Genomic DNA, 71,086 nt, shown 5'->3' with positions numbered 1-71,086 from the left:
TAATAATGACCTTTACGCCCTGTATGCTCCTTTTCACTTTCTTCCCCTCCTAACCTATAGAAGACAGATGTGCAGTTTGACATATGTCAGCAGTTCACCACTCTTCACTGTCATTAACCCAAAGTAGTGGAACAGGAATCAAGGAAGTGATCAAGCAAAACTTGCAGAAGATTTTCCAGTTCATGTGACCTGCAAGGATAGCAACACCTGCAGACATAATTTATCTCTGTGCAAAATGAAAATACTGCAAAAGCCTACCTTTTATTTTACAGATAATGTCAGCAGGGTGGAAAAGGAACAGCCAAAGGCAGGTTAAATGATTACAAAGACTTATGTCTTATGTCTTATGAATTGTTAACAGGGGTGTTGTAGAACATAGTATTGACTTGCAATACAGGAGGTAGAATTACTGAATGGATATCCGTGCTTCTTTTTCTAGGAGAAGGGAGGACAAAAGGATGGTTCTGGGTTGTTACACTGGTGGTTTAGAACACTACAATACTGAACTGGGAAGTAGAAGTAAATTCTGATTATTAGAATTTGGATTAATTCAATCAGGATAGCAATGATCCATTGGTAAGACATCCTCATCACAGCCAGGGAAATCATACAAACTAGTTTGGTGTTAACATTAGCTCTCACACTGTTAAGCCTTGGGTGTTCTCATCACCTTAGATACATCAGCACAGCCAGGAGTTTATAAATCTGCCCCTCTATCCTTCCTACACCAGGGCTGGAGGAGTCCAGATCAGTCTCCTGTTCTCCAGTCTCACATGTTCACACTCACAACACACATTAGCACAGTAGCTGCTGGCTGAGCCAGAAGCATGATAATTAGCCCTCCACCCAGCTTCCATCAAGGCTAGAGGAATCCAGCTGAATCTCCTGCTCTCTGGTCTCACAACTACACACACAACACATATGTTAACACAGCATCTGAGGCAGGAGCATCATATTCAGCCCTCCTCATCAAACCATTAATTCCCTGCACTTAAGCACTGGCTGATGGCCTGTCACAGATACATTGAACACAAAACAGCCAAATCCACAATCTACCATCTGAAAAGCTCTGCTGATGGGTACGAGTGAGCTGGTGAATGTGGGAACTGGGGTACATCTTCCTTTTGAATTTTAGGAGCTCTGATAATTGCAATGCAATTCTGGTGATCCGGTGCTCAGGGGGCGTGTCGATGGCAAATGAGTTCAGGCAGTCCAAAGTCCAAACAGGAAGATCCAACCAAGACTAAGCAAACGCAGTTAAAATCTGGTACGGAATGGACAGGGAACCAGAAAGATAAAAAGAGGAATACGAAGCCAGGCACTCCGTGCCCCAGTTTCAGATGGTCAGGACGCTGTGATGAAGCCTATGCCATCGGGTCTGTCCTGGACCCAAGGGTAGGCGGGTAGGTGGGCTTCCGGGCGTCCACCTCCCAATCCAGAGCCAGGAATAGCGAGAGCACCAGGCTTAAATAATGGGACACAAAACAGGTGGCAGGCGCACATAATTAACTAAAATATGAAAGAGTCGGAGCGCCCCTAAGAGGAGGGATCCCGATTGTGACAATACCGAAGGCTTAATGAGATCAACTTAACAACCTCCCTGAGCCGTTTAAGTGCTGCTGCCTTGAAGAGACACTGGGCCACCAGGACCTAGATTGCCCACTCCTGTTTTAGTGTCTTTGGGGCCAAACTAAAAAACTGAAACTGGAGTCATGTGGTTCTGGGTAATGGGAATTTTCTGTATTGCAACACTGGCAATTCCAACAGAACCTCAGGCCATGAGCACAGAAATGTCAGGTATGAACCAGTCAGGGAAGGGTAAGATTTCATCTCAGAACCCTAGAATATATACATACAAGCACCTTTTCACACCTTTGCTTAAATTGATTAAGGACCACATTGCATGTGGCATGTTTCATTTTTGTTTTTGTTTCCTTGTAGCTGTTACAATGGAATTTTTGAAATAGCATAACTTCAACATATACCTATAGGGTCTAAAGCAACTCTAAACTATGCAGTTAGACCTGAAAAGTCTGAAAAGTTTCATTGTGAACTATTCCAGATTCTACTTTTTTCATAACCTGTGTTGCAAAACATTCTTACTTTAGCAGAAGCAACATTGAAAACCTTTCTGTTATCCATTAGAGAAGCTTCTTTTCTTGGCATATTTGAGCCCAGTTTAGAGTTTTATGCATCTTGTATTTTAAACAAAGTCCGAGGTGCTTGTAAAGGATCTTGGCTTGATAAGAAATGCACAAAAGGCTGGTCCTTTAATAAAGCCATTAAGATGTCGAAAATATCTAGAGTACAGACTCTTCTAGTTACGGGTTTGCCTCCTAGTTAAATCTTTGAGCACCACTTTTAAAAATTACAACCACTACCATTTTTCTATTCTGTCACAATTCTGAGACTGTTCTTTAGTTCAAAGATGCTAATCATTAGTTACTCTTCTTCTGTTTTGCAGTCTCCTGTTCTTTAAATATATTAACACCTTGCTTAGTATTTTTTAGAATTTCAGTTATTATTAAATTATAATCTAATTGTTACCTTCCTATATATTTTCACTGTATTAAACAATTATAATAGTGGTTAAAGTAGGTAGCTGCCTCAGCACACATAGGCTGCAAAGGAACAAGTAAAGGTTTATTCAATGCTGAAAAAAGAAAGAAAAGAAACACAACGTTTCAGCTGTGTTTCAGCCGAAACGTTGTGTTTCTTTTCTTCTCTTTTCAATTACAATAGTGTTCTCACTAGATATAGAGCCACGATCATAAACAGACACTCATTTGGGAATGATGTTAGTAAGAAGACAATAAAAAAGGGACAGTAATACCTTTAACTGCTGAACAAAATAATGCAGCAGATAGCATATCATGTACTAATAACTTTAACACACTTGAAACTTTTAAAAGATCTGTATGATCTGCAATCACAATCACCTATGCTCCTTGAAAATACATTCTAAACAGAATTGTAAATACATTCACTCCAAATTAGACAATTCCTGAAACGCTTTAAATAAAATCTAAAACACAGAGAAAATGGATTAAAATAAGCATTTTCTGTATTTTCACTCACATTGAAAATGAAAAGGGTTGGGGAGAATTAGGCTAGAGTTTACCACGTTATCGTAGTAGTGTGGCAGACTAAGTAAGGAGTGTCACAATGGCGGCCTCCGGTGGTCCCCTTTTCTCCCTGCTATCCAACCTATGAGCACTCCATAGTATACAGCAATATACTGTTTAATTGCTGAAAAGTTTTAAAAAATTAGTCTAAAAATCCTAATTCTTGAAGTGCTTGAAGTGTTTTAAATGCCTGAAATGCATGCAGAAATGTGGGACTACAAGTACCTATCATTGCCCACTGCAACACTCCAGGAGAAAAAAGTTGTAAAAAACAGGCAGCTGGATTTTTCTTCAGTTAAGACAACCTTCTAATTTCCTCTCCTTATATTCCATTATTAAAACTTTGTCAGCAGGACAGAGCAAAGCACAATAACACGAGCTGTGTTTTGTTTCAAAAAGATTTCTGTTCCATTCCACATTCCTGCTCTAGAGGGCGCTCCTACCCGTTTCTGTCATTGATTCAGTTTCATTATTTCCTGGTGTCTTGGCTTTATAAGCCTTCATAAGCCTAGGCTTAGCTTTGGAAGACGGACGTCCGAAGGCCCGCCTATCACCAGACCTGGAGTAGCCTGAGGGTATAAGCCTTCACCCCAGCATCCTGACCTACTGAGTCCAGGGCTCGGAGCGCCTGGTCCCGCTAAGGTTTTAGTTCTCTCTGTTCCTGGCCTTGGTTCCCCTTCCCGGGGATTTTAACTGTCTTCGTCCCGGATGGATCCCCCACTTTATGGAATATGGACTGTGCCCTGACAACCCTTTTGGATCTCCCTGAACTTGGTTGCTTCTGCTTTTCCCCCGTGCACCGGCTCACTACAGTCACCGTCCCCTGTCTGGCAACTCATCCCAACCCTGCTGTATCTTCCCCTGATGTCCTTCTCCAGACTCTTCCGGATTATACCGTCATGCACAGGGTCTTTAACAACGCATTTCACTCTGGAGTCTGACCCGGCTCCCATGACAGTTTCTCTCAAACCTTTGGCTACACTACTGTCAATTAACTTTCAAGAAATGAGTGGATGAGATCCTTGGACCAATAGGCTACTAACACCCAGTGCACAAGGGATGACTGGTCTTTCTCATTTTCTTATGTGACCAATTGAGGAAAAAGCAAGCAACCTGCAAGAACCGGGTCTCCTCAAAACGAATCCACAGACATTGTTTTTGTGAACATCGTTTCCCCATTCTTTCTGTCTTGGTGAAAGAATCTTTTAGACTTTGTAATGTTCTTGTGACAGCCGCCTGACGCACCAGAGCTCTTCATAAAACACACTGGTTTCATTTTCATTCAGATGCTCATCAAAGAACTCAAGTGAGGAACAGTGGCGACAGTGCAGTGTTCAGCACATTAAAGAAAGGGAGAAATAACCACCTTCTTGTTTCTTACTTCGGCTTTTCAGGATGAAATTGATCATTCTGTCCGCTCTCTGTGTACAGTAGGTGTGGTCCACTCAGCCAGCCTATTTCTTCAGGACTTTGAGTTTGAGAAGTGGAAACTTAAACATGGTAAGAAACTCACAGCAACCCCCACTCCTTGTTGATGAACCACAGCAAGGAGACCATCTCACAGACTTCATGCCTAACACTCTTCTTTTCTCAGCCGAAGGGGAAACAGTTCTCTCCTTTGTAATGTCTCGTCTCAGGGCTACAGCATGTGTAAAAAAAAAGATTGGAATAATTCCTCTTAACAACATTGTGTCTTCTACCCTCTTCATTCAAATATTAGAGAGGTTTTCCACTGTTGGTCGTGCAGTACTTTACTTTGTTCAACGTTTCCAAAAATCTTTTAAGTGAACACTCGAAAAGTTGCCTCCCAGAACAGTAAAAATAAATGCCTACAGACACCATGAGTAAATGTAGAATGCAGCTCCAAGGATTTTTAGGTCAAATGAGAAAGAAAGAATTGTAAATGAAAGAGCAAATACAGTCTCTTGTACATTAAGAGCATCAGGTTACCAAATGTGACGAATGTGGGCGAACAGAAGTTTGCTGCTCCTGTCACCTTTTATTTACAGTATGTGCCGTCAGTTTGAAAAGCTTGAGTCGTCTAACAGGGCCTTCAGCTTCTGCTTCCACCCGGCTGTTTGCGAGTCACGTTTAACCTAATTGTCTCAACCGGGATCAGTTTCTGCGCTCTCCGTTTTTAAAAGCTAAGGTCTTTATGTGAACTGGTCGTTATTTCCCGAAGACGTTGCTTTTGTTACAAATCAGTTTTCCAGACACCCACCTTCTTCTACTCGTCATGTTCGGTAGAAGGTCGGGTTGTTGCTTTGCGTCATCCAAAAATTCAAACCTCAACATCCTGTCTTCCTTTCTCGGGCTGACTGTATTGTTAATGTTACGGGTTCCAGTGAACACAAACGTGGGATCGCCGTAACTGTAATGAAGAACATTAAAGAGGAGACAGCTAGTCTTAGTCCTTTCGTTATCTTCGTGTATTTAAACTGAGACTTTAGTATTGCGGACAAAATTAAATACCGTCTTCTAATACAACATCTTGTCTGTAACTAAAACAAAGGTTACATATGTAACTGAGAATTAACAATAGTTGCGCCGCTACATAAAACGAAATTACACATATTTCTAGACAATATTAAGAAACTCGAACATCACACATATTGAATACTGTAGTGTAATAAACTCCGAGGATTTTACATGAATTAAATGTCATTTACAGCGATAAACTGTAAGCAACCTGTAATAAAGAATATTAAGAGAGACGGTTGGTTTTAGCCCTTTCATTAATTTAAACTGAGAGCGCGACTACAGTACTCCCGGCTGAAAGCGTCCAGTCCCACGCCGCGCCGCCACGAATGAAAGAACTGGATCTTCGGCATTATCGTACCCTGAATCAAACCTTCTCTATCTACCACTTACATTAAAGAATGGATAGTCGTGACAAAAGTTACTTATGTAGTTGCACTCCACAACCCTATTTTCAAAAGGCTCTATATGACAAGGGTCTCCGTACACACGAGGCTGCAAGCTGGTGGTCCAGATACAGTATTATTTTGTCTTCACAGCAAGAACGCGCCTGCACCCAGATGCGAAAGAGCTTCGCCTGGCAGGGACTGTGCCATTTGCTGTTACGTCATGCTAAGTCGTTGGTGTAAAAGACTGTAACCCAGTCTTGACTTCTTTCAGATTTCCATATACAATATTTCCAACGACGCTGTGATGGACTGCTGTCCCGTTCAAGGTGACCCTGTCTTGCGCCTGTTGTTTTCCGAAACAGGCTCCAGCTATCCCGAACTGGAAGAACCTGTTATAAACCAGACGGATATTTCCAGGGGGCAAAATACTGTCTCCTCTGGTTTCAGTTTTTTCACCAGGCTTCTAGTTGCCAGACTTTCCTTTTTTTCTTCTTCAGATAAACACCTGGAACTTGCATACAGTATGTTTTGATTTCCAGGGAAGGTCTTACAGAACCTTATTTACACACAAACAATCGATCTTACTGCAGGTATTAAGGGGAATAATACGGTTGGTGAAAATAAAGCAGGTAAAGGAAAGCATGCAGATGTGAAATAGAAACTGAATGAGACCGAAGTTAGATTGTGTACACACGTATCGCAGCAAACGAACACACACAATCCTGCTTTATGAAAGTGCAAAAAGAGAATGGCTTAAGCTCTTCATTATTAACAATCTCTTTAGTGTCGCCAGCCTCTCAGTTTTACCGTTTTGTCCTTACACATGTTCACAAACAGAAAAAAGACGTACTGCAATGTGGGCATTTTTTCAATGAAAAAAAATACCGTGAATGCTTTCATTTTTTAATGAAGCAACAGAACATCTAAACTTACGAATACACAGATTAATTTATAAATGAACTGAAAAACGAATTTACCAATCAAAGAACTGTAACGCATACGGCCAACATTGCAGGTTGTGGGAGCCGGCTTACCAGCGCGGTGACTTCACTGCCCTTCTCTGTGAATAGCAGGGACCGCAGCTCTCGGGCTGACGGGAGACTTCCCTTTAGCTCAGCTGGCTGGGTCCTTGATGAGTGACGCCGGAGGCCCACGTTCGAGTTCCCAGTGGTGGGGGCCGACCTGAGGCGGCAGCGGCAAGGGCGCATACCCACGTGAACCTGAGAGCGCTACAGTACTCTTATACTGGTGATGGTGACTCTCAGGTTTTTTTAAACCATTCATACTATATCCGCTGAATATGAATCCTATTTTTCAGGTGGAAACACGTATTTATGGACTTCAGGAAACCTCAATAAGAAAGACTAGATTGTGTGCATTTCTGTTTGCAGGCAAGAACTACAGCTCCCCTGTTGAGGAGGCCCGGCGTAAAGAGACCTGGCTGTCCAACCTCAAGCTAGTGATCGAACACAACACGCTGGCCGACCTGGGCGTCAAGTCCTACAGGCTGGGGATGACTGCATTCGCAGACATGGTGATTCTCCCTGTGGTCTGAAAGTCATAGACTGATTCAGCTTTAGAAATCATCAACTCTCTAAGAAGATTCCTTTGCTTATGCACTTTGTCATATTCTGAACCTCATTTTCAAGCGAGGTTACCGATTTTGAGACATTCCTGTCTCTCTGCAGGCAAGACCCAGATTATCACCCTGCAGCTCACAACTGGCAGCCCACTGAAGCTCAGCAGGTGTGAGCTTGCTTAGTACCTGGATGGAAGATCTCCTGGGAAAGATTAAGGTTGATGCTGGAAGTGGTGATAGTGGGGCCATTAGGGGGTGCTCACCCTGCAGTCTGTGTGGTCCTAATGCCCCAGTATAGTGATGGGGTCACTATACTGTAAAAAGGCAATGTTCTTTGGATGTAAAACTTAGGTCCTGCCTTTCTGTGGTCATTAAAAATCCCAGGGGGGAGTTGCCTGTGAATGATTCATCTTTCTGCTTTTCAACCCTTTCTTGTAACTCGTAGTTACGATCGTAGTTGATCGTAGTTCAAGTAAAACTTTTAAAGACTGCAATAGGATGGTGTCTCAAATAATCCAAAAAATCATTTTCAAATTATTAAAAAAATTGAAGAGTAAAACAATAACCTGGTGTATTTCTTCTCACTCTGGTGTAAATGAAAGCTTTATATCATAACAATTTGCTTTGCAACACATTATATATAGTAGAAAGCCCTGTTCGGAGTGGTTATGTGTTAACATGCAGTAGACTGGGCTGACAAGTCTCTCTATCGCCCCCCTCAGGACAATGAGGAGTACAAGCACATGATGTTCCGGGGCTGTCTGGGCCACTTCAACACCACCAAAGCCAAGACTGGCTTCACCTTCCAGGCAAAGGACTCTAACGTGCTTGACAGTGTTGACTGGAGGACCATGGGATATGTCACTGGAGTCAAGAACCAGTGGAACTGTGGTTCATGTTGGGCCTTCAGTGCGGTAAGACGTTCTAAAAATATGGAATTAACACTTAACCTTTTCAGACAGACAGGTCTGATTGTAGTTGGTTATCACTACTGAGATTACTTGCAGTAAATTTACTTCTTTCTCCTGGCCAGCACCAATGGAAATTAAAGACCGGGTTTTACTTGTTTTTGTAAAATTAGAATTAATATTTATTTTTGTTATCACACAAGGTTTGGAATATATAGGGGTTTATCATGTCTCAGCTTGCCACCCACACTGGCGTGAGGATTAAATTGCCTCCTCTCCTTTGTTACAGTAACTTTAATGTGCTTATGGACAATTCTTTATAGAAGAATTATAGAAGAGCCACAAAGTCTCTGAATTCAGCATGTATTTCAGAAACAAGTCACCAGAGTACACAGCACAGGGTGTGTGACACCTGCTGTAGCTGAATCCTTGCCTCTCTTCATTCAAGAATCAGCTATGTGAGAAGTCCTGATCAAACAGCTCCTGTTATTAACATTTAACCAGATGTCATGCATGCCGTGCTGTTATTTGGTGTTGAAAGATGACTTGTTTATTAATATAAACTGTCTGTTAGTATAAACTGACCCAACTGATATGTGGCATAATGCTGATCTTTGTCTTAATATCACATGCTGGCAGAGAGGGTGTCATCTGATCAAGTGTGTGTGTGTGTGGTGTGTGTTGTCCACAGACAGGCTCTCTGGAAGGGCAGCACTTCCGGGCGACTGGGAAGCTGGTGTCTCTGAGCGAGCAACAGCTGGTCAACTGCTCTAGAGCCTTTGGGAACTACGGCTGTGGAGGAGGCCTGATGGACCAGGCCTTTTATTACATTAAGGCAGCGGGAGGAATTGACACTGAAGACTCCTATCCTTACGAGGCCAGGGTGAGATCTCCTCATGATCAATCAATGAGCTTTATTCAGGATCAAGAGAGCGCTGTAATTTGTGGTTTGGATGGGGCACATTTCTGATAAGTTTGTCACAACAGGTTCACTTAGCGTCACTCCCATAAAATGACTTCTCAGTTTGGTGACGGAGGCTTCAGTTTGGACCCCACACAGGGCTGAAAGAATGGAATCTTCTCAGTTTTGAGTGGAGAAGTGCACAAGATTACCTTATTCAATTCTTAGAAACCCTCAAAGTCATTGACAAAGCCAAGCCACTGCACTTCTTCAGAATAGACAGTGACACATGAACCAAACAACACAAGTGGAAACCGAGGGGAAGAGCTTTTAAAACAAGACAGCATGTACTTTTTTGCACAACGGGTTGTCATGGGAGTAGGACAAGATACAACATCTCCTTAATAAAACAGCTGGTTGTGATTCTTATGTCATGTAACCACAAGCAAGTAAACTAGCCAGATGGGTTGAATATTACATAGAGGGCATTCTATATTCCATAGAGAGTGACAATAGAACACATCCATAGCATCTTTGGGAAGCGCCCAGAGAAAACCCTTGCAAACCCAAGAGGAACATGCAGACTCCACATAAACAGATGCCCCAGGCAGAATGCACCACAAGGAATTTTGAGCAGTGAGGCTGCAGTGCTGTTTTACCACTGTTCTAGCCTTAACAGACACTACTGCAATAATTGTAAATAAGATCACAAACCTGCAGTATGTGATAACAGAGACTGGTTGTCTATATCTTGCGAGACAGAAATTAGGCTGTTTGTAAGGACGAAACTTACCCCAGGCTGCACCAGTCCATTCAGATGTGGGCTGTGTATTAATGACCTTTGAAGGGTTCTCTTAATGTACACTCTGCCTCAGAAATGGTACAGAAACCATTAATCCTATTGTCACGGCAACAGGATTTTACTCCAGTTATAAATAATAGGTCTGAGTAAACTTTAGGTTTTATTAAACTTGACAATTAATGACTGATAAGATTTCTGTTCCTCTATACTTGGTAACCCACCATTTATTACCTATAGTGTGATTATTTTTCTCCACTTTCCATGTCCAGGACTGGACCTGCCGTTTCAGTCCCAGCACCATCGGGTCCAAGTGCTCTGGATACGTCGACGTCGTTCGCGGAGATGAGGGGGCCCTCCAGAGTGCTGTGGCCATCATGGGGCCCGTGTCTGTGGGCATCGACGCAGGAAAAGCTTCGTTTCAGCTCTATAAGTCAGGTACTGTAGCAGCCCTCCACTCCACCACAGGCGTGTGAGCTGTCCCAGGCTCTCAGCATGATGCAGGCCCTGCGATCATCTCATCTCACCTCATTTTGTCACTGCTCACTCCTGGGGAGGGTCACGGTTGTAACAGGCAGAGCAGACCAGACTGCCCTTTCCCACAGCAACAGTCTCCAGCTCCTCAGGGCAGCTGAGAGATAGAATCCTCACCTGGGATCACGACCTTGTCGTGGTGGAGAGGTCTGAGTGCCCCAGGGAGCCTAGGAGCTATGATGTCAGGAGCTTTGCACTCCTGGTAGCGTTTTGGTCCAAGGTGTGGGGCCAGACAAACGACTAGATTCCCATTTTGGTTCCAATAAAAACTCAGGAGATCCCTGCCCAGATCAGGGACACCAGCACCCAACCTTGAAGCCAGGCCCAAGGGTGGCGTTCGCGGATGAGTACCTGGTCGCTGGCAACCCACATAATCCAACCAGCCTCAGCCCAATATAGCAATGTGGAGCTGTGCTGCGGGCTCACCACCACCAAGGCGAGGGATGGGGGGACAGGTGACGGGCATGAGCGGGGCTACTATGATCATGTGTCACAAAATCCATATATTTTCACAAAGCTGCTTGTCCCATAAATGGTTGTGGCACGTCTGCGCCTGTCCCAGTGCAACAGAACCCAGGTTGGGAATGAGGGTAATATTCTGATCTGTGACTGATCTGTGCCCTGCATCCTCCACAACAGACTTAAACATTAATAGGAATATTAATAGGTCTATTAATAGGAAGGAGATTTGCATTAGACTATGCTATCCACACTACAAATGTTGTTAGCTCATGTGCACCATTTAAAGTCTATTTAGAAACATGACAATTTTTCATAATATAATCCTGCCTTTTTAACGAGAAGTGTCCCTGTCTCATTGCAGGCATCTATGATGAGCCTGGCTGCAGCTCCTCTTACCTGAATCATGGAATGTTAGTAGTTGGCTATGGGACTGAGTCTACTAAAGATTACTGGATTGTGAAAAACAGGTGAGCCTAACGGTACTGGTATAACATTAATGCATGCTATGTGTGCTGGAAGAGGCTTTCTGTACAGGAAGTGCACTTTTTCTGGCAGGTTAGATACATGCAAGTTTGATGGACTAGAGTTTAGGTCTCTTGAACGACCTTGATCCTTTGAAGTATCAATCAAACTTAACATGTGCAAGGGGATCTTTTCTAACAACCCTCCATAAAACTAAGACGACATTCACAGCTGTAGATTATTTGAAAGATCAATACAGTCTTAAGATGACCCGATACATAATCAATAGTCAATACTACAAATCTAACACTATATGCAGTACCATCGATCCACAAATTGTGCCATACAATTCTGCTGTACAATTGAATAAAAATGTTACTGAATGCCTTGACACAAAGGTTCCATCAACTGTTTTAAAATAGAAAAATCACATTTCCTGTCAGTATCCTTCTCCATCTATTACTAACCACTCATTGTATAAATGAGCATTCTTATTTTCACATGACCCAACCTCAAGCTTCAAACAACGTGTTCTGAGTTACTGTTCAAAACTACTCCAAGGCACAGGAAAACAATATTTACACTACTATAATTCCCTGCTGTTGGTATATTTGGAGAGTCTAACTCCTTTTATGCATTTACTGCGCTGTGTGTTCCAGCTGGGGCGTCTCCTGGGGAGAAAACGGCTACATCAGGATGTCCCGAAATAAACACAACCAGTGTGGGATCGCTTCCTTAGCCAGCTACCCTCTTGTGTAGAGAGCAATGTCGGGAGCAGAACGTTTCCTGGGCTCTCGCACTCTTACAGGGCAATTACTGAGGATTACTCATGCAACCTCCTTTACTTTTACGTAATTGATTCTAAATGTCTTCTCTTATAAGCAGGCTGAATAATTAGCTGGTTAGCTGAGGGTTTATGCAAAAGTGTATCTTTCTGACCTGTATTTCTTTTCTTATCCTTCGTGGAGAATAAGGTTATCAAAGATGTATTGTAAATCCAGGGATATGTCAATGAGCAAAGGGGCCTCCATTCTTACTAATAAAACAGAAGAATTCATGTGGAAGTCTATCTCTGTTTATCTATGCTTGACCTGGGTTGCCAGAGTCTTGCCTGTTTGGGTTGAGTTAGACCAGGGCTGTCCAGCCCAGCTCCTGGAGGGATAGTGTGTCTGCAGGTGTGTCAATCGGTTCATACAGCATACAGAGTGCCATTTGACTAAAGACCAGAAGTCTCTGGGCCACCAAGACAGGACAAGATTTTGGAAGTGCTGTTTCAGACTGTGAGTCAGCCTCTTTCCAACACAATGGATAAATACACTTTTATTGAGGCCAGGAATGGCCAAAACAAGACCTTAACAGCCACAGGATCCTCTGGTGTTTATTCCAAATCTATGCTTAATTATTTAATTGAAGTATCTGGATAAAAAAGTCACATTTAAAAGCAGCTGTACCATTTAATCTGGCTCTTGAAGACTGGAATTATCCATTCCTGTCTAGGTTCATTTATTCCAAAGATATGAGAGAGAAGGAAAAGTTGCTTGTTGGTGTCGTGTTCCCAGACCACACAATTCTGCGTCCCTCCACTCTTTTATGCTAGAGCGACTGGTGGTCAAGTCTGTCCCACTGTGTGAAGACAAATGCATTCTGACACTGGGGTGTCGGGCAACCTCAGATCCCAAGGTGAGGTGGACAGAGAGAAACCAGGAAACCAGTCTTTATGTACAGTATCTTACCCCTGTGTTGAAAATGGTTCTGTGATCCCTTAAAGAAACTGCCTGATATGATTCTTCAGTTTTTATTCCCTGCAACCACAAAAAGCATTTGTATCCTGCTATGTTCCTTCCATCCTTCCGATTTTGGAAAGGATCTATCCCACTGGCAGGGACTCCTTTGCTCACTGCTCTGAGGATAAGGACAGCTGTAGACAAAGTATCACTGGACAATTCCAAAAATTAATATTCTATTCTATTCTATTCATTACACTCACTATGGTAACACCTGTCCAATCCTGAGGAAAAAGGGAGAACTGTACATATCCCAGAGGCTGATACAAATGTATTATACCTCTAATAAGATAAATATATTACCACAACACACTGGTAATGTGGTACTTTGTAATGACAGCTTTGTGATAAAATGAAAGCAAAGCAAGTCTCAGAACCATCTCAGGAGGTTATTTGATTCCAATTGTTCTATTATAGCTCAGATATATGGTCCAGTTCAAACCAATACAATATCTCTTGTGCACAGGTGTGCACTCTTGGCGACTTGTATTAAAATCTGTCTAGGCAAATGTTTCCCTGCCTATTTGAGCAAACGCCAGGAGTCAGTTGACTCTAACTGCTGTTGCCACAAGATATTCTAAATCCCACCCTAGATGGAAACTGCTGTCAGAGATGACTTTCTATAATCCTGCTCAAAAAGAGAGATTTATATTGGTCTTTTTTCTGAAATATAAAAATCCATTTTTCAAGCCTGATGATACACCAAGGTCTGTGGTTTTTGCCTTAAACAAACTCTTGTGTTTTAAATGAAGGTGTGCTGTGTCCATTGCTCCGAGACCCTGTATTGGAAGTTCTTAGAAAATTGATGCCCTTAAGCCCTTCCTTGTTTTATACTCATCTCCCGCACATGCCTCAGGTTCCAGCCCCCCGTGCTATAAAAGCCAGATGTTCCTGCAATCTAGGCTCAGCTTTGGAAAATGGATGCCTGGAAGCCTGCCTACCCGCGTGTCTGGGAGTGATTCGACGGCACAGGCTTCATCACGGCGTCCTGACCTTCTGATTCTGGGATTAGGGAGCGTCTGGTCCCGTGCCCCCCCTTTTATTCCCCCGTCCCTCCGCTGGATCCCGCTCCGGCTTTTAACTCAGTTTGTCTGTCAGGATGGATTACCCGGTCTTGGACCTTTGCTACACTCATGGATTTGCCTCTGACTCCCTTGGACTGTTTGCCTCGGCCACACCTCCCCCGGACACCAGCGTACCGTGGACACGCCCCCTGTTTTCCTTCCAGCCCCTTTGCATGCTTTTTTCCTCATGTTTTCCTCACCCCTCCCCGGATTGTGTTGTCTGCATAGGGTCCTTAAGAACGCTTCGTGACACATGTACTGTATGCCTTATTAAGACTGTCTTGTTTTATGCTTTGTATAAGCAAAAACGTCCCATGAAACATGTAGGAGTAGAAGTTGCTTGTAATCTGGCAAGAAATAAAAGAAAAATGCTTGTGCTCTTTCCAGACTTTCCAAATGATACTTTAGAATCCCAGGAAATAATGATAAAATATCACATTACTGGCATACTGTACACAGGTCTGCAATGCTGCAGTAGATCCACAAGATGGGAGTAGCGTACGAAATGTTTTCAACTCTTAAATGTACTGAAAGACTCCCTTTAACTTAAAAGTTACTTGACATCTAAACAGTTTCAATTCAGCAGTTTACAACTTCAGTTAAGGGCTCAATTAAATAACTCTGCTAGGATGAAAACCATCAACTGTGGAAATCCAGAACTGTTCTGTTCTTTAGGTTTGACTAATCTCTTTAAAAATACAGCCTCTTAATAACAAGGAAATGCTTCAACTTGTCCATTTAATCACATAATGAGTTCAATTAAGTAAATACATCCTGAGATGGCAAGAAAAACAGAAACTTTCTGACCCTCCAGGACTTGAGGTGTGCACCCTGAATTGGGGAAAATGTGTCCATCTCTGTTTTTATTTTGGCATGACTAGATTTTCACAGACACCCTACATCCATACATGAAATAAGAACCACACCAGTTCTTTGTACATAGTGTGTCAATCAATCCTACCAATCCTGTAATGTATGCAGGATTGAACATACTGTACACCTCAACAAATGGTGCAGAGTTATACTGTAGTTGGAATTTGAAAACAAGACCCTCAGACCTTTAAAGATAATGCCAAGACAGGGGAATCCAATTATCTATATTTTTCATAGGAAATGAAATTTCATTTTTGCCCTCCCCACCTAGCAGTCTGTGCCAAAGTATTCTGTGCATTTCTATGACCTAAATCCCTCTGCAGGACAAATTTGTACAGTGACGTGTGAGGCTGGTACTGAGACTGTAACTGCAGCTGTCTCTGCACTGGTCAAAGATTGACAAAACACTGACCTTTGCCCTACTTTGTAGATCAGGTGACCAGTGCAGTGTGACTGGGTGAAAGAGTACTTAAGGGTACGATGACATTGCTGGCTGAGAAAGCTGCTGAGGTGAAACTCTTAAGGCTCAATATTCAAAATGCCTTGAGTATCCTGCATCAAACAGAACAAATGTTCTTTGCATGTTTTGCACACAGCAATGTAAACAAACTTTAAATATTTATATTGCAGTTTGCAAGAGGTTTCCTTTTGAAATTTGTTACATAAGGTCCATAAAAAGTAGCTCTGAACTAGGAAGCTTCAGAAATCCAAGGCATTCATGCATGAAGATTGAGAATTGCTTGATGTGCTCTCAAGAGGAACATCTCAAAGGAATCTTACTTACTCTGTTATGTTAATTAGACTTAATTGGGCATACAGGTGATATAAAAATGAGATGTTTGGTGGGGTGCAGAAGCTGTAGCAAAGGACAAAGAAGCATTACACAGTACATAATAGTTTTAATGTAAACGGGACCTAAATACTACAGTACATGCAGGTGCAGGAGCATGCCTTGGTAACAAAAAAACATCGTATGATCCTTCTAAATTCGGTCACTTGTCTCGGGCCTGATTGTAGAGAAGCACTCCTTCTTATTGTGGTGTCCAAAATTCTACACTTAACTATATATTCACAGCCTTTCTTACGTGTGCTCCCAATTCATTGTACCCCTTTTCTTTAATTAGATTAATAATACAATCATTGGCTCACAGGTCTACTCAAAAACCAGCTATGCACTGCACCTTGAGGTCCTACCTAAAGTACTACTGAACAGTGGAGAAGTGAGATATGATCAGATGAATCATCTTTCTCAATGTTCTCAACAAACACACAAGTGCATGAAACAGCAGACTTAGAGGAAATCTACAACCCTGAGTGCCTGGTTCCAACAGAGAATGGGTCTTGTGGTTCTATAATGTGGGGCACAATTTCCTGACATGGTCTGGGTGCACTCCTTCCCTTAGAAGACAAGCCTATCTAACTGTCATTCAATGTTGCTGAATGATTCATTTTTATACAGTGTAGTGGAATGTCTTTTCTGCTGGGAGAGGTGTCTACCAGGATGACAATGTCCCCAGCCGCAGAGCGTGTTTGGCCACCCAAAAGGTTTGGTGATGTTAGCCACATGTCATGGCCTTCAACCGATCTGCACCTAAATCCAGGATTAACAAGATATTCCGGCACGATGCGCGAGACTGCATTTTACACCTCCACCAATCAGGTGTGTGTTGACTGGCTTTCTCATGCAACAATGGTGCCACACCCCTCCTGGAGAATTTTACATGCTGGCAGACTCTATGCTGCAATGCACACATGCCTAACAGGCTGCATTTGGTGGCCCAGCATCTTATTAAGTGACTTTACATGGGCGTTTTTCTTGTAGTAGATTTTCTTGTCTACTACCTGAATATTATATGAAGGCGCTTCGCACAATAGCTGGTGTGTTTTTTAATGGAGTTTTACACTCATACAGCTGCTTTGTGAGTGATCAATGCTTTTGCATGGCCATGGCCGCAGGCAAGGGCCTAACTTTTTTTTTGGCAGCTGTTTTTAGTTTTCAGCCATATAAGATGTCTATGTAACAGGTGCAAGGGCTCTCAGGTCTCATCTTTCACAGATCCCTGAACTTCATGATCTACAGAAGTTCACTGTGCTGGCCTCCAGGATGGACTTGGCATCTGTTACGTATTGGGTAGTTTGGTTCAAAACATCTAAGCTAATGATGTTTCATTTTTTTATCACATTGTATCCTCTTATATCTTGATTGCTGAAGTACACTATACAATTACACATTAAAATACCTTACTCATAGCAGAGCCTTAAGCTGTTCTCTGTTTCTAATCTGTCATACTCCCCGAAATACAGTAGTTTGTAAAAAATAAGGAATTCCATTAAGAAAATTAGTATGTTAGTGTATTAGAATCTGAAATAAAAGAAAATCTAAATGCAAATGGCTCATGCTATCTGGTGTATGAGTTTTATGACAATTCACACAACATAGATATAAGAAGAAGAATATCAGGAATAAGGACGAATGTGGATTAAGGATAAAGACAGAGCTTGTGTAGAACAATAGAAATAATATTAAGACAGGTTTAGGTTGAGACCTTGAGGTTTAGCATGAGACATTGCATTAAGATTGAAATAATTTGCAGTGGTTTGTAATAATGGGGCTGATGATAACTCTCAAAGGCTAAGTGAGAATTTACATCGCACAGAGCATGCTTGGAGGTAATTTGTCTTATCGATGTCCAATGTCTCTGTCAATTGCAACTCATGTCCAATGTTAATTTAAATATAGTTTGTGTGAAAGCAGAGCTGACACTGAAATGCAGACACTTCCAATAACATTCAAACAACACAATCAGAGCAAAGCTTTAGAAGAGTAGTACAAACATGAAAAATGAGAAGAGGACTTTTACCTAGCTTTGTTCATTTGAATACTAGTGGCAAACGATCTGCGATTTCTACCAACTCTACAAGATGGCTCTAGTTTCTCACAATAATGTGTTAAGGGAAGATGACTGTTTCCTGTCTTTAAATGCTCATCAAATTTAAATGCTACCTGTGTCCAAGGCTCCTTGGGCTGTTGTTGATTTTGAAATAGGGTCTCCAAGTTGTCTTGATCAGGACCTTTCAGAATTTTGAGTACCTGAATTAGGTCCCATTACACAACCTCTACAACAATATCTTTCTACTAATGTGGCCACCAAAAAGAGGACTAGCTAATGCATTGTGTAATTCTATACTCTCAACATATCTGAGTATTTTGCTGACCTTTAACTGCTACCCGATACTGTCTAGTTAAAGAAAGTAAAAAAACTCTTAAGTCTCGCTCATATATTTTTCATTCCAATTCTCTAACACCTATTTGATATCTAAACTTCATGTGCTGGGTATGCAGCTTGTACTCTGCCAACACCATGTCTTTAGATGCCCCAGTTCCAAGCACTTGCACAGGGAGCAGAGAATTATGCTACACCAAAAGCTGGGCAGCATGTGTGTTGTGTGCTGTGTTCAAAGGTATTGAGATTCTGACCTCCAGAGGATTACTCAAAAGTCAAACCAACCCCATTGCACAAATCTGTAAATACACTGTGACTCGACTCACACGTCCATGTTCTGTCTGCGTGTCTTCGTAAGCATCACAGCAGCTGCAGCTTGCCAGGTAGAATTGACTAGATACAGTTTTTTTACAACAGATTGGTCTCATTCTTAAAAACCAACTGAGCGACAAATACTTGCGTACATTTGAAGCTGTAGCAAGTGCGCTACTTGATGTGTTAAGGGAATTTAACAATTGCTTCAGTGCCCACAGTTATCTGCCCAGGAAATGTGTTATTGCCTTTCAGCTGGCTGCTTGATTTTGGCCCAAGTGTTGCTAGATAACTGGAACTATGCATTTTAACCAGTGTGTGTGCCTCTGAAAGCATGGTTGGAGCTTAGTTACTTACCTCTTAAACCCCACTCTGATGAAGAAGCAGCTGCAGGACGATGTTAAGAGAGGGGAGCTACGTCAGCGCACGTGCTGAGTAACCAGATGAAGAAGGTGTCACGAATCGCACTCGCGCGTGTAAGCGCTCCCGCATTCCCATGAGCTCCTCTCTCCCCAAATGCTCATGCACCAATCTTCTCAGCACTATTTAAACCCTCGCTAGCCTTCGTTTCCTTGCTCACGATTGAGGTCTCCTCCCTGAGCTCCGTACTTGTACATTCCCAACCCGCATATACTAGTAATTAGACTCCCGGCATTTCGACTCTATGCTTACCTTCGACTACACCTTCGCCTCCCGATCTGGTACCAACGCTCCCTAGACACCTTCCCGGATTTTGGACCCAGCTATTGTTCTTCGACTACGCCTTCGCCTCCCGATTTGGTACCGACACTTACTAGACGTCTTCCCAGATTTTGGACCCTGCTTTTCTACTCGGCCACGTCTTCGCATCCCATCTCTACTCCAAACCTTCCTTTCTGAAGAGCCTCGCATAGGATCCCAATCCTCCGAAGTCCGGTCCCCCGTGACAGAAGGTTCAACAGATGAAACATTGCGTTTCTTCTTCCTACAGTACCTTTCAGTGTGGAACTAGCCTTTTCGTGTTCCTTTGCAGCTTTCAGTAAGATGTTTCCTAATAGAAATCATTCAAGTCCAAGATCACACTTGGTAGACTAATGTAACTAAGCAACTTAAGTTCATGGAATGATTACTTGTGTTGCCAGAGTTCAAGTCTTCTGCAGATAGGTGCTGGAAGATGCTTTGGAGGATATGGGTACGTTGCTTGACCAAGACAGTGTATTCTTCTCTGATGCACTGTGGAAACAAGCTTATGTATCAGATGGGAGATTCTCTGAACCCTGTCCACTCTTTCTAGTCTAGGCATGCATACGTGCTTCTCATTCAAATGGATAAAAGAAGGCTGGTTTAGGCATGTCTTCTTGCAGCTTGCTCAGATGGGATGAAGAAGGCATCCTGGTCTCCCTTTACCTTCAAAAACTGGAGCAGCTTCCAAGGCTTCCATGCAAAGGGGATGCAAGCACGTTGGGATCCCAGTCTACCACACGGGAGTCACGTCAGTGCAAAGCGTCAAGCAATGTTGAAAGGTTGCAGCCTAGCTGCCACCTGGCCTGGCTCCTGTTAAGAATGTAGCAACACGTGGCTGAATCTGGAGCAGGGCTGTCAGAGGTTCGGCTTTGCATACAGGGGTTTGAACAGCAGGACCTTTCGCTTTTTACCTCCAGTTCCAATGTAAACATAGGCTGGGCAAGGTGTCAGATTGGTGGCGTAAGATTTTGTAGAAGGTTGGGAAAAACTGGGCTGTGGTTGAACTGTAACACCTGAAGTGCCCAATAAACAGACTTAAATTGGGAGATTTGATTATATTTCACTGCAGGGTTTTACATCATGTTTAGCAACAGGTACGAACAGGTACAGCATTACGAAGACAGAAAAGCCTTGAGCTTTTTTTTTCTTCTATTGCACTCTTTCAATGTATTCAAAACCATGTGGATGAAGCACAGCTTTCTGTATTTGTTCGAAAAGGAGGAGCGACTTCTAAAACGCCAGAGCAAGAGTGAAGATTTTCTAATTCAGTCAGAGATCTCCATCCAGAAGAGATGGGTGGACTTCAGCTTCAAATAAGCATGCAGTTTCCAACTACTTTTGTGGTACTAAAAGCACCAGTATCATTTTGTCTCAACAAACGCTGACTAAGCTGAGGAAGAAAACCTTTGCTAACTGTATTGAAGTGTGGTACTGGCTATAACTCTTATTTTCACAATTGTTCTACTTTCAGTCTCATTCAAATTGTTATTGCATATACTGTACATGTTACACTTAGTAAAAAACAGTACTGAACTTTTTTTACTACTATTATGGAACTGTAAAAAAGTATAGAATAATTAATGTCAAGCCTGTTGCTGTGCACACCACACGTCATGGCACAGTTCATACACGTTCACATGCATTTTCAAAAAACAGGCTACAGAACATCTTGTAATTGTCGTGTTGCTATTTAATGTGGAAATCAGGCCTGTTATCAAACTGTAGGCTGCTCACGGCATGTGGCCCCTTGTGTTTTCTTGATTTGCACCTGCCTGTTCCATCAGTGTATTTTACATTTTGTTATTGTTGCTGAATTAAGAGATGAACATTATGTACCCAACAACAGTCGTGCCCAAACTGCCTTGGAAAACGTCTCGATCAAAGATAAAATCAGTTTTCAGGTATTTTTCTTGTTTTGATGCAATGTCTCGATCAAAGATAAAATCAATTTTCAGGTAATTGTCTTGTTTTGGGGCAATGACTCAAAACCCCACAGAGAAACTGATGATGTTGGTGCGGGAGAGGTTCGGTTGACGGAATTCTGTCTCTTTCTTTTTACTTGAGCCTGCCTTTGTATCCTTTTTAACTTAAAAAAATAAAAATAAATAAAACAAAAATCAGTACCAGAGCCACACCGGTATTATATGTGTATAGAACTGTTTAGTTTGCAAAAAAAGAGAAAATTGTCATGTTGTGGAAGTTTGTGTGTTTTCTTTTATTTGTATGAGAGAGAGGTTAAAGAGAAAAAAGTTTTGGTTTACTGTTTAGTTCGCAAAAAAAGAGAAAATTGTCATGTTGTGGAAGTTTGTGTGTTTTCTTTTATTTGTATGAGAGAGAGGTTAAAGAGAAAAAAGTTTTGGTTTACTCTGCAGTGTCCGTCCCTCGTCACATGACGTTCTAGCGCGCGATCTCCTGTATTAGCGCGCTTTCCCAACAGGCCGGCAGTTTTGTTTTTCCACCTTGATCTCCCAACCAATCACAAACTAATTCACTATATTAATTAGTTAAATAGGACTGACTTTAATGAATCCACCTTCAACACAGTTTGTCTCAGTGTTTAACTCAGACAAAAGTTATAAAGGGTATCTCGACAAAAAAAACAAACACGTGTAAACTTATACGTTACACTGACCAACAAAACTTTGTCGTACAAAACCGTAACTACACGTCTACCCTAACCCCTGCGAGCGACACCCAACTGCATCCCACGTGCACGGAAGAGAAATAGCTCTGCGTCATGACGCATAATCAGCATAACGTGAACTCTGATTGGCAAATCTTTCTAATACGTCATTACGTACGGACAGGCATATATACAGGGTTAGCAGGGGCGGTACGGCGCTGCAGCAGTAAATTTAGGCGTCAGGGGTCGCTGCAGTTTCCCCAGCAGAATACCGAAACGGCAGTCAGAGTGGGCCGTTAGCCGAATCCCATACGGATCGACACCGGTCGGATTAAACAGTGTCAAATAAATCAGAGGTAGCTAATTTACTTTCCAACCGTAATTTCTCATTTAACTTTTTTTTTAATTCCGGTGTCGTATCCAATTCAGTATCTCCTAGAAGTCTGTAGCTTCACCGCACCTCGTGCGAAATTCACACGCATTTTTCCAAGCTTTCCACGATTCCCAAAATACTGGCGGGGACTGCGTGCGAGTTTCTCTTCGCTCATTACCGCGTGGTTTAAAAGGAGCCCTTGGTCGTGCGTGTTTATGAGCGGTTTTGTCGGTGCATTTAATGCTTTTGCTATGGATGATTGTAAACATTTCTCCTGTCACCCCCTGAATGAAAATGCTTCAGATCTTTACACAAGCCAGGGGAGTCCGAAAAAAAGCACTCATAGTCTGGGTGCATGTTTTGTCTTGGTGTGACTTGTAAAACTTTATATGTAGATCATGAGAAAAATCGTGCGTTCCCGAGAACGGAAGTACAAAGCGCTCGTTTGTTAAATCTATGCGAGATCTATCTTGAGAGAGCATTTTTTGTGCCTGGTTGATATGTGCTAAACGGTATTAAAACAAGTTTGGATGAAAGTCTGCCAACCTTTCAATATAAACCTTTTGTCTTGTAGGAGTTCTTCGGTAGGTCCTTAATATTAGAACTTTTAATTCGCTTCCTTGCTTTTCATTTTTACACTTTACTACAGTCTAAGGGCACACGGAGCTCTGTTGTTTTTAAAGGGTGTAGCGTTGTTATCTCTTGCCTTAAGCATTAACGTGTGTCGTGAATAACGAGAATACTATCTGCAGAACTGGAGGAGGATGCTCAGATATCCGTCTTCTGAGTGTAAGCTACCGTTTTACTCCTATCTTGCGTTTAAGGGAAAAGGCTTTTTAATTTCCGAGCATAATGAACACCATTGCATTGATAAAATCCTTTATTTAAAATTACCCCGTTGTGCATGAAGACGTTTTATGCAAAAGTGTGCTACCAGAACGTTTAACAGTTCTCCTGATAGACGATGTGGAGCATTGGCATTGTTGAGCAGCTGTTAGACGCACTCTGCTTGTGACGGGCCCCCTTGTGTGCTCAGAGATGGGGGGGGGGGGGGAAGGGGCCTGTCGTCGGGCAAGGCCGTGCACTTGATGGTCCTATTGACCTCTTCCAAATCGATTCGCAGCGGAGCCAGCCTGCGCATCTGCAAACTCGCTCGTCCCTGCCCTGACCCCCCTCCTCCTCCTCCTCCCCATCGCTCCCGCCGTCTCAGTCTTTACATTTCATTCTTCCCGCTGGCCCCTCGCGTTATTCCACTCCTCCCCCACCCCCACCCCGCAGACAAATTCTTTGTCTGTTTCCCGTTTTTCCTCCCAATCCCATTCTCTCGCCGCTCTCAGCGCTTGATTCCCAGTCGTCCCGTCTCTCTCCCTCTCTCCAACACCCCCTCTCTGCTTCTCTGACATCACAGACTGCTGATATAAAACCTTCCAGTAGAAAGGCGAGAGTCCTGCGCTGCTGCAGTTGCTGCTCTGTCACACTTTCTCACTGTCGGTGTTTGACACAGCTATCTTCTTTCCTCCACGCAGACTGCTCGCTGACCCTCCAGTCATCATGGTTGAGGCTTTCGTCGGAACCTGGGATCTGCAGGAGAGCAAGAACTTTGATGACTACATGAAAGCCATTGGTGAGTGAATCAGGAGAGACCTAGGGCAAAACGGCAGTCCTCCGTTTGATTGGACTTCATCTTTCATGCATAATGCACGTCTTGCAGTCGGATGATTCAGCCAGACGCAGGTGCTGTCAAAAGTGCTGCCATTTTAACTCTTGCTGAGCCACTCAAGAGCCCGACAAAATCTGCCAAAATTGGTAAGGCGACCACAAAGATGATCCTTGGTATTTGCGAGGTAAAATCAAGAGCTGGTGATGGAATTTAAAGGAGAAGCACAGGCAGCCAATAGGGAAAGATCAGTTTACATTGCCAGCCATAAGAATATAAGAATTTTACCTATCGCAGATAAATGGGAGTTAAATGAATCACTGCTTGCTGTGAGAGATGTAAGAAATACTGCTGTAAAATTCCCATTTTTACTGGGATGATTCTTAAAGGAATTTCCCCATTTCATCTCTAATAACATTTTGCAGACACGCAAACCGTGATGTGATGCAAAACCACTCTCTGTTGAATTAGGAGGTTATGTTTGAGAGGTGCTCGGCTTTGGGCACCCATATGTACGTGTGCACTCTCCAAAGCAGAGAGCATGTCTGAAGTGGCGAGCTGGGCGTGCAAAATTCAGTCCTCTCGGTCCTCCGGCATGCACTTCAAATAGTGTTGATTTACAAAGAGGGGGGGGGGCGCGGGGAGAGGAGCCCATTCATTTTAGGAAGAAGTGTTTCAGCACATTAGCGGCGAGCTGAACAGCTGCCCCACCTTTTTCCCCTCCAGGCTACAGTCTGGACACGTTACTCTACTCTTGAAAGCAGGACATGTGCTGCTACATGTTCAATGCAGTGGTGCCGCTGAGCGTTATGTCATGTGGCACACCTCAGTTTCCCATGCTGCATGCCCCAGAGGTCAGAATCGGGCTGGTTCAGCATGCGAGTCCGGTTAGAGTTTAACCCACTCGTGTCCTTGGCTTGTCCTTTTTTTGTTCGGATGAAGTGAACTAGTTTTGAGGGGGAAGAGTTTGTCTGCATCTATTTCTACGTTTTACCTTGTTTGATTTGACCCTCATTTCATGCTTTCCCCACCCCTCCCTTTTTTAAAAAGCAGGTGGGGTGTATTTACCTCGTACAGGAATAGTGCCGGTTCTTTGCTCGGAAGCCAGATTTCCCTTCATCTTGTTACTTGTTAAATGAAATGCGTTTAGTTTCTTATCTGCACTGAAACAACCTGGGCTTGGTCTCGGAATGCCCTTATTTTCTTCATGCGCTCTCGCACAGCCTTTCTGATACTTTCCAGTGTGTGGCCATCCTTTAATGCCTGTGTAAATGATTTGACAGTCTGCGACGAATGAGTAATGCAGTAAGTAGTACAGTATCTTTTAAGAGCCGAAGAGCCAACAGAGCATTTTGTTGAAGTGGAACGACAATTTTTTTTTACATGAGCTGATAGATGAGTGTGCTTACTTTATTTGCCTCTCGTTAGTCTTTGTGTTTTCCTTTCCAATTGCTTTCACACCTCCTTTTCTTCAACAGCGGGTTATTTGGTAAGTATTTGCGATCAAATCGGATTTCTGAGTTTTCACAGCTACAGGTATGGTGCCGCTCATGGCCTAAAAGAGAAAAAAGTAAAATGTGGCTTATACAATGCAAACTGACTGGAATAAAAATGATATTTTAACCTGATCATACATGTTTGGTGGAGTTGCCTTTTTAATTTAAGAAGATGCTGTTGTAATCTTGAGTGAGACTGAAGATTCTTGCAGTATGGTCATTGTCCATTAATGGGTTATGTTGGGAGAAACGATGCACCTAAAAGCCACAGCAGAAAACCTGTTCTGAAATTAGTGGTGGCCTGAGCTATTCTTGGGGGGTTTGAGAACACCATGACAGGTCTGCATGACATTGCAAAACCCTCAAGGTGTGGATCCAACCAAAAAAAAATCACTTGGCCATTAACACGTTTACAAACCGATCAAGCTAACCTCCCCATATCTCATTTTACTGCCAGCTGCTTTTCAACCCAAGACTCTCATGCATCTGGTTATTGTTGTATCCCAATGAATGGATCAGCTTCATCAGAAAAGCTGGTTCAGTCTTGAGTACACCCTGCATACAGTATGTGCAGCTAAGGTCTATGTTTCATTTATCCACTTCTGCCTTAATGTTAAAGTTCAACACCTTTGCATCTTCTGATGACCAGACTCATAATGTTACCAGAGCAGAAGTGCTGAATGTGCAAGTGGTGTCTGAGCCACAGTTTTTGAAGAATGTCTTCCTGCAGCTTTAAAACTCCACGTTCATCAAAAGGCAGGAGCTCTTACATGCACATTACTAGTGAGTTTTACAGTGTGAACTCATGCATTTGTTTTCACATACAAACATGGTGAATTGTCTTCCAGGAACCCAAATTTAACATTGATAACATCCGATACAGTTTTTTTTAAGCTTTGTCTGCCAATATGCCGTTAACTGCCCCGTTAATATCTAGCAAAGTTTCAATTGGGCAGTAATTGATGGTGGCTTTTTTAGTGAGTCAAACGGTTGCTTAATTAGCAGATAAATGCCCCTTGTGCGTGCAGCAGGATGAAGCTCTTCACGTTATCGATATTATTCTAGACTCCGCCCAGTTGTGTTATTTACCCAGAGTAAGGTCAAGTGTGCAGACGTCCAGTTTTTGGAATGATCATTTGCACCATTTGCACTGTAGCCACACCTTGCTCTGGCGACACTCCAGCAGAGTTAATATTTGATGGCGCCACCCTCTTGCCTTTTGCAAGAGAGCATGTGTGGACAAGGTCACCATTCCTGATTGGCTCTGTGTATGGCTGAGGTCATGACCAGACTGTCCTCAGTGACTCCTGACCAAATGTTTAGCCTTTGCCTTGCATCCCAGATGTGGGATAGAGTGCCTATTACTGTTGGGCTCCGTTTCCTGGGTTGTGCTAAAATGTTTTCAACATACAGGCTAATCTGTTATAACTGTACAGTGTCCTTCAGAGCAAAATGTCAGTTTGTGTCTTATCCAGTTATTTTACTCCTTTCTATGGAAGATTGTGCTTTCTCTGCTCAGACTGTTAATTACCACTGTGGTTATTGCCACAAACAATACCTTCTGAAAACGGATTGTAAGATCCTGCCAGCAGGTCTGTTATTCAGAAGCCACCGCGCCTTCCTGTGTGGCACAAGTTAATCCATTAGATCCCTGATATGAAATTAGTTATTTTGAGATTTGTTCTGAGTAAGTTGTCCATATTCAGAAAATTGTGGTTGTCGGTCATTTACTCGGCTCCGTACTGAAAAAATTGAAATACCCTGCTGGGAAAGAAGCTAAGACCATCGACACGCACAAAAATAAAACTTCAAAACAGTAGGCAGCTCTGTAGTGAGAGACGATCGGGATGGGGGGAAATTTAAGTGTGTAAGTTTTACTGTATTTGGATATAGTAAAGCTTCCAATTGGATGAAAGGTACTGTTTGCACGAAACGCTGGAGTTGGATATGGGCTGATCCTTCCCATCATGAGTTCAGCTTTGTGCCCTTGGGATGCACACAGCCTGGCAGTGTGGCGGCTGGTGCTGCGCCCTCACTGCTCTTGAAAAGTGGGTTCAGTTCCAGGTGGGAGTTTGCATGCTCTTCCCTGGTTTGACTTTTGTTTTTTTGAGTGCTCCAGTTTCCACTCTCCAAAGACTTGCTCGTTAGATTAATTAGCATTGCTAAACCCTCGCTATGTGTGTTTGCTCTGCCAAGGGCTGGGCTTGCACCCCCATCCTGGAAGAGGTCCTGCCAGGAAGACAACACCCATAGATAGTTTGCTAGTAGCTAAATGATTGGAAGATGGTAGCCAGCTTTTTTTTCAAGTTTTTGATAATATTTCTTCCAATTCTCCTCTGTTGAAGGCTAAAGAACTTGTTTGGTTTTTTTTTTACCCGTTTGTGTGCTAGTACCACATTGAAATATTGCATGAAAACTACCCCTATAGTTTCGATGCAGTTTCTTGACTATACATACTCAAGATGCTGGATGGAAGTCTGTGCTGTTTTACCAGTATTGTTCTTCAACTATTTTGCAATGAGGCTTTGTCAGGAGAAAAATCTACCCGCTATTCAATAACCAGGACATTCATTAGATCTATATATTCAACTAGACAAGAGGGAAAGATCTGACAGGGGCTCTGCTGGAACATGTGCACATTCTGCTTTGTGAACAAGCTGCTTGACCTGCTGTACTGATACTCCGCTGCAAAAAGGGAATAAACCTGATCAAACATGCAAACAAAAGAGGATCCTCATTAGTATTTTTTTCTTGTAAAAAAAAAAAACCAAGACCAGATGGGTAAAAAAAACCACAGCAGTAGCTGTTGGACTGGTTTGGTAATGATATGCAGGGGCATATTCAGACATCTCTACATTTTTCAACAGCTGGCTCATTCAGGCCTTGATACAAATTGTTGTAGCTTCTCGGGCTCCGAGTGGGCAACGAAACAGTGAGATCCATGCTGGAGCCGTATAAATGGCTGACCCTGCGCTCTGACCCCAAGCTTGTGGAGAGCACGTTGGGGTATGCGAAAAGACAAATTCCTTATGCAATGGATTTTCCAAACAGTTGGTTCAAGTAGTTAATATTGCAGATTGAATGAAAACTAGAAGACCCTGAATCCATGGGGGGCTGGCGCAGCCCATCTCTGATTCAAAACATTATCGATTACACATGGTTATTTTAAGACCATTTTGACAGCCACGGCACAAAACAAGCTATCTAAAATACTCATTTAATGTTTTGTTACAGCATTAAATGATTTGCCTTTAAAATCCAATATGTAAAACTCTGTGGGATCCTTCCGGGTGGAATGTGGGGATGTAAAAATGCAAGTTATTACCAGCAAGTATAAAGTCCATGAAGGATAAAAGTAAGACCCAGAAGAGGGATTCGGTGAATGTGCGAAAGCAGTAGGTTTTATCAGAAGATACAGAGATGATTACAGACAGCAAAGCTTGTTGCTGTAATAAATGTGTCCTTTAGCCAGGGTAGGTGCAGTAGATTGTGTGAACTGAGAATGAGCTTGTTCATTTTTCAGTCATTTTTCTACAGTCTTCATTGCGATGTAGGTCGGTAAATCTCATCACTCAGGGTCTCTCTCTCAAGCCACTGGTGATAAGTGGGACTGGGGGGTTACAAGACTTGGGATGGAGACATGCAGGTCCTAATGGACTGCTGTGCTGGAGGACAGGAAAGGACTGGGAAGCCCTGCACTACCGAACTGCTGCCATCTAGTCCCAGTATCACACTCCTACATCTTAACAGCTCCGTAAAGTGAGCAATTCTGCTCTTACTTCCCTCTGCCTTTAGATTCCAAATACCTGCTGTTATTCCTTATTTTAATTCATTTTATAGATGACTGTTATATTTGCAATTTCTCAAGGCCCGAGACCTCTTATTTGAATCAGCTACTTTCTTAAATGGTCAAAAATGTGCTATGCTTTCTGCACTTCTGGCTGTGACCGATGGGTCTGAATTGTCTCGCAGGGGTGGGCTTTGCCACCAGGCAAATTGGCAGCATGACCAAACCCACCACCATCATCTCCGTGGACGGAGACACGGTCACCGTGAGAACGCAGAGCACGTTCAAAAACACAGAGATCAAGTTCAAGCTGGGCGAAGAGTTTGACGAGACCACAGCCGACGACAGGAAGGTCAAGGTAAATCTCCCATCTCCCATCTCCTGGTTTCCTGGCTCTGGCCAGGCTGCTGGTGGATTGTTGACCTCCATTTCTCTAAACCCATGGGGGAAGGGGCGTTTAGTTTAATGCCGATTCTAAGGAGAAGGTCATTTGTAGCACTGGTTTTGGCTTTTAAGAAGGATTTTCCAAACGCATTTCGTTGTGTGAGTGGTAGTGCTAATGAGTGTGTCAGTTGGTTTGAGAATTGTAAACAGAAGCACTTGTGTGACTGTCTCGCACACATTTAACTGCAAATCAGCGCTATTAACTATCATATGGTCTCTTGAGGCCTCGGTTATCGATATAAAACTACAACTGACATCCTGATAGACAAGCTGGTTTGGGAGTGATTGAATGAAAAGTGAAATTACTTGGTTAAATGCTTCAATCTCCTTTGCCCCTGAAGAGTTACTTCCTGTAATAACTTGGATTAAAACGGGTTCCTCAACATGTACCGTAAGTAACCAAAAAGTGAATGATTTTTTTTCCATTTGACCAAAAGCTATTTTTTCATGTGACAGCAGTGTATCAGGATGTCACTTCTTCATTTAAAACTTCTTCATTTAGGAGGATGCTTTGCTCATTAAGTATAGGGACTGTCAAGACAGGAATTTATTTTACACTAGGAGTTGGTGGTGGGGGGCTAAATCAATCCTAAGATGATTTTGTTTTACCTTAGTGTAGTGTTTAGTATTGCATAGATTTGGGAATGTTTGGAATCGCTTTTGAAAGGAACAAAGCGCCAAGAAGTTTACAGGGGGTGTCTGTAGCCATTACAACATCTGGCAAGCATTTACTCTCGCCTTCACTCATTCATTCCAGTCTGGTCCACTGCAGTGCTGTGATGCATCCAGCTAATTAAATGATAATCAGCAGGCTCTATGTATTAAATTGCTGGTTGCAACAAAACTGTATTTGGGTTCTAGAAGTTGATTAGCCCTGGATTAACATTAAAGAAACTCAATATTGCCGCTAGGAGCGCCTCATTTAATGGTAGTTCTGACCACCGTATGAGTCATTCCTTTTCACTATAGTATGCGTCAGTGTTATCTCAAGGGAAATTGTTCCATGTGGGTTGTACAAGGTAATGTTTAAATATCTTAATTGACATGAAAAGCAAAAATACTTTTCCAGTGGCGGACATCTTTTTCAATTCCAGATTCCGCAAACACAGGGAAGGGATTTGGCTTTCATTGACAACGGGAGTTCTGAATTCTCTCACTACAGTCAGTGTCACCTTTGCATGTTTATTAGTGAACAGAATAGCAGAGCTCAGACCTGGAGAAACACGTGGATCCCCGATCCCTGCGATTCTGTGTTTAAGGTGATCATGGTTCCTCTTCCTCTTTCTGCAGTCCTTAGTAACAGTGGATGGAGGGAAGCTGGTTCATGTTCAGAAGTGGGAGGACAAGGAGACCTCGCTCGTGAGGGAAGTCAATGGTAACCAGCTCATACTGGTCAGTAATCCTCACTTTAACTGGTAAACCTACAGTATTTAGCCACATAGCAGTGCTCATTAGTGAAGCAGTGGCTTTGTCATTTTCAGAATTTTGTGTTTAATTCAAATATTTTCTTATATCCATCACAATCCCCACATAGATGATATTTTACTGTTAGAAAGTACTACGTGCTCCAAACAATCTTCTAGACCTTCCATTGGCAAGACTGAGCAGTCAGAGACCAGAAGTCAGTGGGAGTGGCCTGTGGAGTAATTCTTGTTTAAGATTATGAAATTGTAGGCAGTCCAGCCAGTAGGTGAGACCTGTATATTCACATGCCATGCATCCAAAACGGACTTTGGTGTTTTTGTGAACCAACACATTGAGACAGGACTTTGTGGCAGAGGATACAACTTTACTAAATGTCATAATGCACTCTATATTGTGTGATGTCATGTGGTTTTTCTGACCATAGATATCGTCCATAGTTATGTTAACCCAGCATAGCAAAATGGAGAATTATTTTTACAGTTATGCTGCTTTGCCCGCAGTCCTAATTAAACCCTGAATTGTAATCATGAGTTCCATTTTTTGGAAATGGAAAAAAGTCAGTAATGCTAATTGCTGTTATAACACAAGTGTTGTATGCAAAACATTAAACCTTGGGGCTGTTTAGCAATTTTATGTAGATCAAAGTGTCTTCAGATGATGATGTAATAGGTTTTTATATAGCACCATTCATGATTAATTTCAAAACCATTTTAGTCTCTGTGGTAGCAGTTTATGTAAGTTACATAAGTAGCAAAAAACAAATCCTTGGTGTTTTTCTGGAATAAAGAGCATGGGAAGAATTTAGAGGTGGATTTAAAGTGACATCTCTGTGAAAGAAGGCATTACATGTGCAAGTGCCTGATCCTGAAGTCATGCCTTGACTCGCCTGCTCTGTGCTTTGCCCTGCAGACCCTGACGATGGGAGATGTAGTTGGCACACGTACGTACGTGAAGGCGCAGTGAAAGATTCTGGACTTTCTCCTCGAGTTCTTAAGGGCTTGATCACCTTCGCACCCCCAGGCCCTGGCAGCGAGAGTATGGACTGAAAACATGGGCTCACCTCGGCTGCTATATGTTGTGATGTTTCCACTGTGTGCCAGGCATCTTGTCACTGAGCAATGCTAATTGTCATTGTTTTCCACTTACTGTATCACTTGAAAATAAAATTCCAAAAAGCTCAAATTGCAAATTGATTGCATTAGCTTCTGCTGTGCTTCTTAGCCGGGTTGTTGAATGGGGCTGGTGTCTTTATTTCTGTCTGCGAGGTTATTGCTTGTAACAGACATTATTTCAGGGATGGGCAATTCCAGAAAATCTCCCGATTTTCATTCTACCTTCAATCTCAAGCCAATTTGTCATCTAAGAAAGCATCAGGTTTCTTCCAAGGTGTTCCAGCTCCTCTCCGGAAAGTTTCTGCAGGTTAACAAAACCTTGGAAAAGTAGCAGCACTCGAAGAGCAGAAAACAAGCTGATATAGATCATTGAGCGGAGTTGGAATTAAATCCACTATGGTATGTTAATATACCTTAATTGCAATATTGATTCTTAAACAGCTGAGCAGGATCTAGTAGCTTGCTGCAATGGAGGGCTTTTGCAGGGTTGGAAAATGAATGTGCATGGTATAATATGGGCTCATTCAAATTTTTAAGGTTCCCGGTTGTAGCAAATTTTCAGAACTAGTCAGAACAGTAACAACTGTTTGATTTGCTCACTGTTGAACCTGAACTGGAGAGGACTACAACGATAGCCACACCCAACCCCAGCAGCTCTTAGCCAGTCATGCACTGCCACGTGATGAATCCTGGTCACAATTACAGTATCTATAGACAGTGTTTATTCTGGTCATGTATAAGCCATAAGGCTCAAGTGCTCAGTGCTAGTAACTTTTTTTGCAGGGCTCACAAATGTCTCAGTCTGGTAAGTTTGAAAGTGCAGAGCGTTACTGATACCAAGAAAAAAAGTATATAACAGAAAAACCTTTAAAGGGAGATGTCTGCTTGGCACTACACCATAAAACTAAAAGATCTAATGTATTAGTTCTGTATTCTGGTCTATGCTAAGAAGATGCATAGCCAGAGGTTAAAATTGATCCTTTCATGCAGACTGGGAGCACTTAAAACAAGTCACCTGCACCACATGTGTGTCTAATAACGAACCAGGCCACCATACTAAATGAAGATCTGACTGACACTTAAGGCCTGAGAGATTTTGCCCAGATGGCACTGGATGAAAGAACTAATTCTCAAAACTGGTGTATGAATCAATAGGCTTTAAGCAACCTCGTTTCCTACACTTAGAGGTGTCCAATTCATTGATTATTTCAATGTCAGCTGGAAAAAAGGAATATCCACAAATACAGGAAAGCTTCAGGAATTTCTATTTAATGTGAAGATGAGCAAGTATGAGCATGTTTGTGTGTGTCCAGCAATGGACTGGTGTCTTGTCCAGGGTGTACCCTGCCTTGTGCCTGCTGCTTGCTGAGGTAGGCTCTGGTTCCCCCATGACCCTGAATTAGATAAAGTGGTTAGAAGATGGATGGATGGTGATTATAAGATAATTAAATGCATTTCACAAGGTCCAAGTTTGGCATTTTATATTTCTACATTTTCACATGTAATACTTTATAAAAAATGAAAGGGTGATTGCTGTTCTACAGTAGTGTGACTGGATGGGGGGGCTGTAGTATGAAATAAAGGCAGTGTATTTCCTGACCCACTTACATCAGAACTACATCATCTGCAAAAATGCTGAAGCTCACAGACATGAATAGATAAGATCAATCTGGGACTGATGAATCAGAAGCAACAAAGAGAGTGGGGCAGGAAGGATGACCCTCATTTCTAGCCTTTATAAAGCATTTAACATCTCAGAAAATCCAGAAGATGGGTTCCCAGGGACCAGTGGAGATAAGGCAGAAACTGATAGCTCATTGCATTAAAAGTAAATGTAAAAGTATTGCACTGGTTAGAGAGATTGTGGTAGATAAATTGCAGTAAATACTGAAATAAATTAAAATCATACATTTCTTTTAAAAGCAAAATTAAATTTGTGATCCAAGCACATCTGAAAAGCATTTCTATGTTGGAAAACTGCAGGTCACACGGAATATCAGCACATACAGGGCTGTACAGTGCTGATGCCCAGCATTTAAATTTAGAAACATTCCCAGACAAGCCAAAACAATCTGTATCCCCTGTCATGTGTCTGACACGCTGAGCTAGGTGACAGGCTTTGCCAAGCAGGTCAGAGGATGGCAGGAGTAAGTGTAGGACAGCCTGAAGAGACAGACTGACCTGGGTAGAAAACAAAAATGACCCAACTCCCAGGCACAAACTGCAGCCCAGAGCTTGATGGTACCTGTACGTGTTTGTTCATTGAAGACTTCTGAATAGAAAACCACCATCAGGTACTAAGTTAACAATGTATGAAAGGCTATTGACTTTAATTTTTGACCTCATCTGCAAAACTGTGCTCACAGTTGCTTACTAAATATTTGCTGCTGCTCTAGAAGTTGCACAAAGGACAGTGAATTTTGTGGTTTTAGAAGTCGCCCAGATAAGTAAAGGGTTAATATTCTGACGCAGTAAATCGTGTGGGTCAGAATCCCCATGAACCTTTACACCAGTCAATGCAGATTAATTAATGCTAATTAATCAATAGCATTTTCAATAAGCTCATCCAATGTAAAAGGCAACTAGTCAAAGTCAATCAAAAGCCAGCCCAGAAAGCGCCTTAAAAATATTTTCATTCAACAGAAATCTGCAAGGATAAAATGTGTTGCAGTGTTACCTTCTAGGTTGCCCAATACATAGTTTCCATCTCTTATTGGTACAAAAAATACCCCTAGCACAAAAATGTCTTATCATTGTTAATTTAGTTACAAGAAGCACTGGACACTACAGCCCTGGAAAACGTTCAGATAAGAGCAACCAGATAGAAAAGATAAGTTCCTGGTAAGGCTGCAAGAATGTGCTTGTCCTTGAAGTTGAACAGATGAGATTACAAGAGGTCATGACAGACACTGAGAATCCTGAAGGTACAGACAAGATTAATACAGTGGGCTCCTTCGGCATCTACAGCAGGACACAGCAAAAAAGAGAAATGAAGATAGCAGGACGTCTGAGATTAGGAAGAGGAGGCACTTCTAGAGATGTAAAGAGCAAACGTCCCCACGACATTGTTGAAGCCGATTTCCCAGTGTTCTTCAAGAAATGGCTGGGAGAGATTCTCTGATCAAAATGCCATTGATCTGTAGCCTCTCTTGTATTCTTACCTAATTCATCTCTTGCTCATTTGGAAACCTCACTTTATAAATGTGAAGGATTATTTTTCCCAAAGTAAAATCATTATGTTCCTTAGATGTCTCATCTAAGAATATGCAGCTGCTTTAGATGGTTTTGGCATAGAACAAGACCTAATGGATTCATAATCAATTCCAAAGTGGTAGACTGCATAAGCAATAAAATACACCAGCAATTATACAGTATACAGCAAAGTTTTAACAAAGGTGTCTCAAATAATCGTATTTATAAAAAACACATAACAACCAAGGAAACTCTGTTGTGGATGATGTCCAAACTTTTCTAAGCCTTTTTACAGTGTTTTGCATTTAGCATTTTTGTACATTTTGTAAATATTTTTTGTTGAGCACACAAATTCCTAGTCTGTGTGATACTGCAGCCCCAACAGCAAGAGAGGAGTCTCTGAGATCTACCCTGAGAAAGTATCGTACTGCTCTGTGGCTGAGAAACTACAGTATCCCTCAGTCTTTGAAAACATCTGATCTGGTATCAATTACAACTGCAGATGTGCCTCTCACTAAATTTGTACCTTAATTGATCACACAAATTTTTGATAAACTTCCTATCAGTATGAATTTGAATGACACATTCACAAATACCTCTATGTATAACAGTAATATGTACATTTTACAATTACAGCTGTATTAAAATATGATGGTAAGGTCTGCAGTAAATTAGTAATAACTACACAAAAATACCTCTGTAACTAATTTCAGCCACTAATGCTGCAGTATTAATTGTGACTTAAAGTCCTAAATTAAGCCATTTGCTGTGAAGCTAGAGGCCTTTGCCTAGATGTGGGGCCCTGTCTCCAGGCATCTTACAGCTGTTTCCTCTCTGAGAGGTAATCGGTGGCCCTAACTTCTGTCACAGCCGCACGTCAGCCAGGACCGGGCTCCATCCTCCCAGTCATCATCGCTCAGTCGCGCTTCCGGTGGGCCTTGTGCTTCTGTTTCTTGTGCTTCTTGCTCTTCTTCTTTTTCTGCTCCGAGGAGGAGGACCGCCTGTGCTTCTTGCTGGACGAGCGCCTCCTCTTGGTAGGTCTGGGGTCATCTTCGTCGGAGCTGGAGTCCGAGCCGTCGTCGCTGTCCGAGCCGGACGAGCTGTGGAGCTGCTCCTGGAGCTTCTTCTTCATCTTCTTCTTCTTCTTGGTTTTCTTCTCCTGAGGGGTCAGAACAGAGGGCACGTCAAATGCCGGGGGTGCCCATGCACTAGCAGCAATGTCTGACCGAACCATTGTGGTCAGCAAATGGACAGTCTCCGAAGTGTGAAAAGAAAGATTTGACTCACTGAACTCTATCTACTCTCTTTCTAAGAGTTTATATATTATGTGCTGGTGTACCAAATACTGACGTTTGATTTGTCTTGATTAACATACATACTGGATGCCTAAAGTAAGAGGGCTAAAAACCGTAGAAAAATATATATGTGAGAAAGACAGCATCAACAAATACATTTTAAAATAATCCTGAAAATGGCCTTTTTACTTTCACTGCTTTTATCTTTACAAACGTTATTCTTGCTGTGGTTCACCTGCAACCCAGTACTGGCTAAAGCAGTTAGAAGATGGATGGATGATCATATATTTATATATTATGTATGCAGTATATTTAGTGCAGGAAACCAGTAACCTGTGATATTCTCTTCACACAGTGTCCTTACTATCAGTCCCCATCTTCCTCTGTCAACAGTTGCAGTTCATTTCCGACACCTGCACTGCTAACGTCAGAGCAAATCCCCAAACTCCCAAATCGATGACACTCATGGACATGACCACGGCAACTGTAGCCATAAAAAATCCAGATGAATAAAAGTTGGACCACAGACAAACAGAGCCCATAATTTCAGAAAGAAAAGACAAATGGTTGAGGGTGCTGAAACAGTTGCTAATGTATCTCTGTTTAAGTTCATGTTGTTCTGCTAGCTAACACAATTTTGGGTTTGGGGTGGGTTACAGAGTTTCAGTGTCTTTCTGTCCGGTTAGTATAATAAGGCAGACATATGAGACCCTGCACTAATCTAAGCAAATACAGACACTGATATCTCTTCTTGAAAGAAGTGAGTGAGTTACCTCCCTTGACTGAGTAAGAAATCATTCACAAATCTTAAATTAACGTTTGCCTCAGAGCTTATTAAGACCCTGTAAGTAGTGCATAATTACAGTTTGGAAGGCACTCGGTGTCTTTTTTTTCCCCCCACATTAAAAGTTCATAAAAGTTAACAATTCTCAAAGATCTTCAGCTAATTTAACGAGACCTGGAAATCATGCAAGATTCTGGCCCTCAATGACAGACTAACAAAAACAATGTTAACTTGTGGTTAAAGTGGTAATGGATTTTGGAAAAAAAAGAGCAGCCAGTTCTCAAACATGTTATCCGGAAAAAAACGGTCGAGATGATCTTATCCTTTTTGTGATTGACATTACTATTTTCTGGATCAACTTGATCTGGTTTTCTGGGGGTGTCATTACACTTTTCCGTATTTACAGCTGAAAGAAAGCAGGATTTGACCGACCTTTTCAGCTAGATTTAATTAATAAAGACTGCTCCGAAACCCTCAGCAGAGTTCGGATGTTCTCCCCATGTTTGTGTGGGTTTCCTCCAGGCATTCCCATTTCTTCCCACAGTCCTAAGACTTGCTGGTGGGTTAACTAGCTTCCGGGAAAACTGGCCCTGCTGTGAATGTGTGTGTTTGTGTCTGTGTGTGCCCTGAGGTGGACAGACGTCCCATCCAGGGGGTGGCTTGCCGGATAGGCTTCGCCACCCTCCCATCCCTGAATTGGTTGAAAATGGATGGATATACATGTTAGATTACAGTAGTCTGACAGTGCTGTTGAGCACCCAGCTGTGTTTTGTCAGTGATGACCGCCAAATTGCACTGAATCTTCAGACCTGGCAATTTCTGTTGGCAGACCTACTATAACTGCAGTTAAAGAACCCTCATAAGATTGATGTATCTCATGCACAAAATATCTAACAAAACAGGAATCAATCACTCAGGTTAATCACTTACTAGCCTCTCAATGATGAATTACCTGATAATAAATGTATAATGACAGCACTGATAAGAACTTCAAATTAAGCTGTTTAATAATGACAATGTTTCAGCTAATCACTCTATAAGCTATGGGAGTGGAATGTTTGCAGTTGAAGGAATGAAGGGTTTTTCCACACTGAGGTAGAACACACTATACACTTCCACTTAAAGAATTATCCATACAGTGCCACAATACATTCAAAACCAGTCCTGCTGTGATGCTGTGAGTGTTGTTAACAGCTGAAAGGGCTCGCAAACAACAAGGGATTCAGGAAGCAGCTGCTTATGAGGGGAAACATTCAAGCAGCTGTGAGAGACTTCAGTTCCCATCAGAAAAGCCTGGCTCTGTTCCAGACAGACCGGTCTATAAATCAGTCAGAGCTGGTCCAAAAGATTTTGAGAAATTAAAAAATATATATTTTAAAGGTTTCCACAAGACCTGTACTCACTATTCTTTTCTTGTGTTCATGGCTCACACAAAAACACTAAAAGCAGTCGCAGTTAACTGTAAAGGAAGTAGCTTTGATAATTCTCATGAATATGAATTATGTATTCATGACATAATACCAAAATGTTAATTATCTATTTAACACAAAGATTAATATTTCCTGCAACTACCATATTAATAATAATAATACATTCTTATTTATATAGCACTTTTCTGAACACTCCTCTCAAAGTGCTTACATAATAAACATAATAATATTAAACCACAAAAAGGTCTGATTTTAACATCACGTTAGAGTTGAGTTTGGTCAGTCTTTCTGTATGGTTGCCATCAGGTTTGTCTGTGATTAGCACTGTTTTTAACCAGATGCGTTTTTCTGTCCATTTCTAAATCATTCAAAATGCAGCCTAAAACAGACATTACGGACACTAGTTAAATCATTTACTTTCTTCCTTTTGGTAGGATCTTTCCCCGACTGGCTCGGCTGTTCCTGAAAGCCCTCTCCTGTCTGCTCCTCCTCCTCTTCTGGTAACAAGCTGTACTGAAGCCCTCCGGGCTGTGAAAAGCAGTCTTTTGTGAAATGACCTGAGGTAGGATCGAGACAAACGCATGTTAATGTTATATAACACAGGTTTTAAATACCTGTTCTCAGATTCTGGTATGAAGTTAGCCAATGAAAACCTGACTAATTAATTAATGGAAGGCAAAACGCCAAACAAAGTGTTTAAGTTACATTTTACAAGCACCAGGTGCTCCTGGTGGACAGCAGCAAATAAACTGCACAGCTAGATACATTTGCTCAACATCCCTTGTCATTGACCTTACGTAATTGTGCTTCCACCCATTGTTAAATTACTAGATCGTTCTAAAAGCTGCAAATCAAATGAGGCCATTTAACCCATCGTGCTCATTTGGTTGCTTATTGAACCCAGGATCTCCTCTCTCTGCTCTGTCAAGACATTCAGTAAATTCACATCAACAACATGGCTGTTCCAGAACCCAACAATCCTTCGTGTACATCTTTGAATCATTTACTGATCTTGTTAAGAGTATCTGAATTCTGTCTGGAATATTCTTAAATTTTCCATTTATTATACTGTAATTTTCATCAGTCCCATCTGAAAGCCAACCTTTGCAGCCACATTTCTTGCAGGTGGTATTGAGAACGGCCTCCAGGGTGATCCTCTGTTTGGAGTAATCTCTGAACTCCCGTCTCCGCCGCTCGTCCTGTCTGCAAGCGGAACAGACAACACTGAGTCAGACAACAGGCAGAGGGCCAGCAAGGTCACCACACTTCAGACTAACTGGGCTAACTAACTGAGGTTCAATAACCCAACACAGATGAAACGCAGGTTATGAATGAAGTACATCCTGGTTTTGCACAACATTCATTATGTTTACGGAGGAAAATTCAGACTGTATGGATTTACAGCATTATTCCTTCAGCTGCCAGACATGACAAAAATGAATGCAATCAGCTTCCTAAGAAACCATTGACAATTTCAGGATAAACAATATCCTTTCCACCATCTGGTGTTCCTGGAATGCCCTGGACTTCATTGTTGCACTTAAGAGTTGCTGTAAATGCAATATTTTTAAGCAAGATACCATTGTCACTGGTATCCAAGACATTAGGTTACAAAGGACCCAGGCTGGCTCTCTCTTTGCTGTTTACTATTATAGGTTATGCATATGAGAAAGTCAGTATAGACTAAAAAAAATATCAAACCGCTACCTTTGGGAGTTGATTAATAACACCTTTTACTTCTATTTAAGTGTAAAAAAAATATAAAAAATGAAAAATAATTAATGAACTTAGATGAAAAATCAGGCTCCAAATATTCCTGAAAACTCATAAAAAAACATTAACATACCGCAGAATTAAAAACTTTGTTCACATTTCCACCCAAATCCAGACTGGGCACATTTTCAGTCATATAAACTACTATTAGCACATAGGGGAGCATTTCTACAATGCAGCAAATCCATAGTGAAAACTTGCATAATCACAGCACGACGTACACACCCAAACTTTCCGTTTGCAGTTGGATTTTCAACTTTTACCAGACAGAAGGCAAAGGGTGTGACTAGGCCCATATTTGTCAAAGTGTTTGTGAATACTGGTGTTATTGAAGGATGTGTGCTTGCCCCACAACTCTATACCTTATACCCCAATAACTCCAACCTCCAACAACTCTTCTGCAAAACAAATTAAGTTTGCAGATGACATCACCTTATAGTTCACCCTGGAGGTGAGTCGGCTGGTATTATGGTGTGCTAGCAACCACAAGAAGCTTAACACCATTCAAAGAGTATTAGCTGATCTCCAGAACCATTCTCCAAAGCCTCTCTCCCTGGTAATCAATGATGCAGCTGTAAGTGTGGTGGAGTCCTTTAAGTTTTTGGGAATTATGATGTTTAATACCCTTAACTGGGAGACATATCACCAGTATTGCAACGAAAGCACACCAGAAAATCTACTTTTTACATCAACTGGAAAACTTTGGTGTTTCCTTATCCAATTCTAATAGTTTTTCAGGGCCATTATTGAGGGCATTCTGATAGCCTTGGCAAATGTTTGGCTTGGTAACATATCTGCCTGCTTCCAAGATAAACTGCAGAGTGTTGTTCACTCTGTGGAGAGGGTCACTGGCTGTCATCTGCCCTCCAATGATGATCTGTACAATTCCAAAGCAAAGAAGCAGGCAGACAGGAAAGACTGCTGAGGATTTCTCCCACCCTGGTTGCCACCTGTGACATAAACTTCCCTGAGGAAGACTCTACTCGTCTATTAAAAACAAAACCACCCTTTCCTAGGGCTGTCTATTTGCTTAACCAGAAATCCTACTGTAGTTATATGTGCACTGCCTTAATGATAACTATTAGTCTTGTTTGTGTATGGTATATGTAGAATGATTTTGTAGCAGCAAGTACACCAGAGTAAATATCTTGTATGTAATATAAACTTGGCAAATAAAGGTGGCTCTGAGTCTGAAACAAAGAAATTAAATGTAGAAAGGGTTACCCACTCTAAGCCAACATTGTTGGGATCCAAATCCTTTCCAGTTCCTTGGTTAACAACTTTCATTGAAAAAGAAAGTTTCACTTTCTCATCTTGAACCTGAAACAACAAAGACTTTTTACTTGTCTGGTAAATTATATCCCATTCGCACTAAAGAAGAAAGTACAGCAGATGGATCAGAAAGATGTTAATACTGGGGTTTAACGTGACCACATCATGCCTGCCCTGGGCAGAGAAATGCACACTAAAGTTTGCACACTAAATGCACATTTTTAATACAGTTCTCCAGAAGCCCCATGACTTCACTGATTAGAACTCCATTATGGTTATATAAGCAACATGACCAGTGGTAGAATAGATTAGGTATCAATAGTTGAGTAACAATAGTTCAGTCTGATAACAATAGCATTAAACATGAAAGACCAGCTCACCTGTGCCTTATACACCTGAATACTTCACTGTCTGAGAAGCTTGCAGAACAAAACTATCTGTTGCACCTGTGGAAACTGCCAGGTCTAGACAACCAAGTGAGAATGTATATGTTGCCGATAAATTAAGAGTATTTAGATTAGACTGAGAACTACTGACTACTGCACATTCCAACATGCGGTAGTAGCAATCTGCTTTATGGTTGTGTCTAAGAGAGGGAGGTATTAGTAGTGTCCCTGCTACTAATGAGCAGAACCTTTGATCAAGCCAATTGTTAGAGGTTAAACAATACAAGAACATAAGAAAGGTTACAAACAAGGAGGCCATACAACCCATCTAGCTCACTGGAGTATTTGTAGCTAACTGAGGAACTGTTTTCTGAAAGAAACCGGGGTGTCAGCTTCAACAATATATCTGGGCAGCCTGTTCTACACTCCCAGAATGCTTTGTGTGAAGACATGTCTCCTGTTCTTACATTTACATACACGTTCACATAGTTTCCATTTGTGTCTGCTGCATGAAAAAGAAAGGGATTCTGTTTTTTTTTCTGGAATTACCTCTTTGCCAATCACCTTCACCCACACCTTCTCCCCAACATCCACAATTTCGGATGGATTGTCCACGCGACAAGAGGACATGTGAGTCCGGTGGACAAGCCCTGGAAGACAAAGGGAAAGGGACTTAGATGTACAGCAGGGGTCCGCTTTCATACACAGGTAAGAGCAGGATGTGGATGTGTGTATACTCTTCCACCACTGAATACAGCCCAATCAAAACAGAACGTGGGTCTCTCAAGCAGTGGGGAGGCAAGAGATATGGGATTTCCAATCTACTTCACAGTCATCAAAGGACTAGCTGACAAGGCTTTTTGTAAGCGTGCTATAGTAAGGAAAGAAAGGTTGATGTTCATCAGTTAAAGCACCAATTTAGACAGTCTCAAGGGTTCACAGCTAGCAAAAGTAAAGTCATCAGAATCTACTGAACCAAAGGGACAGCTTGCAGGATTGATGTTTTAGAAGACCACTAGACAGTCCCTGATCTCCAAGACCTTCAAGAGCAGTTTACTAGACACCAGAATATATTGTAGCTGGAATTACCACTGGAGAGGAACTGACCACTTGGTAGGATTGTACATTTCGTTATTATATAACACATTAGATAATCCCTTCAGATTTTTTAAACACTTTGACCATGGAGTTATATTTGTCTTGCGAAAGACTATACTCTACAAAGGAACAAAGGGACAAAGGAACCAATGGGAAAAAAAAGAAATAACAGCCAAACTATTAACTGTTTGGTGTTCTTATGTGATCTTTGCCAAAATATATTTCTTACTGCTCACAAATGTGATAGCAGATGTGATAGCAGGAAAAACAATAGTTCTACAATGTCTCCAGGTTGTTCTTATTTTTCTTACAGGAAACATCTTTATCTATGTAAAGCTTAGGCAATGAAAAACGTTTTTCAAACTGACAGTTCTGTGCATGAGAAGTGAGGGAAACTAGTAGTGGATGGAATTGGAGAAATGTAAGTTTAAAGAGTGAGACTTATTGTTCTATTCTGTTCGCATAAAAAGTAAAACAATAATCAAAAATGGAAAAGAATTTCACACACACACACTATGGGCCTGGATAATGAATTTGTAAAGAGTAGTTTTCTTTGTAATTACCCAAACAGATTTTCAGACTGTTTTTACATTGTCACTCTGATACATAATTACATACAGAATGTTGTTTTTACATTGTCAGACAATTTGAATAACATTCCGAACGTCGCCACAGACGTACTGAACACCAGGGGCTTGCAGCTCCCTGAAGCCGCCCCCCCTACAAACAGCACAAATGATGAAACACACTGCATTCGTTAGCGCTGCATTCGCGCTCGTTTGTGCCGTTGAAAGTAGCATTTGTGCTGCTTTCGTTTCCGAGGTATAGCACCTTATTTTGGGGGGGGCGTGACGTCACCTAGCCCCCCTGTAATGGGGCAGGAGAAAGGAACCGGTCTGATTTGTTAGTGCTCCATTGTCCGCAATTGTGTTTCTTTGTTTGCCCAGGAGGTGGCGGTTGATTTTGCATTTATTACCATTATTTGCTGGGCGTTTGTGTGACTTGAGTGTCTTCAGACAACAAGGTGTGCCCTCACCCTGTATTCTACACCAAGGATTGACCAGAAATATAAAAATAGAGGGACTGTGACCTAATCGTGTTATGATTGCACTTATGAGCACTCTTAACACAAAGACATAGATAATTATAGTTTTTTTAAATATACGTTCAATTATTTTATGTGAAAATAAAAAAGGTTTTCAAATATTTCTGGGGTCTACATGTGTGAGACTGTAGTTTTCAATGTTGTTTTTGCAGATGTGTTATGACCTACCTAGGTGAACTTAATACATAGTGCCCCTTAAAAAAACCCCAACAATTTTCTGTTTTTTTTCCATGTTTACAAATTTGCTTTGCACAAAACAGGTATTACGACAATGATACACACAGTTGGTAATTTTTTAAATACTGCATGTGACTCAAAAGATGGCTTGAATCTTTAAAAGTTCCTTGATTTGCATATTTATTTAAAAAGGACGCATTGAGAAACTGATTACTTCTTCAGATTAAAAAATCTACTATTTAGACACAGTTACTAAATATTAAGACGTGCAAGTTGAATCCTTTTTTAAAAACACGCAATTGTTTGCCAGCACAGAAAAAAAAATGCTGACTATCTTCGCATCCAGTAATTGTGTTTAAACTTACCAGGTGGGTTTATGAGCAGTGAAAGTCGCCGTACATGGTCACATGATTACCCGAAAAAGAAGGAGCTATATATTGGGAACAAAATCTGCTGCGAAGCTACTTTCAATGGCACAAACCTACAGAAACAGCACTAACAAACCAGACCAGTTACATTCTCCTATGCCGTTGTAGAGGTGACATCAGACCCCCCAAAAAATAAAGCACTTTATCTTGGAAACGAAAGCAGCACAAAAGCTACTGTCAACAGCACAAACTGGCACAAACGCAGCACTACCTGATGTGCTGGGTTTCATCGTTTGTGCTGTTTGAAGGGAGGCCAACTGCGCGGAGCTGGGGCTTGTGGGAAAGAAATCTCATTTACCTTGCTTGCGACAGCCTGGGATTTTAATAAAGGCTCCATATTCCATAACAGATGCTACCTGAGAACAATAAAAAAAATGGACACAACTGAATAACCCACAATTATTTGTGTGGAGAAATAAAGACAGTTCAGTTTATTTGTCATATGCACATACTGTATGCAATGAAATGCATGTGAGATATTATCTCACAGTACAAGAATTACCAGATACATACTGCAAAATGTTGAGACATCTTAGATACTATTACCATATACATACTGTGCATTATAAGCACCAACAATTTGATCAAAGACACCACCTACTGTTTTCTATTATAATACCTTGGTATGGGTGAGAAAAAATTAAGCTCAGATGTGCTAGCAATCATTAATTTACATTGATCTTCAAACATCTGATATGAGTTTCTCACATATGAGTTTAAGGTCAACTATGCAGAAACATTCATTAGTGTGTATTGATGTGTTAATTGCTGTAGTAGCAAATACGTCTGTTTCACTGTCAGTTGTTCCTCATCATTAACATAATTGTTTCCTCTCTACACATCCACAAAGCTCAAAAGTTATTTTTTGTACTACAAAATACAGATCTATAAAGCTTAACTTAAAACAGATGACAGAAAGGACAAGAGTGAAAAGAGTAGAAAAATGCACAAAGCTGCATATCGACCTGACATAGTCAATTTCTATCCATACTGGAACTCCAAATAGTGCTTTCCATCCATCTATTTTCTAACTGCTTTATCTAATACAGGGTAGCAGGGAAGTAAGAGCCTATCCCAGCAAGCAATGGGAGCAAGGTGGGATACACCTTGGACAGGAAGCCAGTCCGTCTCAGGGCACACACTCACACAGGGGCCAGTTTTCTCGGAAGCCAATTAACCTACCAGAGGTTAATTGGTAACACCCAGTAGAAACCTACTCAAACACGGGGAGAATATTCGAATTTCACACAGACAGCACCTCAGGAATTGAACCCAGGACCCCAGCGCTGTGGAGAACAATGCTATCCACTGCCCCACCATAGTGTTTCCCCGTTGACATACTTAGTAACACATAACCAGACTTCCTTTTACAACATTCAGACCAGCCTGAGAGGTCAACACTGAAGAACATTGTTGTACAATCTGCTTCTTTTGGCACTGAAAGTCTAGTGGACAAAAAAAAGCAGTGCCTTTCTATCAAGGAGAGAACAGCCCACTATATCTGAGCAGGATAATCATGCATTTTGTAACAGGGATGTACATGTTAACAGTACTTACAATGCTGAATGCTTCCAGATACTGGGCCCAGCTAAACAGGGCCCCCTGGTGATAAGGAAAGCCACCTGCATTTTATTTATTTACACTATGCATGCGTTAACACTACTTATACATGTATAACTAACTCAACTTGTGCGCATTAAATATGGAATGTATGTGATTAGGAACAAGAGTCTAAAACTAACAAATATACAATTTATAGTATTTGTGTATTAAGGTTTTTTCTGTGCCAAAGTTTACTTCCATTTCAACATTTCAAGATACTGCAGATCAGTATTAATCAAGTCAATTTCACTACACAAGCACACAGCATTAATGTGAGAATGTATTATATCAATATATTTGGTGATTTCTTCCCAGAAATCTGTTTAGCAGGGCCAAGCTTGTGATTAGGTTAGACAGGGGTAAGGTCCTTAGTGACAGCACCATAAGGTCACAGGTCTCTCTGTTCAAGGGCGTTTGTACTGGCAGTTGTACTTTACCCAGCTGACCAACTTCACTAGCACTCTTAGTAACAGCTGCTTGGCACAGCCTAGGATTTAAACCTGTAACTTGCAGTCAATGACACCCTCACATTTATTAGATTGACAGGACTCTGTCGATCTGAAATCAAGAGTTTAAACACCGATGCTACCTTACCTCTCCTCTGAGGATACTGTAGAGCTCGGGCAGTTCATCCATGGCTGTCCTCTGGTCTGAGATCTATTCTGCTAAACTATTTGCAGTGTGTGCCTTGACTTCATCTCCTCAGGAAAATTCCTAGGTGAAGTGAAAATAATCCTATTATTCCAAAATAATTTCAAACTATACCTATACATAAAGATACTGAACAAAAAAAGTGGAACCTCTTAATCATCACTTTACAGGGTGTTGGGCCACCACTTGCAGCCTGTACGGCCTGTATGCGCTGGGGCATGGAGTCTACCAGCGTTTGGAATTCTGCAGGAGGGATGTGGCGCCATTCTTCAAGGAGAAAGACAGCCAACTCACTCCTGATTGGCAGAGGTAGAAAATGATAACTCAGGCATAGTGCTAGATTATCTCATAACTGCTCACTTGGGGTCCGGTGAGTGAAAAGGCCAGAACATGTGGATAACATCAGTGTCTTGCTCAGACCTTTGGCCCACCACTCATGCTCTGTGGGTGGAAAGAAAAGCTGCAACACAGGCTGAAGATAATCACTCAGTACCATTAAGCAGCGATTACCATTGATCTTGCCTTCTAAGGGAATGAGCACACTCAAATCATTCTTGGAAAATGACAAAACCACCAGGACCCAACACAGAACCAAGGACTGAGGGCTGTAGGGTTCTTTAGGCTGGTGTGACATGTACTCGTCTGCATGCTGCATGTGGAGAGCATGAAGGATGATTCATCTACCATATCCCATTTCTCCACTGCTCGGCAGTCTAACGCCTGGGCTCTCTGCACCACTGGACTCGCCAGAGTGCACTGCAACATGGCAGTTGAAATGGGCTGAGATGTCCAGTCAATCGATCTGCAGTTGGACATTACAACCCTGGAATACGCACTTTTTCCACGGTGACCTCACTTTAGACACCGATGCTCTCGAAACATCAGCCCGGCGAGCTGTCAAACGCGACCAAATCACCCCTTTTCCAAAGTCACTGTGGTCCAGTATTTTTATCACTCGCAATCCCAAGCTTACCCAGAGTATTTACATTTATGTCCACTACCTCAACAATCACACAGGAGCATTTTAGACATCCCAGTTAACCTAGCCAGCATGTCTTTTTACAAACTGTTGTAATATAAACCTGCTTCCGAAACGTAGGGACGAGAGTGAAAAGAGTAGCAAAACCAAAACTAATTGATCATGCAGCAATAGCGCACAGTACTATTAAACCAAAGGAATATTGCGTCAAACATAGACCATTACACACCAGAACGTCTGCCCTTAGCGAAAACAACATTGCACTTTACTGTATTAAATCTTTTGATATAAGGCAGAAAATACTTCCTGATGAAAACAAAACTAAGTCACTAACCCACATTCACATGCCTCAGCAGCTACAAAGAGCGGCAGAGCGCGGACAGCTCCTCCGTATGGCAGGCTCTACAACCAACACACGGCTCTTTCTCTTTCTGTTCCGGGGTGAGAGTCCGCCTATCGGATTTAAGGGGGCGGGTCATGGTAGTGCGGGCGAACAAGGAAAGGACCAATTACATAGACGTGAAATAAAAATACTGTAAATATTATCCAATCAGAATCGTCAGTAACCTGATGTTCTTTTTGCAGACTCTCGCCGTATTGTGTTCGCGGGTGGTAGCTTGAAATACAGGCGATATGGTGAAAAAACGTCGGTTGAGTTTACATGTTTATTTAATAATAGGGTTTTGATTCGGAATTGAGTAAAAAATTATGGAGCAGAAGAGACCAATAAATTAGATGGTGTCCGTGGCTCAGTCCCAGCATCTTAAACAGATACGATTATTTAATTCAAAATACTTTATTCATCCCCAGGGGGTCAACTTAAACTTAAACGATGCGGTATAACGTGCATCGCGGGTCCAGATAAAATTACACTGACAGAGACTGAAGACCAAGGTTAAAACGGACACTTCCACACAAAGCACTAGGTTGTTTGAAGATTCTATTTGAAATATTACAGACAAAAATTACAAATTGGTGGTTTATGCCACAATATACAATATGTTTTTGTCAAGTGTTTTATGTCATGACGCTTGCATTTGTACCCCAAAACACTTGGAAATCTGTGTAGTTTCTAAATATAATTGGCAATGATAACCGCTCCTTTTTACTGTCTGGTTTCTATTGCGGTACTTAAAAGCAGAACATTTTTTTTCCAGCCGCTTTTCTTAATTCAGATTCTGTTTCTAAAACTTAATTGCGTTTAACAGCAATGTAAAATACAAATAGTATCATCTACCACGGAGGTGGCAGTGGACTCTTCGTGGTGCGGTGGCTCTGTAGCTAAGGATCTGCGCCTGTGGCTGGAAGGTTGCCGGTTTATATCCCGCGACCGGCAGAAAAATCCTATTCCGTTCGGATCCTGAACAAGGCCCTTAACCCCTAACTGCTCCAGGGGCGCTCTGACTCCAAGCTTCCCTTCCTGTCTATATCTCCTGGAGAGCAAGCTGGGGTGTGCGAAAAGACAAAACCCTAATAAAAGAAATTGTATATGGTCAGTAAAGTGGTCAATTACTTGTCAAATACTCACAGGCAGTTAACCGAGATAATTTGACTGCTTGATTAGGCCGTTGACACACTGTAATGAGCACCGCAGCTAAATACCTACATCATAAACCACCAACAAACATTTCCATGCCTTTGCTACAAAGAACCTTGCAGCACAAATTCCAACATCCTATAAGCTTACGTAGTAATAATAATAATAATAATAAACTTTATTTTATATAGCGCCTTTAAAGGTGACTTCTCAAAGTGCTTTACAGAATGACAACAACAATAAATAAAAAGAATACACAAGATAAAACACAATTTCAATATACAGAGGAGACCGTGGATGGTGGTACTAGGAAAAGCAGAGGGGTGAAGAATGGAACCAGTTAAGTAAAGGCTTTTCTAAAGAAGAAGGTTTTGAAGGAGTTTAGAGAAGGTGACTCTCTGAAATCCTTGGGCAGAGAGTTCCAGAGCTTGGGGACATAACAGGAGAAGGCCCTGTCACCCATACAATGTAGACTGCTTGGGGGACAGTAAGGAGACCAGAATAAGAAGAGCGAAGGTTGTGAGGTGGGGAGTAGAGCGATAATAGTTCAGACAGGTACTGAGGTGCCAAGCCATGCAGAGCCTTATAGGTGAGCATGAGGATTTTAAAGTCTACACGGAATTTGACCGGAAGCCAGTGCAAGGACTCCAGGATAGGAGTAATGTGAGCACTTGCACTAGACCTGGTCAGGATTCTGGCTGCTGAATTTTGGACATACTGCAGTTTGTTCAAAGTAGATTTAGATACCCCAGCGAGTAGAGCATTACAGTAGTCAATTCGAAAGAACACAAATGTGTTGATCAGCTGTCCATGCAGCTACATACAGTGTCCATTCAGCTTTTCTGTATAACAGATAGGCGTTTCAACCAATACACAGCTGCTCTACTTTTGGTTCCGGGGTGAGAGTCCGTCTATCGGACTCTAGGGGGAGGCGGCGGGGCGGGTGAAAAATAACAACCTCTAAATATTATCCAATCAGAATCGTTAGTCACCGGAAGTTCTTTCTGCGGATGCTCGCCGCGTTTGTGTTGTTGGGTGCTCTTGGATGTGGTTCGGAGTTTAGCTATTTAGCTGAAAAGGCAACGGTTGTATCGACATATTCATTCGAAAGTAACGTTTTGATTCGAAATTGAGTAAAAAGAAATGATAGAGCAGAAGAAGAGGAAGGGAGTTGGGCCAACGGAGATGGCTCTGGTTCCGACGAACAAGAGACCAAGAAATGAGCTGGTTGCCGCGGCTCAGTCCCAGCAGCTCATGCAGATGGTAGGAACTAAAAATACGTTGGCTGAATAATGCGTATAGTTCACTTTATTTTACCGAGCTCTTTGTGTTCTGCGAATTATAGCCTAAACAACACCAACTTGCTATTTACATTCGAGATATGGATGTTTTGACACGCTGTACTGTTTTAAATTGAGTTCCGCCTCTTCTTTATATATTTTCAAAATCGAAGCACTGTTATTTGTGTTTGAAATCCAAATTTAAATTTATTAGTTTGTGATCTGATCATTACATCCTGCTTGTGAAATGTTAATTTATTCTTTGTTTTATGTTATTTTTAAAATCGGGCGCAATTATCAACGGCAAAGATTGCAACGCCGAGTCTTCAAAGAAGAAGATGCGAAGGTTGTGACAGCAAGATGTAGTTTATCGAGCACTCAGGTCCATACACAGAAAGGCTAGTCTTAATTCTATCTGGGAAAGTTTGTTTTGCCCTGTTTTTAGTTTAAAGATCATATTTGTTAATGAGAAATCTAAAACATATCTGTACAAGTACATGTTTAGAAAACTTTTTGGAATTGGGGAAGGTGTTCAGATGTATATGAAATCGTTTGCTGAACACAGGATTGTGAATGCAAAACCCTCTCGTCTTAAAGACAGTCCTGCTCAACTGGAGCTGATTAGATTTGATAGTGTTGTTTGTATGAACTTCTGCCCTGAATATCATGGCTAATCTGATTCTGTACACTCTTGTCTGTGTAATCACAGGGGCCCCCACGAAGTTCCAGTTTGCAGGCTCCTATCATGCTTCTCAGTGGCCATGAGGGAGAGGTCTACTGCTGCAAGTTTCACCCCAATGGGGCCACGCTGGCATCCGCAGGCTACGACAGGCTGATCTGTGAGTACTTGTGATCGGTTTCTTTTCCTGAGGTAATAAAAACGCATGTAGTAGTTCAGGTGGGTAGCTGCATCAGCATGCGTAGGCTGCAAAGGAACAAGTAATAGGTTTATTCCATGCTGGGAAAAAAAGAAGAAAGAAAACAACGTTTCGGCCGTGGAGCCTTCTTCAGGTGTGAGCAAAACACATGTATGTTTGGTGTGTTGTGATAGGAGTAGAAGCAAAAGGAAACTTAGACTGTGTGGCCAGCCTCTGTTCCCCAGACCCCTAAAACAATTCTTTACAAAGTATGAGAGCGTATGACTTCACTGTTGTGTTTCTTAGGAAAGACTCGATTGAATACGATTCGTTCAAGGAATTTGAAAATCTCTTCATTTTTTTTTGAAGAAGCAGCGGTTGCATGTCCTTAGGGGTTCAGTACCCAAGATCATTTTAAAAAGTGTGTACAGAACATTCTCGGGCTTAATCTAGTTTTCTGCTATTTTTGCTTTCAGTGCTATGGAGTGTTTATGGGGATTGTGACAATTACGCCACTCTGAAAGGCCACAGCGGAGCGGTCATGGAGTTGCATTATAACACAGATGGCAGGTAATGTATACATACCTAAATTGTTTGATTTCTACAAAGGTTCTCCTTAGTTAAATAAGAAGATTGTGTTCATATTAATGGGTTTTTTATTCCTAAACTTTATGCAGTATAATTCCTCTACTTTTCAACAGTACTTTCTAGGTCCTTCTGTGTTGCATACTGTATGCTTAGTTGAGAGCTTATCATTGCTTTGAATCTAAGCAATCTAGCCTGGCAACATCTCACACATTGGACACCAAAGCTGTGTACTTTAAACAGTAGTTGATCAGCTGACTGCTGTGTGATTCTGGATTTTAACTTTATTTATAAGATTTTAAGGGGCAGTAGTACACAGAATCAGATTATTCACATTAACCTGTATCATCATTGTACTTTCAGCATTCCTTTGGTTCTGTTAACATTTCTAGACTGGACACCTCACAGAAATCCTTTAAAAAGACAGTATTATAGTGCAAAATAGACCTGAAATGTGCCCGAGTTTCATAATCCTGTATAGCTGGGTTGTGGGTGGAATAGCAGGGGGCGGTGTGCCATAATGATTCCCAGAAAGACAGATGCACAAACACAGCCATAACAGTGCTCTTTATCTGTAGTGCAAGACAAAACAGCCAGAGCTCACCATACACAGCATGCAGTATAGGTTTGATACAAACCCACATAGAAACACAGAGTTTAAAAGCCCAGCCCTTCTTCGAGCTTTAGCTAAACGTCTGTTTTCTCCTGTAAATCTGGCAGCTAAGCTGCTTACAAGCTACAAAGCAAATCTCTCTCTCTCCCAAAGTCTTTCCCAAAAATAATCTCTGTTCCAAAATTTATTCTTGTCTTTAAAAACTTTTATCACTCCAGTGGCCGGTCCTTCAGTCACCTCCTTCTCCTTCTGATGTGGGTTGTGTAGGATTCCCTGCTCTCCTTCTACACAGCAGAGGCAGATGGCCAACCTGGAAGCATCAGATTCCTGGTTTTAAATGTCACCAACCAATTGTCTTGCTCTGATTGGTCAAGTGATTGAAGATGGCAGTTCATTCCCCACATAACCCTCACTCCACAGCATTCTGGGGAATGTGGTTCAGACAAGAATCTCCACCCTGTCTGTACTTACCGCCCTTTTACAGACAGCAATGAGTAGCTTGACAGATTGTACAGAAGCGTTCAGAAGGCACAAAACTGAGATATCAGAGTAGGATGAAGGACCTGAAAGCTGCTCTTTTTAATGTTCTTAACATGCACCACTTCTCATTGCAAGCACCGCTTTTGCTCTGCAGCTTGCTCTTCTCAGCATCCACAGACAAGACAGTGGCCGTGTGGGACAGCGAGACAGGGGAGCGGATCAAGAGGCTGAAAGGGCACACGTCATTCGTGAACTCCTGTTACCCAGCCAGACGAGGGCCGCAGGTGGTCTGCACGGGCAGCGATGATGGCACAGTTAAAGTAAGTGTTTCAAGTTCCCTTGTGTGCTTTTCAACATTTGGAGATTCTTAGAAATGAAAGTTGTAGTTTGATATGGAGAACTATTAAAAAAAAAGGCTTGTGTCTCAATGGAGAACTCTGCCTTTTCCCTTTAGATGTCACATTGTTACATGCAGAGTAAAAAATGAAGGGTGTGAGCTTGATTTTACTTGGCATTGAATGTTATTGTTTATTTGATCTTTTTAAATTCAGAAGGTCACAATTTTGAATGTGTGTGGTCTGGATTGAAGAAAGATCTTATCTGTCACAGAGCACTGTTGTCTTACTGTGCATGTGGTTCCAACTCCTTTGGAACAGTCTCCTAGGATGGGGGTTTCCGACATGGCCTCTGGAGAGCCTCAGTCCAGTATATTTTGTAATTTCCCCTGAATCTTGAATACAAGTGGTTGGACAGTCTCGTGAATTATTCTGGAATTAAAAAAGGTATTTTAACTAAGCATCCCTGGCCCTTGACACTTAAAAGGTATTTGGTGGGTTTTTGTTATATCCAGATGAATCTAATCTAAGCACAGTTAAATTGGTCTTTGCTGATTTAGTTAAGGTTTTTAAGTCAAATTCTGTTTTTTTTAAAAAAAGAGGCCTTAAATGCAAATCTTTAATTTATCTTTGTAGCTTTGGGACATTCGGAAGAAGGCAGCTGTGCACACATTCCAGAACACGTACCAGGTCCTGGCTGTCACCTTCAATGACACCAGCGACCAGATCATCTCAGGAGGGATTGACAATGACATTAAGGTGAGTGTCTGCCTGTCAGTCCTCTGCTTATTTGGCTGGACACTTGAAGTCGAGCATGTGCATCTCAGCGTGGTCTTGAAGTTATATTGTAACGAACGCTCCAGGTTCTGTCAGCAGCGTGGGGAATAACAGGCTCACTGACAGTTGTATTGCCAGTTTCATTACAGTGGGGTGTGCTAATCAGGCACAGGAGAAAGTGCAGGCTGGACACAGGGGAGGGATTCACGTTGTCAAATTTAGCTGATTACTATAATTTTGTGATCCCTTTTGTTTGTTTTTAGTTGATCAACATTATTTTAATTAACCTAATGCCAATGCATTAGTACTGTAATTATCCTATAAAGCAGGGTTATGTTTTTAACCATACATACTGTATACTGTAGTCCATTATGCAGCGGTGTAGGGGTTGATTTGCTTATATGTAAATCTGGCTGGTGCCCTAATTAAAACGAATGCTTTGCCAATGTCCTTGAACAGGTGTGGGACCTGCGGCAGAACAAGCTGATATACACCATGCAGGGACACGGGGACTCTCTGACTGGCCTGAGTCTCAGCTCGGAAGGCTCCTACCTGCTCTCCAACTCCATGGACAACACAGGTAAGCACTCGCTAGGCCTTGAGGTTGGTGGCTAGTTGCAGTTCTAATTAAGTAGCATTGGTGGGTAAAAGGCCAGTGATCCTTGTTTAGTTGCATTTACATTTATAATTTAAATGGGACGTGTGGAGATCACACACTCCTTATGATGAAAGAATGATGAGCTCTTATAAACGACTGCACATGTAGATGGGCTATTTGAGGTTCATCCAGCACCATCAGTTAATAGGTCTAATTGAAGCAACAGGCATGCGTGATGGTAAAGGAGGGGCCAGAATTGCACATTCAGAACTATCTTTCTTTATTATATTGCTTCTCTTTTAGTTCGAGTCTGGGATGTCCGCCCATTCGCACCAAAGGAAAGGTGTGTGAAGATATTCCAAGGAAATGTTCATAACTTTGAAAAGGTAACTTTGCTGCTTTTTTCCCTGTTCTTTTCCCATCTCTGGTGTATCTGAATTGAGGAAGACAGATGGGAAGGGGGCGTGTTTTTAAAGTGAAAATATTAAAAAGCCAGCCTTTGTCCATTTATCAGGAGGTAATGAATTGGGAAGCTTAATTAAAATTAAATTCATCCAAAGATCTGTAGAAAGATACACATTTTATAAATGGATTATAGTGTACAATATATATTGTCCACATGGGCCATAATCTAACATTGCTTATTTTATTGTTTTATTGAACTTGGGCTGTTTGTTTTAGGGTGTTACGTGGTTGAAAGTTGTTAATAAAAAGTGTTCATTTTTTTTCCCCTTCATCAGAATCTTTTGAGGTGCTCATGGTCCCCTGATGGAAGCAAGATTGCCGCAGGCTCAGCAGACAGGTAAGGTGTCGGAGGTACTGAGCAGTGAACTTAGATCTAAATGTTACCAGAAAATGAGTTGTATAGCACAGCAGCCTGACCCACTACAGGGCTGAAAAGATGTAGATCCTGGCCGTGTTACAGAAGTGACATCCCCCCTCCCCCTCCTTGAAAACTTGAAAACCAGACAGCATAGGTTTCTCCTGCTTTAGACAACCTGGTCTTTGCTGTGTCCACTCTGAGCCCGCGAGAGACTGTGATCAAATCGCAGCTGGGGCAGAGTTGAGCCCATCACACATGACCCTGTGTTAGAATTGCTCACAGCTAGAGCCTGCTGTGCGGTTTGTCCCTGCTGTCAAAGTGGTTCGTCTGTCCTTGACAGGCCAACTTCTTTTACATGTTCTGATCTCTTTACCAGTCTCGCTCTTGGTCACATTTATTTGTGCTCTTCATATTTTATTATGGATTTGATCACCGCCATCGTATGCCAGTTTTATAATTTTCTTATTTTAATTAAGCTTGCAAAACAATTTGATCTTTGTTGAAGAGCCTGTGCAAATGCATCAGTTGCATTTCTTACTTTTGTGTTGTCCAAAGATTTTTCTTATGGTGGAAATACACAAAAACAATTGCAAATGGCACAAAGAAAGCCATTTTTGTTCCTCTCATGTTGCTAGTATTTTATTATTCAACCAATACCTCAGTAGCATCTTAGTTTCTAAAGAATCCCATTCAGTGAGCTTCCACAACATGGCCTGGGTTTTGTTTCTAAGCCACCATATTATTTTGTGTATAGAAATGCCTTTTCTGTCCTACAAGCACCTATACTTCGCTGTGCTCTAAGGGATCACCACTTGAGATAATGTGCTCCCACTAGATGGAGCTGTTTAGGGGGTGAAGGGCTTTAGAATTCCCATGCGTAAATAACATGTTTTTTGGTAGAGATTCTACTTAAATGGGTCATAATAGGGTATAGTAACGGCTACACTGTTGTAAGGATTACCCAATTTGTTTCTGAGTTGTTAATTAGGATTAAAGCATAATTTACTCAGTAGCTCAGGCCAGTTCATTGCATATTGTTTATATTGTCTGGTATTGCTCTGCACTGTGGGCCATATATTTGAAACAGTTAATGACTTAAATTCATTATGAATCAGTAGATTTAGTTTCTTAAATTCTGGGAGAGAAATGGTGGATTATCATGTGGAGGTTTTACGCTACTTAAGGCAAATTGTAGTTTTGTTGAGTTTTCTATTGGAGTTTTCTTATCTAATGGGCTGTATGTAGCTTACTGCTGGAGTATTTTATGTTTTTTGTGGGTTCTGAGTGCTATTTTGCTGGTGTGGGGGATTTGAGCCATAAAATATTGTTACCACATTTGTGCAAATCAGACACTGATTGCACATAAATGTTCAGTGTGGTCTGAATCCACTCCATTACAATACTGTGAATACAGTATAACTGGTGCTGGAATTGCTGTAATTGAAACCTTATGTGGTGGCACTGAAGTGCAGTAGTTAGCATTGCTTCCTTGCAGCTCTGAGACCCTGGGTTCATATCCAGACCTGGTGGGCTATCTGCATGGAGATTGTATGCTCTCCCCATGTTTGCATAGTTTCCTTACCACATTCCAAAGATATTAGTAGGTTAATTGGCTTCCGGGAAATTCGCACTGGTGTGAATGTGTGTGTTTGTGTCTGTGTGTGCCCTGTGATGGACCGGCGTCCTGTCCATCATGGGCTGTTGCTTGCTGGGATTGGCTCAGGCTCCCCCATGACCCTGAATTGAGAGAAGTGGTTAGGAAATGGAAAAAAAATGAAAACTTGTGTAGCTTTCATTTATCTCCTCACCTTTTGCAGTCTAATCAATATCATGTTATTAGGTTCAGGCCTAAATATTGATAACTGAGTCCATAAACATAGAAAGCCCTATGCTAATAGAATAATTCCAATCAATGCTTGCAATGCTTTATTTTGGAATTGTGTATTTGTGAGTTCTTATCTCAAAGTAGATGTGGTTAATGTCTCTTAACCAAGCTGTATGCACGGATCTAGCACTTTGTCAGTGCCAGTGTAGTGAAATGAAGGCCCATATCAAGTGACTCATGCCTTGCACGTTGCAGGTTTGTGTATGTGTGGGACACCACTTCCCGGAGAATCCTGTACAAGCTGCCTGGTCATGCTGGCTCTGTCAACGAAGTGGTCTTCCACCCCGAGGAGCCCGTTGGTAAGAGTTGTGTGCAGTATGCACTTTTCTCTCTGGTCATGCCATAGCACGGACAGACTCCACTGACGATGGGTATATATTGTCGAGATTTATGTAAAAACACCTGTAACCCCACATGCCAAAATGTTTTTGGGACTTTGGTGGAAAATTCAGGCTAGTGCATACATGTTCCCAATAATATTGCTGCTGTACAGATAGGATGGTGACGTAACTTTTATTATGGGTTTACAGTACTTCACATGATGTACAGGTTAAGGTATCGAGCCTGCAGTGCCCTAGGTGTGAACATCCCCTTCTGTGTATTGCCATTATAAGTTTCCAGGGTTCTGGAATTTCTCCAGTTTTTGTAATTAAACAAACATTAAACAAAATCCTTTTAATGTGCTGTAAAATTCCCTCACTGAAACTTTGTGCTTTTAGAATCTGCAAAATTGTTCTTAATTTTTCTTTTTTTAATAGATCAGTTTATTTTATTTCAGAGTTGTTCAGTGTTACTTGGCTTCCACTTGGAGTATTCAGCATATATTTGGTATACTCCTACTTGGCGTGTTCCTCATTATTGAAGACTTGGGTGTAGTAGTTATTGATTATTATGATGTCATTTTCCCACACATAATTCTTGATGTACTGAACCTCCCCTTATCCTACAGGAATGTTGCAAAAGGCATTTTGGGTTTAGATTTTGCACCATTGCAGCAGCAGCTTCTGGAATTCTGCTTCTTTTGCTGTTAAACAATGGTGTGATAAGGGGTCTCTTTGACTATGGATTAATAAAAATTAAAATGTAGCTTCACAAAAGATGAGCAATGTGTTTTCATCCTACATATGTGTAGTAAATAGCGTGTTTGGGTCTGAGTTCCCTTAACAACACTGGATAGACACAAAAACAAGCCTCCATGCCTTTGTTATCACAAGCATTACTGTTAGGGGAACAATGCTTTTTTAGTTGAGATCAATAAAGACTAACTTCAGACAGAAACGAAAGAGATTAAGCCAAACTCATCTTATCTTTTCCTTTGATGCAGTTCTTTCGGGGTCAAGTGACAAGCGGCTGTACATGGGAGAGATCCAGTAGAGGACGCAGGGAAATCAACACCTTGTTTCTGCTTTGGAGTCGAACCACTCAACCTCATTGAATAACTTGGCCAGGCATGTCTCTAGTGCTGCCCTGGGATACGTGCTTTCTACAATCAAGCAACATAGCTTATATCATGCCAGCAAAACGGTCTTTAGACTGGCTTCGCTGGAATTTACACCCCCTGCACAGTCATGAGGATAATCCAAACAGAAGTTGACCCCTTTTGTAAAATAATTTCTGTTGTGAAGGCTGCCACAGAGCGCATAGGAAACTTGTATGATTTTCCCCGAAAGTATTTTAAGAGGTATTTTAAATAACAGCCTGTAATAACGGGCAGGCAGGATTCTGGATTCCAAAACTTGAATGATAGCAGTCTTTAATCACATGAACAGTCTATTCCTGTATTATAAAGTGGAAGAGATTGAAAAACGATGTTTACTGTCATATGCCTTACAGTTAGGTGGCATGTGATGCGAGTTAACTGGAACAGAGTGTTACATGGTTTCGTTCAAGCTGTCTGAAGGTGGCTCCAGTTAATTCCCCACTGTGTGCATTGTGACTACCAATGTTTCCTGTCGATACGTAAACACTGTCAAACTGTATTTTATGTGAAATGACAGTCATTTCAATTTAAAAATTAAAAGAATGGAATTCATATGAAAAAAATGTTTTTGATTATCTGCTATTTTGATGTTCCAGAATATCCTGGGAAAACAAGCCTTCCTCAAGAAGGTTGAAGTGTTTACCTTATGGAAAGACTATAAATATTGATAATCCCATGTCATTTTCCACTTCTAACTTATTCGATGTTTTATGGAAGATGACCTGGCATCATTTTGTGCTTTGGTCTGCATAGCCATAACTCACCGACAAGTCAGAAGACCGCAGATGTGATACTAGGTCATGATCTTATCCAGTCGTCTTTGCATATTTCTTAAAAATTGACTTCTAATAACAATATTCTGCAAGAGTCATGCAGGGTTAAAGCAAAAAGATTAATGTTTTTTTAAATAGTGTGTAATGAATTACCCTCAAGTCTTAATAAGCATATTGTAGGAAAACACAGTACATGGTGAGAAAATAATGCATACTGGTAAATGTTATGCCAGTGTCTTTATACAAGTTAGTCTGTGCTTTATACAAACAAAAATACCCTTTGGTCATTTGTCATTAGCATTTCTGTACCACAGGTAAGTTTTTTTACAACAGAACAGTGTACAGTGTATGGGCATTTTTAATTTTAAATCCCCCCCCAAAGAAAAGAAAATATTGCTTACATTCAGCGATGTAAACATTTTTAAGTAATTGGTAATGTTTTGACTGGCCCAGTGTCATTATTTGACTCGAGCACTGTGTTGCATGCTGGAAACCACAGCGGTAAGGGAATGCAAACTACATGTGTCCTTTTTCCTGAAAGAAACTGGTAAAAGTCCTCGTTTTACTGTGGGGAGAAATGAAGATCCCACTGGAACTGCAGATTCCTTATGTCTTGTCTGCTCTGAAACCAATAAAGTCTGTAGGCTGTGTGGCAGGCACAGGGGAAATTGTATTTGCTGTTTGGTGGATTAAATCATTTTAAAATCTCTAAAATGCCACAAAGCTGTGAGAACCACCCTTTGTACCACAAGGAAATGTTTTTATTGTGAATTTTTTAAAATAAACTTTTTTATCTAAGTGCTTGGGCCCTTATTTTACACCAGGGTCTTAATTCTCTTACCGTTTGTGTCATAGACTGATGAAGTGCATATCTCTGACCTCAACCATATCAGTAATTCCTGATGAAGAAACCCCTCATATTGTCTTTGTGAAAACAAAACTCCTTATTGAAGGACTGTGGTGTTGGTAGATGTGTTAATTAGAGAAGCCCTCTGCTAAGGTGTCCCAGGAATTGCCCTTTTTCTGAGGATGTGATTTTGAGAAATCTGGAGCAGGGAAAAAGCAGCAGGAAAAAGAGGAAAAGAGTACCAGTTCTTAGTAGTTACATGAGGCTACCACTTAAAGCAATATATATCGAGACTGGCCCATAATTAAAATCGGTAGCACTTACCATATGTGTGTGCTGTTTTTGTCTTTATCTGAGTATTTAAAAGGTAACTGCAAAAGTAGCTGTGCAGGATAGTATTACCTCACCTGTTCCTTAGAGCACGCGCTTTGTGCAGCAGTGCTTCATTACAGACTCAGGAACTTATATATTATGAACCAGTTAGTGGCAAAACAATGAGTGGAGAAACAAGAGCAGCTCCAGCCTGTCGGAGCAGAATTATGCATTTTGCAAACTGCACATTGTTCTACAAGGTTAGGGCTGCTCACTTCACAGCCATGAAAATATGCTGTAGAAACAATGTAATCTTCAGTCTAAGAACAAAAATCAGACACCTGACTTCTTTTATTGTAGAAAGATTCTCCAGAGGATAAGAATTGTCAGAACAGAAACAATAACTGCATCCAAATCAAGAGCACCAGTGCACTGCTTTCTTTCCAGCTTTATTTCTGTGTTATGGTTGGTGGTAAAGAGCCTTGAATACAGCAAAACTGTTTTCAATAGAAGAGTGTGTATAGAGCAAGCATTACATCATGCTGTAATATTAACTTTGTTTCTTACTTAAAGTCTCTATTTTACAATAGTAAACATTCGCAAACATATAAGGAACATAAGGTATTTTACATCAGATATTGTTGTGTCAATATTATCATACTGATGCATACTAAATAAATTTTTAGAACACATGACTCAGGATGCCTTTGTAAATGTCTTTTTTGACATTTGAACTACAGGATATGAACTACAGGACTCTTTCGAAAACAGCACCAGTAATGATCCATCAATCCATGTTTAAATCACTTTTCCAATTCAGGGTTCGGAGGGGAATCGAAGCCTATTGAAGTAAGCAAAGGGTGTAAGGCTTGGACGGGACAGTCAGTCCATTGCAGGACACACACTTGCATCAGAGTCAATGCCTCCCCAGCTGAATAACCTTCTACTCAAAATTGGCCGGTGATGGAGAGCAGCAGCCCTGCGGTGACCACCAGCTCCTCCGGCCCAAGGCTGCGGTGTGGCCGCGGTTTGCGGTAACGCAGGTAGCGGCACGCCATCGCCACCAGGACCATGAAGCACAGGTAGCTGCAGGTCACCATGAGAGGGTGGAGGTCCGCTGACACCCCCCTGGGCCATGACTGCCCTTCTTAGTTCGGAACGTGATGTCTTCTAACGACAGGCACCAGCCCCGGAGAGAGAGCGCGCCGAGACAGGAGAGGCACAGCTGTCAGAGGGCGACCAAACGAAAAAAACCGACAGCCCGTGGAGCACCCCACATTATACATGACACCGCGCCTCATGGACGCAGACGAGCTTTTTGGACAACATTTGCGAGTGTCGGCGCCCTCAGTGTCTCCTGGCTGACAGAAGTTCCAGCTTTTTTTCAGCTCCCCTAGCCTGTGAAAGAGCAACATTAAAAAACATGAAAATCCATCTGAAAGTCATTACTGGGACCTTCACACTGAAAGAATGTGTACAGCAGGGATGGGTAATCTACCATGTATGTCCTGAAAAATGGCCACAGGATATGCAGCTGTGAGGAGGCATATGAATAGATACTTTAATGTGTATTAAAATGCCAGAGCAGCACGTCCTACATTGCATTTCATATGGAGAAGGTTAATACATTTGTTCAGGAAATGTGATGATTCCTGCTCATTTTTTCACTCGGTAACATTGCATTGGGGTCTGTGTTAGTAGCGGAAAATCACAGATTTAAGAGAACTTTGAATAAGACAGTGTTTTTGGTATAGGAAAATCCTGTATGGCCTGCTTCACAGCTTTGCATTTAAACCAGCTTCAACGAAAGTTGTTCTTAGAAAAGGGTGTTTTTAAATATGCTTCAGTCCACCACTTCTACATATGTGTTGTCAAATTTATTGCGCAGTGTAAATGGACTACTGTGTGTGCGCTGCACTGCAAAGGAGCTTGTCAGTTCGTTTTTGTTTTCGTTTTGCCTGCCTCCACTGCAAAAATATTGATTTATTTTTGCTGGGTGAAATGAAAACAATTGCAAATCAAAAACTGAATCATACTCGCCAATGAATGGAGGGTAAAAGCAGTAAAGCTGCTTGGTTTGTTAAAAATCAACTACAAAGCTACAATATGTAGTCTTTTTTTATTTCACTTGATGCTTTTTTCCAAAGTAGCAATTAATCTGCAACTCTTTAACATTTTTAAATGGTAACAAAATCAATGTAACTTAATCCTCCTGATATTTAAACCTATTTTGACAGTAATAACAACTTTGACTGCCACTACTATATATATATATTTCAATACTACTAAATATATGTTTATATAAATAGATTTGTCTGTGCTGTGTACTGTATTGCATAGCACAAATCTCGTTTTATACTGACAGAGGCAGAGAGTGAGAAGGAGAATACAGATGATTTGATCTAATGGTATGGGACTTCTGCTTTTAAATGTCATTTTGTTTAAAGAAATGTCAAGGCTAAACAATTCTCATCAAGACAGAGGCTGTGAACACCTCCAGGAAGGAAGCATCTGTAAAATCAAATTTTAATTCTTTGTTTGCTACTTAAGTGTTATTGTATTCCAGTCTTATTACAGTCGGACCTCATACTGTAATAACTGGATCTTATATTGTGTTGATTATGGTGTAACATACTCATTACATTGTAATTCTGAACACACTATAACTCTAAATATCATAACCCATGCACTATCTCTCTACAGCTTGGTAATTATGGGTTTAATATTAGCCAGCTTGGAAAAAGGTGTCATTGAAATAAAACCCCTAAATTTTAGTTAGAATTCAAGTATTATTGTCTATAGCATACTTTAGCTTTAATTAAAAACCAAATTAGCCATCAGTAGAACGATCATTAATCTGCAATTCTTTTGTATTTTTAAATAGTGACGTAGCAGTTCATAAATTACAAGAAAACCTAATACCAAATACATAATATGAGTTATAACAGGAAATCCATAATCTGTGCCATTTTGGGCATCGGTTTAAGGTTTATCTCTGGTTCAAAGTTCTGCAAAATATCTAGAACCATTCCAGAAACAACACATAAGTTAGATAAAATGAATGTGTGTTATAAATAGGAATTGTTATAAATATCTGAAACTGGCTGCAGTAATTAAACAGAATAAAGTTGTAGATATGCGCTGTACACATGCTCTGATTTTTCTAATAATTTCAAGGATATGCACACTTACCTTCTGTAGACACTGAACAATTCATACTTCCCACTGATACAATGTTCATAGAAAATCTTCTCATGCATAAATGTCTTGCGTTGGATAAAGAGTTCAATTAAGTTCAATTAATCAAGAACTGTCACGTATAATTTAATTAAGAAAGACTGGATTACATGCAGTCTCGAGTCCAATCTATCAATGAGGAGAAAGCTGAGAGGCAGTGTTTTCGATCGAGGCGGGACAGTGCTGCACATACCCCTGTGAGGGCGCAGCTTCTAGGCTGCGGAAAAGCAATTTTCTACTGACAATCCACTGGGCTGTCAATGTCAAGCTCATCCACACATGAGCTTGTCACAAACAGAAGGCACACGTAAGTAACGATCCAGTGAAAAGTGCAAGTATTGGAACAGTGAAGTGAACTTTGTCATTCTTGCTGTGTTAGAATGAAAGTTGCATTTCAGATCGAAAGATTCACAAGAAACAGAATTTCAGGTTTTGTTTCTGGGTATTGTTGTGCATGCATGTTTAGCCATATTGGAACAATGTTGTTTGGTATGTTCAATCTGCCCATTTAATACTGGTATTGAGTCTTCTGCTAATTCCTACTATGTCCTACTATGTCACCATTTAAAAAAAGCTTAGGAATTGCAGATTAATTATCTTTGTACTTGTTTTAACCTGGCTAAATGTGTATGCAAAGTAATACCCAGAAACAAAAGCTAAGATTTGATACCTTTTCGTCATATTAATCTTTTAGTCTGAAATACAAAAGACATTACTTCACTGTCCCAATATTTAGCTTTTCACTGTAGGTGTCTCTCTTGGTGGAAAAATACAGGGTAGATTTGAGCATATTTTCAGGCAGTGTAAATACAATCCGCCCAATAAGCAAAGACAATCTTATTTCCAAACCTTGGTTGCCTGAAAACATATTAACCTTGTGGTTGCTGATACAGTAGCTAATTGATCTCACCCAGCTGTATCCTGAAAGGTAGCAGGGTATTGATTAGAGATCTTGCTCCAAACCGCCACAAAACCAGAGCGCTAGATTTTAAAATTAAGATCAGGTAAACAGTGTAACCTGTAACCCTTTTCCAAATTTGAAAAAAAATGAAGCATTTTTCTGTCTGGTATTAAACTGGTTCCTTTTTGTGGCTGGTTCCACATTAACGGACATTTGGACATAACACTCAAACAACAATGCGTTAAAAAAATATTTGAAAAAAATACACAGAGATTTTATTCGTCTCTGAAATCCTAAAGCTTCAAACCATTAGCGATTTTTTTTTCTGGAATTTAAAGGAAAACTGGAAGCATAAAGGAAATTCATTCAGGACAGACAATTGGAGGACTTCTGTAAACAAAGACTGGTGGGTTCTAAAACATGCTCCCCAGCCAGGTAGCTGAAGCCAGAGGCAGGATGAAAATTTTCAGTTCTTTTTAGATACTAAACTACCCACCGAGTAAGATGTTTCACTCAGCCATGTCGATGAAAATAGTAGGAGCGCTAACGCTGGAAAACTGAGCAGAGAGATATTTTGTCCTTGTAAAACTTTAGCGTAAGTTGTTACAATGCTGCACTAATAAAGGGAATTTTATATTTCCAATCTTAATAACCTAATACGGCTTTCTAATTGAGTACACCTCAGGACATAATGCTGGGTGAAAACCCAAACAGCAGATTTAATATTACAGGTTATAAAGCAAAGACAATGAAGCGTGCTGATCGGGCTTTTGTGGTGTTAAGGATCTGTCTTGATCTCTGCTTTTCTGCTTCGGTTTCCACAATGTAGCTGCCGCCGTTTAATAAGACCGCTGTTTCTAAACACACTATTATTATTTTTGATTGCTTTCAAATGACACCGAAATCTGTTGAAATAAATAAAGACCCCCCTCTTTCAGTTCCTGTCGGTGCTCGTGCAGCTTCCCCCATTCCACGGTCTGATCAAATCTACTGTATGACGTTTAACATCAGACGGACTTGGTTTGGGAAGGTCGGGTCACAAACACTGCTTAATATCACCCAATCTATCGACAATAAGGAAAACAGACATTAAGAACGCTGAAACCGAGCTAGAGTAAGACTATGTTTCCAAAAATAGTATAATCTTTTTCATGTTATGAAACAAAGACGATTAAGCGAGCACAATTGTGCTTTTGTGATGTTACGGATCTGTCTTTATTTCCGCTTCAGTTTTTTACAATGTGGCTGCAGCTGTTACACAAGACCTCTGTTTATAAACACACCATCATTATTATTGAGTTGCTTTAAAATTACAGAATGTTTTGGCTAAACACAAAATAATGCTAATGGACGCACAGAAGAAAATGGTTTTGCAAGATGCCAAGACTCATCTTCTACTGGTAGCTACCCAAGGACTAATGCAATTAATTTTACTTATGAACGTGTGGAGAATGGATTGTTTATGGTTGGGAAATGTTTCCAAAAGTTGTGTTTGTAGAAATCAATTAAACATATCACATTATGGAAGCCTCCATAATCTTGTAGCACTCCAACACGATTTTTACAGTGCAGAAAAGTACAAACACATAACAGAAGCTATTATTTGAAGAAAGTAATAAAATCTGTTGAGTTCCTGCCCACGTTCTGTCACTGTACTGACTTCAGCTGTATTATTAAGTGTGAAAATTCCATTAGTTTTTTCCTAGAAAATCCTTTAATAAATGTTGTTTGACTCCTGTATTCATGAAACAGATAATAGTGGAGATGTAAATTGTATGACAAATTCACTTTCTCGTGTGGTTTCGGTCAAGACCTTATTTTCTTTATGGAAGGGTGCATTCTTTATATCTCAGCATCCACCCAATCAATAGCCTCTCTGAATTACAACTTAATAGGACACACAAGCATATTTTGTTTAATAATAAGAAACAGTTATTTGACCTGGTCCTTTGGATACAACAATAGACAAAAAAATAGACAAAAATAGATAAAAAAATAGACATTACAAAATCATCCTCTACACTGTGTAAAACAGGAAGTCATGGTCACAGACTTTCCTGTCCTTGACTCCAGTCTAAGTACAGTTGAGACCAGGTGCCTACATACAGAAAGTGTTGATTGCTGCTCACATATCTTTTCACACTGGTAATCTTCTTGAACTCTCCTGTTAATTGTTTTTCAGAACACACATACAGTGCTTTGCAAAATTCAGATTTGAGATGGGCCCCATTCTCCCATGTAGGACAGCTTTGTTGAGTGAATTGAGTGATATTGTTGGATGATGCACATTTACTCTCGTGTTAATGAACTCTGTAGCTCTTTCAAAGTCACAGTTGGTTTCATATTGCCATCCCTAACCAATTTCATCCTTGCCTGGCCTTTCAGTTAGCAGGGACAGCCAGATCTAGGCAGTTCTCTGGGTGGAATGATACACACTGCACTTTCTAATGATCAACTCCACAGTGCTTCAAAGAGATATTCAGTGCTTTCGATTTGTTTATACCATTCTCCTGATCTATGCTTTTCTGTAGGTTTTCCCTTAGTGTTTTTAATACTCCTTGGTCTTCATAGGTAAGATTTTGCTTAACACTCATGGCCTGACTAAAGGACCTTACAAGGATCTTACAAGGCAAACCATATGAACCGATATCATTGCACACAGACAGAGGCCACTCAAACAATTGTGTGGCTCAATAAAAAAAGATGTGCACTTAAATTAATTTAGGTTTGCAACAGCAAATAGTTTGAGTACTTTTTCCATCATGATCTCTACTTTTTTCTTTCTTTGTTTTTTGTTTTGAATGGGTGGAGTGGGTTATATACAGTATATAACAAATATAAAACAGCTATTTGAAAGTGTCATGACTGCAAGCTTTAAAGCAATGAAAGTTTAAATGTAATCAATTACTGGTTTATGATTTTAAATTATAAGGACTACCAAAATGTTTAAACGTGGCCTTTTAAGAATCCCCTAGTTTTACATACTAGCATGAAGTGTCAATGAATTTCTTTCATCCTTGGTGAAGAAATTGCTCTGAACTATTTTTATGAATATGCACTCATATTTGCTCCAGCCCTTTACCCTTTGAACAGGGGCTTTGTAAAGAATGGATCTTGTGTTCCTAATATGACTTCATATATGCGTTATTTCTTATTTATGTTTATTATTATATCTAGACATTTTAAAAAATGCCAGTTTCCTCTAATTTTGTTCTAAAGATTTAACGGCTAACAATGTAGTTGCTACTTGCAGGACACACACTCCCTTGTTGTCAAAGAGTGCATCTATTTTAGTTGTATCAATGGAGCGATCATGAACTCAGAGATGAAAGCAAAGGGATGTCTTCAAAGTGATGTCACAGCTACTTCCTTGCCTAAAGAATAAAGAAGTCATTCTCTTAATTGCTGGACTTCTGACACTCAATGTTTCCATTTTTATGTATATTATAGTTCATCCCATGGATTTTTTTAAATAGGGCAGCAAGGTGGCTCAGTGGTTAGCATTTGCTGCCTCACTGCACTAGAGTCCTGGGTTCAATTCCAGACCAGGGGTGCTATCTGTGTGGACTTTGCGTGTTTTCCCTGCTCCCCTTTCTTCCAATAGTCCAAGAACATATTTATAGGTTATTTGGCTAAGGAAAACTGGCCCTGGTATGTGCAATATATGCATGTTTGTGCTTGAGTCTGCCCTTTGATGGACTGGTATCCCATCCAGGGTGTATTCTGCCTTGTGTCTTTTGCTTACTGTGATAGGCTCTGGCTCGGCTTCTAAAATTGGAGGAATTAATGATACGGGCAGCTAAATATTTTTTAAAAACTAAAACATTTACAGTAGGTAAGCTTTTAGCTTTGAACACTTCTGTCTTGTTGTCATATATCAACTGTGTTGCACTTTGTTGTTCTTGTTTACTTAATGGATTTCAGAAATATTGAATCACAGTCATATCACACTTGCAACAACATTACAAAAGAGAACCTGTGAGGATTGTGGGACAATAACCTTGTAGATCCTTGCAAATTTCACAGTATATTCCTGAACTAAAATCTTGCAACAGTGCAAAACTTTCATGGAAAGAATCCCAGGGAATGTTTAGCAAAGTAACTTGTTTCTTGTTTAGAGTTTTCTTGTTTAGTTTTTTTATACAGTATTTCGCAATGCACTCTTTGGCTTTTCTATGAGTCATGATAGATTTTACCTGTTTTTTAAATAACTTTGCTTGTATGCTTCCTCTCTTTTCTTACTGAGCGTGCACTACTAACTGTAATGATCAACACCAGTGCAAAACTTAACTGTCATGGAATAGCTGACTTCAGCTCAAATCTTAAAATCGAGCCTTAGCATTTCAAAGCATTTCCTCCTTGTACCAGAAGGCTTCCAGTGGGAGTACAGACATGCATTCAACTTTGTGAATTACTGCAAAATGCTGCTGCTGCTGCAAGTGACATTGGCAGACAAGTAGGAGGCGCTCTTTCCTCAGGACAAGCATTTGAATGTCAAAGCCTCCATACAGTAAGTGTTGATACCACACAGCAGGGAGCTCTATCTTCCAGATGCAATATTAAACAGAAGCCCTGAGTCATAAGATCCCATGGAAATTTTCACAATGCAGGTGTTAACCCTGGTGTCCTGGATAAATCTGGGATCCTGTAGTTCCGATCAATTCAGCTGGTGAAAAAAAATCTCACTTCCCTCCTGATCTGCTGTAAAGTGGAACTGCAGGAGTGGGTCTTCTCCTGTATGTAAAGTGCGTTTGGGATCCTTTGGCATGAAAAGCTTTGTATAAATGCAAGAAATTATTTTTCTTCTTCTATACTGTTTGCTATGTGCACTCTGTAGAAACAATTTTTATTATGGCATAAAATTAATTGCTTACATTTGCATTGTACATAACTTTATGCTTGTCTTCTAGCTTTCTACACTGCTGGGCATAATCAAAATCGCTTCATTGCCTGAACCCCTTTGTCCAGTTTTGAACCACAATCTTATTTTGGATCATAGCATTCCAAACTGTTCGATTGGAAAAATTATAGAAGTGGTCATCTGGGTGACTGACTGAATT

The 71,086-nt window shown here is 41.1% G+C and overlaps 4 protein-coding genes across 5 annotated transcripts; 3 read left to right on the top strand and 1 right to left on the bottom strand.

Moving 5' to 3' along the window:
• The first annotated feature begins 1,357 nt into the window (after window positions 1-1,357).
• LOC148820607 (procathepsin L-like) lies at window positions 1,358-12,656 on the top strand. Its single transcript, XM_088933393.1, has 8 exons — window positions 1,358-1,395; window positions 4,474-4,625; window positions 7,384-7,526; window positions 8,294-8,485; window positions 9,171-9,362; window positions 10,452-10,617; window positions 11,537-11,642; window positions 12,297-12,656. Exons 1-8 carry the CDS (start codon window positions 1,358-1,360, stop codon window positions 12,394-12,396), a joined length of 1,089 nt encoding a protein of 362 aa, XP_088789519.1. The 3' UTR covers window positions 12,397-12,656.
• An 11,356-nt stretch (window positions 12,657-24,012) lies between these two features.
• fabp3 (fatty acid binding protein 3, muscle and heart) lies at window positions 24,013-32,604 on the top strand. The gene is made up of 4 exons (XM_088932000.1): window positions 24,013-24,237; window positions 29,739-29,911; window positions 31,288-31,389; window positions 32,332-32,604. The coding sequence occupies exons 1-4, from the start codon at window positions 24,165-24,167 to the stop codon at window positions 32,383-32,385; spliced, it is 402 nt and encodes a 133-aa protein (XP_088788126.1). The 5' UTR covers window positions 24,013-24,164; the 3' UTR covers window positions 32,386-32,604.
• A 2,547-nt stretch (window positions 32,605-35,151) lies between these two features.
• Window positions 35,152-49,136, bottom strand: zcchc17 (zinc finger, CCHC domain containing 17). 2 transcript variants are annotated; one of them, XM_088932333.1, is made up of 8 exons: window positions 49,041-49,136; window positions 47,671-47,790; window positions 45,773-45,830; window positions 43,216-43,316; window positions 42,237-42,328; window positions 40,338-40,438; window positions 39,653-39,792; window positions 35,152-36,885 (listed from the first exon to the last, which is right to left on the bottom strand). In XM_088932333.1, the coding sequence occupies exons 2-8, from the start codon at window positions 47,710-47,712 to the stop codon at window positions 36,643-36,645; spliced, it is 777 nt and encodes a 258-aa protein (XP_088788459.1). In that variant the 5' UTR covers window positions 47,713-47,790; window positions 49,041-49,136; the 3' UTR covers window positions 35,152-36,642. The 2 variants fall into 2 exon arrangements, with proteins under 2 accessions (XP_088788459.1, XP_088788460.1); XM_088932334.1 differs by having other exon boundaries at window positions 49,045-49,105.
• A 2,097-nt stretch (window positions 49,137-51,233) lies between these two features.
• snrnp40 (small nuclear ribonucleoprotein 40 (U5)) lies at window positions 51,234-61,527 on the top strand. Its single transcript, XM_088932706.1, has 10 exons — window positions 51,234-51,506; window positions 52,233-52,362; window positions 52,857-52,950; window positions 54,213-54,378; window positions 55,030-55,152; window positions 55,630-55,750; window positions 56,072-56,154; window positions 56,509-56,570; window positions 58,672-58,775; window positions 59,801-61,527. Exons 1-10 carry the CDS (start codon window positions 51,387-51,389, stop codon window positions 59,848-59,850), a joined length of 1,053 nt encoding a protein of 350 aa, XP_088788832.1. The 5' UTR covers window positions 51,234-51,386; the 3' UTR covers window positions 59,851-61,527.
• The last annotated feature ends 9,559 nt before the right edge of the window (window positions 61,528-71,086 follow it).

This window comes from Atractosteus spatula, chromosome 14 (genome assembly GCF_055471065.1).
Source record: "Atractosteus spatula isolate fAtrSpa1 chromosome 14, fAtrSpa1.hap1, whole genome shotgun sequence".
Lineage (NCBI taxonomy): Eukaryota > Metazoa > Chordata > Actinopteri > Semionotiformes > Lepisosteidae > Atractosteus > Atractosteus spatula.
Note: the sequence above shows the minus strand (reverse complement) of the source record. Positions and strands in the feature narration are given on the sequence as shown.

Bases quoted from the DNA above. Each gene is read 5' to 3' on its own strand.
- fabp3 (XM_088932000.1), top strand. From the start codon at position 24,165: ATGGTTGAGGCTTTCGTCGGAACCTGGGATCTGCAGGAGAGCAAGAAC. The intron at 24,238-29,738 runs GTGAGTGAATCA...ATTGTCTCGCAG, and splicing joins TGACTACATGAAAGCCATTG to GGGTGGGCTTTGCCACCAGG. The intron at 31,390-32,331 runs GTCAGTAATCCT...TTTGCCCTGCAG, and splicing joins ATGGTAACCAGCTCATACTG to ACCCTGACGATGGGAGATGT.
- snrnp40 (XM_088932706.1), top strand. From the start codon at position 51,387: ATGATAGAGCAGAAGAAGAGGAAGGGAGTTGGGCCAACGGAGATGGCT. The intron at 51,507-52,232 runs GTAGGAACTAAA...GTGTAATCACAG, and splicing joins CCCAGCAGCTCATGCAGATG to GGGCCCCCACGAAGTTCCAG. The intron at 56,571-58,671 runs GTAAGGTGTCGG...TGCACGTTGCAG, and splicing joins GCCGCAGGCTCAGCAGACAG to GTTTGTGTATGTGTGGGACA.
- LOC148820607 (XM_088933393.1), top strand. From the start codon at position 1,358: ATGAAGCCTATGCCATCGGGTCTGTCCTGGACCCAAGG. The intron at 9,363-10,451 runs GTGAGATCTCCT...TTCCATGTCCAG, and splicing joins CCTATCCTTACGAGGCCAGG to GACTGGACCTGCCGTTTCAG. The intron at 11,643-12,296 runs GTGAGCCTAACG...TGTGTGTTCCAG, and splicing joins TACTGGATTGTGAAAAACAG to CTGGGGCGTCTCCTGGGGAG.
- zcchc17 (XM_088932333.1), bottom strand. From the start codon at position 47,712: ATGGATGAACTGCCCGAGCTCTACAGTATCCTCAGAGGAGAG. The intron at 42,329-43,215 runs GTAATTCCAGAA...TTGTTGTTTCAG, and splicing joins TGAAGGTGATTGGCAAAGAG to GTTCAAGATGAGAAAGTGAA. The intron at 39,793-40,337 runs GTTGGCTTTCAG...ATCCTACCTCAG, and splicing joins CAAGAAATGTGGCTGCAAAG to GTCATTTCACAAAAGACTGC.